This window comes from Malania oleifera, chromosome 13, assembly GCF_029873635.1.
Source record: "Malania oleifera isolate guangnan ecotype guangnan chromosome 13, ASM2987363v1, whole genome shotgun sequence".
NCBI classification, from domain to species: domain Eukaryota; kingdom Viridiplantae; phylum Streptophyta; class Magnoliopsida; order Santalales; family Ximeniaceae; genus Malania; species Malania oleifera.
In genome coordinates this window covers 3,702,915-3,775,003 of record NC_080429.1, presented here as the reverse complement: position 1 = coordinate 3,775,003, position 72,089 = coordinate 3,702,915, and the positions used below count along the sequence as shown (strand labels likewise).

At 33.3% G+C, this 72,089-nt stretch overlaps 3 protein-coding genes across 7 annotated transcripts; 2 read left to right on the top strand and 1 right to left on the bottom strand.

Annotated features, from left to right (window-relative positions):
- Positions 1-34,713: 34,713 nt before the first annotated feature.
- On the top strand, positions 34,714-43,437 carry LOC131146209 (zinc finger protein CONSTANS-LIKE 4). Of its 4 annotated transcripts, none has more exons than XM_058095626.1 (4): positions 34,714-35,063; positions 39,678-40,178; positions 40,924-41,058; positions 43,024-43,437. In XM_058095626.1, the coding sequence occupies exons 1-4, from the start codon at positions 34,959-34,961 to the stop codon at positions 43,114-43,116; spliced, it is 834 nt and encodes a 277-aa protein (XP_057951609.1). In that variant the 5' UTR covers positions 34,714-34,958; the 3' UTR covers positions 43,117-43,437. The 4 variants fall into 4 exon arrangements, with proteins under 4 accessions (XP_057951609.1, XP_057951610.1, XP_057951611.1 ...); XM_058095627.1 differs by having other exon boundaries at positions 34,717-35,063; positions 40,972-41,058; XM_058095628.1 differs by having other exon boundaries at positions 34,718-35,063; positions 43,035-43,437.
- A 2,347-nt stretch (positions 43,438-45,784) lies between these two features.
- On the top strand, positions 45,785-57,961 carry LOC131146208 (histone-lysine N-methyltransferase ATX4). Of its 2 annotated transcripts, none has more exons than XM_058095625.1 (23): positions 45,785-47,301; positions 47,435-47,490; positions 47,590-47,797; positions 48,053-48,175; positions 48,297-48,365; positions 48,485-48,553; positions 48,674-48,765; positions 48,909-49,001; positions 49,119-49,254; positions 50,022-50,127; positions 50,236-50,335; positions 50,808-50,932; positions 51,408-51,553; positions 52,562-52,666; positions 53,233-53,297; positions 53,934-54,141; positions 54,743-54,829; positions 54,980-55,039; positions 55,124-55,213; positions 55,807-55,893; positions 56,974-57,048; positions 57,368-57,468; positions 57,577-57,961. In XM_058095625.1, exons 1-23 carry the CDS (start codon positions 46,378-46,380, stop codon positions 57,665-57,667), a joined length of 3,216 nt encoding a protein of 1,071 aa, XP_057951608.1. In that variant the 5' UTR covers positions 45,785-46,377; the 3' UTR covers positions 57,668-57,961. The 2 variants fall into 2 exon arrangements, with proteins under 2 accessions (XP_057951608.1, XP_057951607.1); XM_058095624.1 differs by having other exon boundaries at positions 45,901-47,301; positions 55,831-55,893.
- An 11,927-nt stretch (positions 57,962-69,888) lies between these two features.
- LOC131146704 (uncharacterized) lies at positions 69,889-71,541 on the bottom strand. The gene is made up of 4 exons (XM_058096458.1): positions 71,083-71,541; positions 70,818-71,007; positions 70,513-70,662; positions 69,889-69,935 (listed from the first exon to the last, which is right to left on the bottom strand). The coding sequence occupies exons 1-4, from the start codon at positions 71,539-71,541 to the stop codon at positions 69,889-69,891; spliced, it is 846 nt and encodes a 281-aa protein (XP_057952441.1).
- Positions 71,542-72,089: the final 548 nt, after the last annotated feature.

The window sequence follows — 72,089 nt, the reverse complement described above, 5'->3', positions numbered from 1 at the left end:
CATTTTAGTATTTGTTAACTAAATTATGACAATAAATATTAATGCATTTGAAAATATGTCTAAAATTTATTAAAAATCATAAAACAATATTTACAAAATATTATTGGAATATGAGCATGTGCAATGTACGTGACGTATTAACTAGTACGTAATAAAAAGAGGAATTGACGAATTGTAACTTTATTTGATGTTTTTATAATTTCATTAAAAGGGAACGTAATGATTCCTCAGATTATGCGGTTGTAGTAGCAATCCACTTAACTTCTAACTTTTCTTGAAATCCTTCTTTTGAATTCTATACATGCAATCTCACTTCTTACTTTTGTGGTTAGTTAAACTTTAACCAATTTTTCTTTACTAATAAAGAATCACTAATGTGCATAACTTACATTCGTAATTATTATCAATAACATTTATGCTTGAAGAAATGAACGTCGTGGTGATACATCAATATAGGGAAGGTACTAATGTGACTGATTTCCTTACTAAAGAAGAAGAAATGAGAAATAATGCAATTTACGAAAAACAACACATTTTACCACGTTATCTTAAAGGTATTTTTCGGATGGATATGTGGGTCTCGTTTCCGTTTGTCGTTAGTTCAATTTTAGAGTTTCATTTGATATATTTTGTTTTGATTTTGATTGTGTAATTCTATTCATTGATAAGAATCGATACGATCTTTATAAAGTTCCTCCCCTGAATGAAATTCAATGGGATCCAGAGAAATCATGTCTTCATTCATAGGATCCCAAGTACCTGGATTAGTCGAAAGTTCGATTTTATCTAAACTACTCATTTTCAAATGATATCCACATTGTTCACAAATATTCATTTTTGACTTAAAAAATTTCTTTTAATTTAATCCTTAATAATTTTCGCATTGAACCCACAAACGCTTGTATTTTTGAGTTGCATCTGTATCTTTAACAAATTTCAAAATATTATATTTTTGAAAAACGAGCCAAGATCTTCTATCATTCATTCTATTTATATTTGTTAATACTAGTAAATATGTTTCGTGTGTTGCACTGCATGTGAATAATATTGTATTATAATATGAACATTTATATAATTCATTATGTCATTTATATTTTTATAAATTTTACTATAGTTTAGATATATATATATACATAACCTACACTATAAGAAGTTTTCTTTACTAAAATAAACTACATATATAATGTACATTTGTAAGTATTCACGATAACATATTGATATGAATGTAAGTAACTATATCATTTGTGTTGCATGCGATTGTATGTAAATATTATTATAATATAATTTAAATATTTTTATAATTCAATATTGCATAAACGTTTTTATAATATTTAGTGAAGTTTAGATATGTTTTGGTACAAATTAATAATATATTATTATAATTTAGTTTTAAAATAATAAAGTACTTATTTATAAAAATTATATTTCATTTTAAAATATAAAATATAAATTATACATAAGATATTGTGATAACAACAAGCAAATCATGGACGAAAGATCTTAAATATAATACGATAGAAAAGATCTAACTAAAACTAACAAAATATTAAAATTTAATATTTATGCAACATAGATTAAAAATAATAATAAATACTTATACATGTTTAATTACTTTTATTTTGTAAACAAATTTCAATATATGAATTCTTCCAAATAAATATTAATAAATTTATTGGAATTTCTAAATTATGATTTTCAACCTAGAATATTAATAAAGAATTTTTATTTACATGATGATCAATTAAGAGTTTTCAAATTTTAAATAAAATTAAAATTATTATTTGGAGATATGTTTAGGTCTATAATTTTATTTATGAGATTTTCAAAAATTAAATTATTATGCATCACAAAGGAATTTAGTTATTTATTTTGGAATGTAATTTTTATTTAGTGTTTTTAATATTATTATGTTTATTTAATTTTTTAATCAAATAGATTTTCAATTTTAAAATCTTGACTTATTTAAAATAAAAATTTTAACAAACATTTTATTCTATTTTTTATTGAATTTAATTATTTTCATAAATGCTTTGTCTTATTTTTACACGATAATAATATGTTTTTTTACAAAATAATTTGTATTATTCATACTTTTATAATATATATATATATATATATATATTATATATATATATATAAACTAACTAGTTTATTTTGTTTTCTTAACCAAATAAAATTTATTTTGATTCAAAATTAATTTTACCTTATTCAAAATAAATTTATAAATATAATTTTATCTAATTTTGATTGAATTTCATTTTATAGGAATATTTTGTCATACTTTTAAAATAAGAATATAGTATTTTTTTTTTTCAAAACTATTTACCCTATTCATACATTTATTAATTTATGGAATATAAGTAGGTATATATATTGTTAGTTTATTTTATTTTTTCTAAAAAATTAAAAATTTTCTTTAATGTTCAAACAATCACTTAAATGTAATTTTTTCTAATTTTGCTTTAATTTACTTTACATAGAGTATAAAAATATATTTATTTTAAAAATATTTAATTTTACTTTTAAAAATAATGATAATATTTGTGTACAAAGAAGGTCTTTATTTTCTTAATTTCAGGAAAGGTCAAATTTTTTGCCCTATAGCCAGTAAACTTATTTATTTTAAAATTTTATTATCTTGTTTGTAAAAAATAAAAATATTTTTAATCGTTGATTGAACTTTTGTATATAATAATATATTAGGGCACCTATACTTTATATGGAAGCGCCGACCAATTTTGTGTCACGCAGGTTTAATGATATCCTTAGGTTGGTGGTACGAAACGACGGCATATTGTACTATTTTCTTTTTCAAACTTTTTAATATAAAATAATATGTCAAAAGTGAACTGGGTTACTCACGTAAATGCAAAAGATGGAAGCAGCTTATTGGACTATATTTGTTCCCAATTAAGATATTGACAACCAAAGAAACGTGGTGTGGTAGTGTGGCATAGAGTGCCCTAAAGTGCATTTTATGCATTGACCTTCTCCAATTATTTAAATTTTTAAACTTGGTTTCTTTTTCGCGGAGCTTCTAGGGTTTGTTGTACGTATTGTCCTATAAATCATTGTATATTCTTCATTTTCTTCACTTTTTCCTTCTCATTCATCTTTATTTTTATTCTCTTTATTCCTTCTAGACTTAAAATCGACACTTTTAATATAAAAACATTAAATTTTAAATTATCACTTTACGTAAAAGTTTAAACTTAAACTTTTAGTTAAAGTGATAATCTAACATGGTATGAGAGTTGATTTTCATGAGGTTTTGAGTTTTAATCTTATTGTCCATGTTTCAGCTGTAATGTTTAAAAAAATTTTGTTCCCTGTCATGGGTGTTATTTATCGCGTGTTTATCTCTCCATGTGTTGTCAGACTGTACGTGCGGGAGAGTGTTATTTTTTCGGAATTTTTCACACACTCCCTTGATATTTGATTTTTGAGACATTTGTACCGAATATAAGAGCAGATTTATGACTTTTTAACTAATTTAAAGAGAGATTCGTAAAAATCTCTCTATATAGATTAGTGTCTTTTTGCTAATCTCTCTCTAGATGTTCGTTTTTTTAATCTATTGAACTAATCTTATAATCTCCAATAGCATGTAAAATGGTTTTCATCTTTTTAGAATTTAAACAAACGTTTAATAATATGATTTTCAAACCCTAACCAAAAAGTGTATGTGCTCGTAAAAATCTACATCTATTCTCTCTCTGTCTCTCCATTTTGGGTGGGGGTGGGGACGGGACCTTTCTTTTATAGGGAGTGGGTTGAAGTTCTTTTTCCATTGTAGCCTTACTTTACAGCCCCAAATATTCATATTCCTCCCATAATATTTTTTTTTTCTTTTGAAAGCTATTTATTGGCTATTAAAATTAAGGCAATCACTTGGTGGGTTTTCACCATTTATATTCTTGTTCACATTACTGTTTGATTTGATGGAGAAATCTTTTTTTAACAATTATATTTATAAAATAAAATTAATTATGATAGTGTTTGGGAATATGAATTTCGAATCTAAAATTTTTAAATTTAGATGAATTTAAATAATTTTTAATATAATTCTATATTATATCCTAATTAAATCCAATACAATTTCAAATTCAAGTTCTTTTTAAATATAGAATAATAACAATTTTACTTAGAAATTATAGTTACAGACTCACTTTTGAGTGATGTAACTTTAAAGAATAATTAATCATATGAAGGTCCAAAAATGAAAGATATAATTTGAATTATTTTATACTGTTCTCAAATTTTTTGAATTTTTTTTAATTTACATAATATTTTATTTTATTTTTTCATTAAAAATCGCACGCACAATGTTTGAATATCTTTAATTTGTTGCAATAATTAAAATTTTAAAAATCTATTTTGTAGTTGTTGTCGTCACAATGATTAAAAAATAAACAATAAATATTTAAAAGTAAAGTTATCATCAAGTGTGTTTTCATTGTATTGGAACAAAGGAGAAATTTTTAAGGATCTAATAAATAATAATAATTTTTTTTGTAGTATATTATCATACATCATGTAAGAATTATAAAGTTATTTAAGGTAAAAGTCTAATCATACAACATACAGCCTTAGTGTTAGATATATGTATTAAAAAATGGAAGAAAATGTTGAAAATTTCACTTGTGAGTTTGTCCTACATTGAAAATTTGAGTAGGTGGTGGGTGCTTATATAAATGATTGGACTCAAGACTTAATAGACTTAAGCTTTTGGGTCAAGTTAGTATTCACTCATGTGTATCAAGCCCAACCATGGGCTCCTTCGGTGCTAACAAGTGGTATCAGAGTCGACAGTACGTTCATAACTCTAGGTGAGTGACATCGTAAAAAGTTGAGATGTGAAGCTAACTTAATGATGAAGAAATAAATAACACTTGTAGATTTCGATATCTTAGATTTATTATGCAAGTTGAAGGAGAAATTGAAGATGATGTAATGCATAGTGTTAAAGCACATAAGGTAAAATGGATAAGTGATTCAAATGTGCTTTGTGATCGTAAAATACCTTTAAAATTAAAAGAGAAGTTTTATAGGATGACAACGAAAAAATGAAAAAACAGAATATTCAAAAAGTAAAAGTTACTGAGATGAGATTGCTTAGATGGATGAGTGATATAACACGGGAAGATAAATTAAGGAATGAACATATTTACAGTAAGTTAGGTGTAACTCTTTTAGAAAATAAGATAAGGGAGGGATGACTCATATGGTTTGGATACTTGCAACGTAGGTCACATAGTGCACCAGTAAAGAATAGTGAGTTAGTTACTATGGGATGCAATAGAAGGGATAAAGATAGACCTAAAATAACTCGGAATGTGATAGTTAGTAAGGATTTAATAACTATGAATTTGTCAAAAGAAATTGTCCATGTTCGCATAATTTGATGAAAAATGATTCATATAAACGACCTCAACTAGTGGGACTTAAGGTTTGATTTTGTTGTACATTATCATATAATCATATGCATAATTTTAATAATATAATGTTATCATGATATTTTTAAGATATATTATCATTATATATAATAATCTTTATTTTTAGCGTTATAATATTATGCTTTTGGATTATAACATTCTAATATCTTAGTATTATGATAATTTGTGTTATCATATTCAACATAATAATTTTATAATATTTTTTATTATAATAATATAACATGATATATTATATTATCATAAAATAATATGATATTACTTTATATATTTAATGTCATATAATGCAATATTGCTTCTAGAATTTAATAGTATAATAATTGATCCCAATAGTATGTTTGATAATGCATATTAAAAAAGTAAAATAAAATAGTATATCAATTTAGAAAGATAATGGTATGAAATATATTTATATTTTTTTGTTATATAATATAATATATTATTACAATCATAATTTGACAGTGTCACAACAGCCTGTCATATTTTGCGTCAAGATTTTTAAGGGATAGTAATAACCAAATTCCAGAACCTTGTAATCAAATTGGTTGTCATTTCATATTTAAAAACAAATTCAATCTAAAAACCCATATTTAATTAGTTTTTTTTTTTCATTTCAGCTTTTAAATAAATGCAATTTTTTATTTTTATTTTTATTTTTTTTTAACTAAAGGAGGGCGGCACCTCCAATTATTTAATGATATATCATCACTTTTGATAGAGGAATATCATAATTACAAGACAAGTATTGAGAGACTACAGATAAAAAAGATATTAAAGGTCTCCCAAAAACAATATCAACAACTAACCAAAAGTCAAAAACAAAATAATGATTTATTCAAGTACAAAAAATAGTTTTAAAATTTTCAAATAATTACAAGAATAATAATTTAACCCCCTTGGGACTGCTCAAGCGGTAAGGTGAGGGTCTTGTTTATCACATGATCGAGGGTTCGAGTCCTCTGCCCCTGCGATCAGACTCAAGAATTTACCAAGATATTGGTGGTAAGGTCTGTTAAACATCCCCCGAGTTTGGTGCCACACCATAAGGTCCAATATGGCTTAGTGGTGGTCTGGAGTTCACGAGTCATCAAAAAAAAAAAATAATAATAATAATAATAATAATAATAATAATAATAGTAATTTGTTTTTTATACATCCAAGAATTGTATAGAAGCACTTCTTTATAATACAATAACAACAAATCAAGCCTTAAATTCCACTAGGCGGAATCAGTTATATGAGACCTTTTTTTCGCTAATTTACTGACCATAGGTATTTTTCTCTATCATATTCAGGGTTTTTAGATCCTCATTTACTATCTCATTTCAAGTTATTTTGAATCAACCTATATTCCTTCTACTGCTCCTTAGAGTAACTAGCTTACTCTCTCCTCACTTGGAGCACTATTTTTGATCTATCTGGGTTACATCTTTCTTATCTTATCTTCTATAGAAATTACTCCTAACCTGCTGTAAATATGTTCATTCTTTTAAAAATAAATTAGAAATTGAAAATGAATAAAAATTTTCTGTATAAGTGTTGAAAATTGGAAAAAAATATATTCTATTTTCTTATTTTTGAGAAATTAAAAAAAAAACTCTTTTCTACAAATGAATAAACCCTAATCTTTTTTTTATCAAAAATAAAAATTTTTTTTCCACAATTAAACATGTCCCAAAATTGCACAAGCCCAAAAAGAAATCTTTTTTAATCATCCCCATAATGGAAACCAATACATATATTTTAGTTTTTTTAGAAAAGTAAATGGAGAAGATGGCTCACCAAACCCCACCTCACCCTTACAACAAAAATGCCATTGCTACCATCACCATGCATGTTCCATGCTGCAATGACTTTTTAAAAATGGGCACTCATAACATTCCCTGAAGTTTACCTAATAAGTCTCCCTTCTATTCTATTCTAGGGGACTCATTCATGTCATGTAAGACTTATTCTTAAGCTTTATGCTTTGAGTTTGAGAAAATGACAAAACTCAGAAAGTTCGGTTGACAATTTTTCTACATAAAATGGTTTCTATTATAATCAATCCCAATTGCAATGTGGAGGAATAGGCCAGACCACATTGATTTGAAAGAGAATTTGGAATAATTTGATACAAAATGGAAGACAGAATCTCCCCTCTCTTAAATTTTTTTTTATGGAAAATTATGTTTTCTTAAGTTCCAATTTGATGAACCAATACATAAAGTTCAAAGTTTGTATAGATTCAACTCATCCAATCTTAAAACCTTCAATGAACCCAAAAATCATCAACTATAGATTCAAAGCACAATCATCACAAACCAGCACAGACTCATCACAACATGAACTTGAACCAGCGCACATCATGAATATGAACACAAACCAATACACAATACACAGAGAAGAGAGGTAGAATGCAGAAAAGAGAGTGAGGAAGAGTGTAGAGAGAGCTGTCTGAGAGTTTGTATTTTTTTTTTCGAATTCATAGTGGATTGTGGTGTGCTCCATGGACATAGGTCAATCTAGACCGAACCACGTAATTTTGGATGTCATCTATTTTTCTAGTGTGCATATTTTTTTTTTTTTGTTCATAGATTCCTAACATTGAACTCGTCTGGAACCAGACGAGCACCAACAACCAAGGTGAGGAAGACGAACAAGAGTGAGAGGATGTGAAGAACCAGAAGACCCAAAGGGTCTTCGCGGAGGTTAGGTTCAAACAGAAACAAATAGAGAAGGGAGTGAGAAGGTGTGAAGAACCAGAAGACCTAGGGGGTCTATGTAGAGTATAGAGAGAGAAAGAGAGAAGAGAGTGAGAAGGGTGAAGAACCAGAAGACCCAGAGGGTCTTCGCAAAGGATAGAGAGAGAAAGAGAGAAGAGAGTGAGAGGGGGAAGAACTAGAAGACCGAGAGGGTCTTCGTAGGGGATAGAGAGAGATAGAGAGAAAGAGAAGGAGAGAGACAAAAATAGAAAAAAATATCACATTTCACCTCCGATGGGTGACACGTGTTTTTGTACATTTATTAATTTTGTACATTTATTCATTTATTTATTTTTGTTAGAAAGAAGATAATTAAAAGGTTATTAAAATTAATTTAAAATAATTCTTAATTAATTAGGTACCGTAAGTAGAATGAGTGTGTATGACGTGCAAATATCTTCCCCTCACATAACCAAACTTTCGAATCTAACCCAGGTATATGCAGACTATAACTACTTTTTGAGTAGTAATTAGGATTTTAACCGCACTACAAAAAAATAGGTTAGTGCAACTCCAAATTTTAAATTTTCCAAAAGTTATATATTTTACACCATCGCCTCCTGGGGCCGCTCCAAGACGTCGCGACAATATAAATATCCAACATAATTATACATAAAAATATAAATATAGAATTAGTGATAAGCTTATGGTTGATTTGAATCAATCAAAATTAATCCATCAACAAGTCATTTGTTGATTTGGTTTATGCAATATTGTCTATACGTACTGTAACATTTCCATGACTTCCTTTATTTAAATTTATTTTAATAAATCGAAGTCAATGTTGTCCAATATTCTAGGTGCGCACAACTATGCGTGCATGTGTCCATGACGTTGTCCCAAATCCCAATTAGGTCAAGAGTTACTTTTCAAGGGTTTTGGTATAATTTTTCATTAAATAAAGTAAAAAAATTACATATTATATCATAATTATTGTAGATACCCTATTTTGTCTAGAGCTAAAACTTAGATGATTCAAACATGTATCTAATGCTAATCTCTTATAAGTACTGTTAACAAAATCAAAATAAAAAATGAATAAACAATAATAAATACATGAAAAATCAAAAAAAAAAAAATGAAAAATAAATAAATAAAACAGTTCTATCTTGGTGAATCAATCTCCTAAAGTAGGTACTTGCACATACATTAAAAGGGAGAATTTTCAGCATTGTTAACCCGACCTTAAGGCGGTTGAGGTATTTGCCCCAAATTTTTTTTTAATGTAATAATGTTAACATTATTTATGATGTTATCTTTTCATACATTGACTTTCCCACTATCAAGTAAATGAAATTGTATTTTAAAATGTAGAAAAAATGCAATTTAATTTGTTCTTTTTAAAGTATCAATGTATTTATAAAAAAGATAGATTGTTTTTCAAATGTATTTATTACTTATGAAATTTTATTAACAATACCTGTGACAGTAGCTTTTGTAAAAAAAAGTTTTTCAAAACTTAAACTTAAAAAAAATTATTTGCGATCAACTATGTCACGAGAAAGATTAAATGGATTGACTATGTTATTAATAGAAAAAAATATATTTGAAAATCTTGAATATAAAACTTTAATTAGTGATTTTGTATCTCAAAAAGTTAGAAAATTTTATTTTAAATAAAATAAAAATTAATCAAAATGTTAAGGACCCCTAATTAAATCATTCGCCTAAGCCCTCATATTGTGAAGAGTCAGCCATGATTTTCTGCTAGCAAGCGATTAGTAAATGTAAATAAATCAAAAATAAAATAAATCAATTTATTTTAAAATTGATTGATTAATCAAAATTGATTGGTGGTTCTCACTCTAGACTAGAAATAATGCTCTTCATAGGAATGGAAGAGAGAAAAAAGAATTGAAGCTAAGAAAAGTGAGATCTAAGAAAAGTGAGATAAAAGTGAGGTAGAGAAATTGGAAGAAGGGCTTAGCCAAGGGGAAGAAGAGGAGAAGTAGTAAGGAAGTCGCATCGGAGAAAGGTAGAATAAGGAGTTTAAGGAAAAAGAGATTTGTGCTGAAACAGTAAAGTAAGTACCCCAAAATTCAAAAAGTCCCAAATCAAGCCAAAATTAGCATTTTTTAAAGAAAAACAAAAATATAAATTAATTTTTTTTTAAAAAAAAAAAACCTAAGTGGGACATGCATTGTTATACAGACGGTAACATGTGACATCACCAGGATCACACATTTGGGAGGTGACGTGATGCAGTCCTGACTATACAAAGTGTATTTTTTTTAGACGATCGAATCACAGGCAACATGATGCGATCCTGACTGTACACAGTGTGTTTTTTTTTAGACGATTGAATCACTGACATGGCAACGATCCACTCCCAATTCCCCGCACCAGTTGCCATTTGCCACCTGGCAAATGACGTCACTCTACCATGTGTTGACTCCTTAATTTTTAAAAAATAAATTATAAAATAAAAATAATGTACATCGCCACATGTCGCCATAGATGAGTGACATGTGGTAGCTTAGCCCATCGTCTCCCGCCTTTGCCTTTTCTCTAAATCAGGTTAACTCGATCTGACCCGGGTCAACTTAGGTTGACTCATTGACTCGGTTCAAACCAATCAAACCGGTCTGACTTTTTTGGGCTACCGTATTTTTTAATTTTTTAATTAATTTATTGATTTATTTTTAATTCAAAAAAAAATGAGGAAATAGTAAAAAAATTAGGAAATGGAAAAAAAATTTAAAATAAAATTTTTTAAGTCATTTTTGACTCAATAAATTTTAAAAAATAAAAACTAAAAGTAAATAAAATTGAGAAAATTCGTTAAAAATTACAAAATAATTGTAGAAAAATCTTAGAAAATTATAAATCTTTTTTTGAAAATTTTTTGGGAATCTTGGAATGTTTTGAAGATCCTTTTTGCTTGAATTTGGTGCATTTGCAAGATCATTTTTACATGTTTTGTATGTGTGTACATGTGTGCATGCCGATGATAAAACAAAAGGTAAAGAAATGTTTCAAGTCTCACTTATATTAGTTTTGAGAAGTTTATTTAATAAAATTCCCTCATTTAGAGATCTTATTAGATATTTCTAAATCACATTTGATTTATTTTCATCTGAAATTTTAATGTTTATTTTATTTTATTTTTTTGTATTACGCATTGGGTATCCACGTGTCCGTTTTACGGTCCACGAGACTAATCCTGCGCCCCTTGAAGTTGACCTCATAACTCCAAAGGGAGGGTAATTCAAGAGTCCAGGGGCGGAAACGAACCCGGGAGGGTTTGAATACCTGACCTCGTGAAAGACACTCCCGTAGCCCGCACTACCACCTGAACCACACCTTGGAGGTAAATTTTAATGTTTATTAGATTATTTAAAAGTTGACTAAGAACCATATATTATTCAAGTTAGGATAATTCATAATTAATTAGGTACCGTTTATAGAACGACTGTCTAAGGGCTGCTAATATCTTTTCCTCACATAACTATAGTTGTGATCCTAGTTTTCATATAAGCGCGCAGTCGGAGACTATTGGTTCCTTAGTCTTAGAATTAGTTTAGAGACCAATCTATGAGTAGCAATTAAGTGAATTAATCATACATAGGTAAATAATATATTAGTAATAACTCTATCGAATCATCAATTTTATTATCACCTCTTGTCATTTTGAATCCCTTCTCTAGGGCGTTGCGACAATTATCACTTTTTGGTGTCTTAAATAGTTACCATAACTTCTACCATTGTCTTTAAATAACTCAAAATGTACTTAAAACACTTGAAGCATTAGAGCGACTCATTTCATTTTAAAAATTATAATTGAGTTGTTGAAAACATATTAAATAGTCAATAAAATGGATCTTGAAATTGATAATAAGAATCAAAGAGAGATAGAATGGAGAGATATACCAAATTTAAGGCATAAAAGGAGTGTACCTTGCATAATGAATAGGAAAACTCTCTTCACTAATTTTCTTTTATTTTTTTCTTCTTCCAAATTTTCTTTTATTTTCTTCTCCTTTTATTCCGTTATGTTCATTTCTTTGAATACTAAAAAATGAGATTAAAAATTGTAGAAGTGTGAGTGTCACAACCCAAAATTTCCACTATATATATTTTTTTCATTATCATATAAAACTTTGATACTGATAATAATATCCACACAGTCAACTTGTACCCAAGATGGGGCACCAAAGATTTACTTGTCCATAAGTACATACTATCACTGAAGCGGAAAACATAATGTATCTAAATCTTATATACAATACCAGGGTGTTATAACCTCTATACATATACATATACATCCCCAAAAATCCATAAAATACTCCAAGGATTGTACAAAACATATTCTCAACTCTCAAACATTTACCCTGAATACTAGGGTACTAAGTTCTTCTCTACCTTGGAGCTCGCTCCGCTCGTCTGTCTTGATTTCTTGAAATGTTTAAATTTTGGGGTGAAACACCTCTTAGTAAGATGGGATAAATTATTATCAGTGTGTGACAACATGAGTTCTAGCATGCTATAAACACATACTGTATATAGTCATCTGTACTGAAATAACTGTAACTGATAAATCCAGTATATATGTACTCATACTGTTATAGATCTGGTAAAATCATATTTTTCAACATAAGCATACCGTATCATAATAACTTTCTATATACATGTAAATCATCTACTACATCTGCATAATACTAAAAGTTTTCCCCTGGATGGAAGGCTAAGTCATGAATTAACCTCGCATGATTCGCGTTGTGCGGCCTGAAGGCTGGATTTAATTCTGACTGGCCTACCAGGTTAAGTCAAACAATGTATGTATCTGTAGCTATAACTGTAATTGTAACTGTATACTCGATTGCCTACCCATCTGGTTCGAACTCTAGGGGTAACTCTACTCTTCTATGGCTAATCGGTGTCCATCCACCTACACCATATCTAATAGTGTGGTTGCACTGGATGTCTATTATGTATAGCAATGGTATCGTGCTCTGTATCTGAACGATCCATCAGGGTTCTGCTATCATATAGTGTTCATATAGTATAACCGTAACCTAAATTTTTCCTCCTAAAATTTATCATTTGCATATTTCTATATAAAATCTATCTTATCATGATTTCTAAATAAACTGTCATATTAATACTGTTCACGACATCTAGGCCGGTTATATTGTCACGACATTTGGGCTGCAATTTTATCACGGCATCTACGCCAGCTATATTATCACGGCACTGAGCCGACTATATTATTACAGCATTTAGGCCGACTATAACTAAATTGTCACGATATACTGAATAATATCATAATTTTTTATACCTCATGAAAAAAAAAAAGCTTAAAAGGATTAGATATTACTACCCATATCAACAAGGTGCACCTTTCTTTTCGGGAGCTTTTCCATAAGAACTTCAGGATTAAACATGTTTGGTTTGGAGTAATTTTGGGATGGGTGACCTTCTGAGAAGTTTTTTTAGGAAGTGTGTGAGTGAGAACAAAACACACTAAAAATGATATTGTGTTGGTTTGTGAGACCAGTCATTAGTCCAATAAGATCCGCCCCTTTATTGTCTAGTCCAGGTGGAGGAGGAGAGACATAGTGCTCCCTGCTAGACCCAGGTTGGGGCATTACAAATGGTATCAGAATCATTACCCAACTAGAAGTGTGATGAGATTCACATCTCCTAAGTTTGGAAATGTGGGTTCACAACAAGGACATTGCGTTTTGTACCAGGTTGGGGCATTACAAATGGTATTAGAGCCATTACCCAGTTAGAAGTGTGATGAAATTCACATCGTCTGGGTTTGGAAATGTGGGTTCACAACGAGAACGCTGCGTTCTGTAAGTGGGGGAGAATGTGATAGCCCGTGGAAGAAAGGCTTAAAAGGATTAGATGTTACTACCCATATCAACAAGGTGCACCTTTCTCTTCGAGAGCCTTCCCATAAGAACTCCACGGTTAAGCGTGCTTGACTTGGAGTAATCTTGGGATTGGTGACTTTTTGGGAAGTTTTCTTAGGAAGTGTGTGAATGAGGACAAAACACACTAAAAATGACATGTATTGGTCCGTGGGGCCGGTCATTAGTCCGATAAGGTCCGACCCCCTGTTGTCTGATACAGGTGGAGGAGGAGAGACGCAATGCTCCCTGACAGACCCAGGTTGGGGCATTACATAATTTATGTACTGTTTATAGGTTTCCTAAAAATCATTATCAAATCATGCTTGTTCTGTATAATCATAAAATAATATAGCATACTAATATCTACAGTAAAATATTTATACTCTTGTCACACAATTTGAGTATTATTTTGTAATATGCTAATTGTTTGGGAAGAATATATTTTGTTGAAAAATAATATTAAATCAACTTCTAAGATTTACTCAATTCAAACACCTAGTTTCCCAAAAATATAATAAGTCATAATCATAATTCTCATGTGCTTGAATATTATGAAAAATTATATATATCATTTCTGTAATTAAATACTACGAATTAATCGATGAATTTTCTGAAAATACCTGACATGATCTATCTCCTTACTTGATTTTTGAAGAAATGCTTGTAGGGATCCTAAAGCAGTGTCCGCGGCGTTCGCACAAAATCATGTATTCATAAACCCTAGTTTAATCAGCTCAACCCCAGAACAATAACCATATTCACATTTCCTAAGCCCACGTACTCCAATTAACCAGTCAGATTTTGAAATAACAACCAACCTGATATTCATATACTCATATTCTCCAATTTAATCGTTAATTTTTAAAAACATAGACATAATTTGTACTCCTCACCTTAGTCTTGGAGTGATGCCTAAGATCCTCAAATCAAAATCTGCTCCAATTAAAAGGACGAGGATCGAAGTTAGGACCCCGTGGTGGTGTTCTTTTTTCGATTTGGCCAGGAAACGAGAGAGAAATCTAGAGAGAGAGAGAGAGAGAGAGAGAGAGATATTTACGTTCTAGGGGGTTCTCTGAAATGTTTTTTTTTTTCTTCCTGAAGGATCTTTTGATCCTTTAGGTTACCTAAACTTATATTTATATATATATATATGTATATATATATATATATATATAATATTATAATATTATATTATATAATTATTTAATTAATAATTAATTAATTATATATATTTTTTGGAATCATTACGGTGAGAATTTCAAAAATAAAGAATTTTTTTGTCACCCACTCAACCTTCCTCACATTTTTTTCTCCCTCCTTTCTTAGCTTTTTTTTTTTTTCACTTTACAATTCCCTTGTTGATCTAAAAAATCCTACACTAACCATTTTGTAATAGGACTGTTTATAATTAAAAAGAGAATGAGTTGAGTAACACAAAAATGATATTTCGAGCTCTAAAAAGTACTTCAATTAATCAAAAGAGTAAACATATTTGAAACTGAGAAAGATTCCAATGAAACATTAAGAGACTCGCAAAAAGTATATATATAAATATTCATAATTTTTTGAAATTATGAAAATCTCCGAGTGCATGGGGTCCAAGCTTCCAGAGTTACAAGTAGGACAGGTATGACCAACCAACCATTTATTTAGCACTCAAAATGAAGAATATTTTCTCTTTAACTTTTTTCCTATTTCTTTTGACTTTAGTTGATGAAAATTTTTAATTTAAAAATGAAATATCTTCTCCAATCCCAACATTTTTCTTTAAAATTATTTCAAACTTTCAACTTTTTCTATTATCTTTTTTTCCTTTTTATTTTTTTTAAAAAAATTGCCTTTTCTTTTGAAATTAAATAAATAAAAGTACATAAATCCCTCATTCTAAACATGAAAATATAGTTTTTCACATTGTCTACGAGAATAGAAACTCAATTAAACCTCCTGGCAAAATATTCAAAATATAATTCAAAATTTTCAAAAACATTTTCTGCATTTTCCAAAAAATAAAATTGCAAAATTTTTTTTTCAAAAAAAAAAAAACAAGAGTTAGAAAAAATGTTAATAAGTATTCGAATTGAAATCTCCCTACCAAATTACCATTCTAGATATCTTAAAACAAGACATAGTCTTCTCTCCTCATTCACAATAAAATTTTCAAGTATCGTAAAAATTTGAAAAATTTAAAATTTGACTATAAAAATTTATAAAATTATAAGTTTTTAAAATTCTTAACACAAAAAAAAAGAGGCTTTTTTTAAAAAATTATTGGTTTAACATACTAACTAATGACACATGACGCTTTGCTAATCATTACTTATGCAATTTCGTCACTTCATTGATTCAATTTAACCAATTTCTCTCCTTTTTTTTCAAAAGTCTCAATAATTTTTTTCTTAATAATTTCTCCTCGACTCTTAAATTATTCTCTATTTTATAAAATTTATTTGGCTACCACGTGGCGGAATAAATTTCTAAACAAAAATAAATAAATATCTTAATTGAAGACAATAGGTGGCCCACTTGCACTCAAATTTATAATTGCCTCATGTCTCGAGCACATTAGAAAATCCTCTCCACTCCCTCATTGACTAAATGCAACCCCCGCCCCCAAAAAAAACTTCTATATTTTCAATTTTGCCACATGTTCACACTAACGTTGACCATTTTTTAGGGACCTGTTTTTGAAGTCATACTACTTGGATTTCTTATTTCAGCATGAAATTTATGTGCTTCACAATTTTTTGGTCTCGTTTGAAATTCAAAAAATATTAAAAATAAAGTAAAAAAAAATTTATATGTTATTAATAATTTTTTTTCTATTTTTTAATCATATCAAAATAATTTTTTTTATTAGTAATGTTTAATATAAATAATATAATAAAAATAAATTTCTTCCTTATTTTTCTTTCCTTTCTATTCCCGAGACAAAATTATTAATCTAAGCATATCCCTAATGATTTTGTAAGTTTAAGAAAAATATAAACTTAAATCGGGTTCATACCATTTCAATTGATTGAAATTTCAGCAAGTGCAAATTATAGCATAAATTCATATTGTTTCTTTAATTTTTTATTTTTTATTTTTAAAAAATGCCCAAACCATTTTTTTCCTATTGAATTTAAAAATATGAAAGTATTATCTCAAATACTAAGGTACTAAACTTGTCAATTTTATGCATGTTACAATTTTGAATTCAAATCTTAGTAGGATGGAAAAGAAATATAAAACAGATATCTTAGGTCCAATATGAGTCTCCTGTTAGATTATCACTTTACCTAAAAACAAAAGCTATTTGGTTGTAGGTAAACAATGTATATCAAGCTTTAACACTCCCCCACGAGCTGCATGTGGAGAGAAACAAATGATAAATAATGTCACATAATAAAAGCGGGCAACAAGAGTAGAACCCAAGATCTCCGAGTAACCATAGCTGATACCATGTTAGATTACCATTTTACTTAAAAACCTAAACTTTTAATTTGTGGACCAACGTTGTATATCAAGCTTTAACACCTCCAATTGATCAAAATATATATATATATATATATATATATATATATATATATATTGTTTGGGAATAATTACTTTGTATTGACGTGTTACTAGAACACTATCATAGTTATTTTACTTAAAATATGAGTTGTAGTTTATCTGTTTTTCTATGTTATTTTATTTTAGGTTGACTTTATATTAAAGGTTGTAAAAATCTTGGAGATTATTTTTCATGATTGCTTTGTCAAACCATAAGATATATTTAAGATTACAACTAATGTGCTTGCTCAATTAATTTTTCGTTGCACTTTTCTCTACTTATATGTTAGTAATTGATTTGTAATTCGATCATTTCAGACTTGTTTGGCATTACAATTGTGGTTGACAATTGCTATAATTACTATGGTTATTATTACTAATTGTTGTTGAAGTTTTTTGGTTGAGAAAAATTATAACTTGAACATTTGCGAGCAATTGATTCTTATGATTTTATTAGCCTATAACAATTGACAATCATAAAAGTTAAGTAGTTGAATAATAAGAAAAACTTATCACTATAGTTCACTAGTAGTTAAAAATTAGAAAATGTTAAAATTGTTATGGTATAAAACCTTCATCATAAAATTCTTAATATTTAAATAATGAGATGTCTCCTTATGTGTATACAACAAAAATAAGGCACCTTTTAAAAGGAGGAGATTGAGATGATGGACCTCATGAGGGGCATGTGAAAAAATGTCTAATAGAAAATTAGGTACATTTTAAATGAAAGAGGTTGAGATGGGAGATGGTAAATTGGGTGAAGTGGTTTCATTATGTTAGCTTCCATAAAAGGTTTTGAGATAATGCCTAGTTCACAATGGGTGCCTCGTGGATAGGGATTGTGCGAAAAGAATCATAAAAATCACAAAAATTTGTAGGAGCAAGAAAAGAGGGATGTGAAAAGATCAATATTAAAAAAGGGGACAAAGATAGATAAGGAAGAGATTTGGGGGGAGGGGGGAGAAGGATAAAAGGCACTAGATATCACGCCCTGAACCTGCGGATGGGTCTCAGGTGTGAATATAGTAACCTAATTTGTCTCTGTATCATTTGAAACATACATGATCCTACACTGAATGAGGGTCCGACCCCATGGGGTACACGTACACCCTATACACATTCACATACATGTCCATACTCATCAAATACGCAGCGAAAATATTCTTTTTATACATACATCATACCATACCAGAGTTTATACATAATTGGAAATATACATCCCAAAATACAATACATACTCCGGGTGTCTACAAACCCAACACAAACAACCCGGTTACAAAACTCATACCTACATAGGTACTAAATGTAGCTAACCAACACCCCCCGCTTCCAAATATTAAGATGCTAGTTTTGGCTACCCGAATGACCTAAAAAATATTTGTATATTCAGGGTGAAACACCTCTCAATAAGGAAGAAAGCAAGTTATATTAGTGTGTGGCATACGAGTGTTATTTCGGCGTAAAGCATAACACAATACAATACAGTACAATACAGTTCAATACAGTTCCAGTATTTTTCAAAAATCCGTTCTAGTAGATATGATACTAAACACATGGTCAATGTCGTCACACTCAAGAACCCGATACCCTGCAATAACCGAAACCTCACAGCTATATCGTTGCCAGTACGGTGTAATTCACACCCATCAATGACCAGCCGAAAAGAACAAGCGATATTTCACACCCTCGGATATAGAGTCGGACACTCTCGCCCATAGTAATTAACTAAGACATGGTGTCAGCGTACGGTAATTAGCTGCCTCTAGTTGATTCAGTATACGGTAATTAGTTGCTCTTAGCTGATTTACAAAACCTAGAACAATTTTGAAACTCAATTCTTATACTCATCAACGTACGGTAATTAGTCGCCCCTAACTGTTTTTACAAAACCTAGAACAATTACATACGACATTTCATTCCACACTTATTTGAGTATACAACAAATCATATCGTTTTTCAGTTCAAGAATACAATTTAATACAAATATGGGTACAATCATCTCAATACTACAAATTTTAATACAACATACGATTTCTCCAATAAAAATAGAGATGATACCCGAAACCCATAAATTTTTTCGAAAACTGTAACCCAAAAATTCTGCATTTTTACCCAATAGATTTTCCTAAATAAGTAACCAAAACATACATACGATTATAAACTACAGGTTTACTGATCCCGATTTCAAAAATAAACTGACATAAATAGAATCCCCTTACCTTTTTCCCGAATACCAAAATACGAACTCTACGGCTCCAAAACTACGAACCGAGACGCCAAAACCTAAACATCCAAGAACTATACTTCACTACAATTTGTACTACTACATATATTACAAAACGAAACTGAAATTGGACCCTTACCTCGATTTTGGATCAAAACCTGAAAATCCTCTAAATGACTTTTCGATTCGCTAAAAGCGTAGAGATTCCTCCCCTGATCCACGCAGTAACGTCGGACCGACAAATCATGAGATGAACAACAAAGAATCGAAGAGAGAGAGAGAGAGAGAGAGAGAGAGAGAGAGAGAGAGAGAGAGAGAGAGAGAGATCCCGCAGGTTCTAGAGAGAGAGAGAGAGTTTTAGCTTACTTAGCCACGAAGCAATGAAATAGGATATTTATAGCCCCTTTGACCTGACCAACCTCGTCGATGAGATGGCGCCTTTGTCAATGAATCATCCATACATTTCGTTGACGAACTGACTCCTTCGGCGATGAATCCTATTCCGATTACAACACATTTGGTATCTCTTTGTCGACGAGACTCTGAATTTCGGCAACAAAGATTATGAAGACCTTTGTCGACGAGAACAATGACTTCATCGACAAAGCCTGCAAAATTTACCTTTTACCCTTTCATTATTTATTCAATCTACATATCTCGGATCGGATTCTTACAGTAGAACTAGTTTAAGACTAGGCTAGTTATATTATGTGTTAAGCAACTTAGTTATTGTAGCTAACTTCTTCCCTCTAATTTTGCTTAGATGATCACGCCTAATGCTTGTATGCTCCATCGTTTAATGATTATGTGATCTCCGAAATGACTGTGTAACCTTGCTACCTAGATGACACTTGTAATTCCTCAACGATTGGGTGATAAGTTATTCATTTAACTTGAGTGACTGTCATGAACTAAGGTGACTCATCATGTGCCTTACCCAACCACTATCATTTTAATTTAGGCAACGTCATGATAAATGGTTTGCCTTGCCCAAGTGTCTGCTATGTTCCCATGTAATGTTTGTTATGTGTCTTGCCTAAATGACTTACCATGTAATTCTTCAACTGACTATTACAGTTAAACTATTATAACTGTATTCCAGAAGATTGCACAAACAACAATTAAAATAAACAAATAATAAATCTGACCTAAAATCCTACTAGGTGGAGCCAGGCACATGGAAAAAAAAAATCCCATAAATTTACACCATCATGAGCAATTTCCTCTGTGAACAATTTAAAGACTATTAAATTTTTTCATTACATCCCATTCTAGTTATTTAAGATTGACTCCTACGATCCTATCTTTTCTACTGTCACTAACAATTTCTCCTCATTAGTAAATTATTTTAAAGCCGATAGTATATTAATAAATAAATGGAGGTACCGTCCTCTTTTAGTAAATATATATATATATATATATATATATATATATATATTTTAAAGTCCCTAATGTGTATACTTTAAGACTTTCATGTAATTTTCAATATATAAAATATAAATTTTATATAAGTAAACATATTATCGAACCACATTAAATTAATGTGTTCTCATTTTTTCTTCTTTATTTTAAAAATTTGCAAGGTGTGTACAGACAACTCTATTCACTCCTTCATTAAGAAACAAAATTTATATATTATAATTAAAAATTTTAAAAAATAAAAAATTATTAACGTGCAAAATAAAAAGTTTATTCACTCCTACATCATACTCACACTAGCCACTAGAATGGCAATATTGAGAAGTAATAGTAGAGCTTGACCCACCACACAATGAATCAAAACTTAACTTATTAGGCGCCATAGTGAATCTAATTCTACTCTCAAGTCAAGAAAAAATGATTTTTAATTGGGCTCTTCATTATCTTATTCTTAAAGTTCTTGTCATCCCTAATCAACCTAGAGTACCAATTTTTTTTCTTTTAATCAGTGTTTGTGTTTCAACAAGTCATAATGTCAATATCCTTCACAATATCCGGAATTGATTTTTGAATTTTAGATCATCTTTGTAATCATATCTTAATATTCAAATGTTAAATGATTGAAAGGTAGCACACAACCCACATATTATGTATTATCATGTTAGATTACCATTTTACCTAAAAGCTTAAACTTAGGTTGTGGGCCAACAATGTATATCAAGTTTTGACACTCCCTGTACGTGCAATCCGACAACATATGAAGAGATAAACACACAATAAATTTTTTAAATATCATAGAATAAATATGGGCGATGATACTAGAATCTAGGATCTCTTGGTAACTAGTTCTGATGTCATGTTAGATTGTCACTTTACCCGAAAGTTTAAGCTTAGGTTGTAGGCCAATAATGTATATCAAGTTTTAACATACCATTATTTAAAAGACATTTGCTATGGAGTATATTATATAATAGGAGGTAGTCTATCTCTTATTTGATATTTCTTCTTATCATTTTCAAATTTTGAACCCTAATCAGGCGACTCTCAACTTTTTAATCAATCAAATGTGTTTAAGAAGAGAGTTTAGGAATTATTCGTTGTGATTGTACAACTCTTTCATAATAAAGATAATATTTGACAGTCAATTGATCGATCGGGATAAACTCTTTCGTGAATATTACTTAAAATTCCACTTCTACAAATAGTTCTATAAACAATTAAGAGAAAAATACAAGTTAAGGTTCTATGTAATATCCATGTCAAAATTTTGAAAACAAAATTAGAAAACAAAAACAAAATTCAAAATCAACAACTTGTTTAGTTAATATTTTTAAAGTTGAGAAAAATTAAAAACTTGCTTATTTTTGTATTTGAATTAAATAAAAATTTAAAAAAATACATTTAAATAAAAGCACAAAACATTACGAATTAAAAATATTATAATTGAAAATATATTATTATATTACTGAGTTGTTATATTTCGAAATTCACTTTATTAGAACAATCTTATCGTACAAGACAACTAAAAATAGTAAGGAAAAAAATTGTAAATGAATTTTTAAAATTTTTTTTGAAAATTTATGAATATTTTTACTTTAATAATTTTTAAATTCACATGGTCATTTTATTTTAATTTTAACTAAAATGTATATATAAAATGAATGATTTAATAAAAAAAAATTTATTTTAGATATTAAAATATTTTGACAACATGTTATCAAAATAACTAAAAATCATAAATCTGATTTTTAGTCAAAGAATTAAGAACTAAAAACAGAAATAGAAAACCGTCAACATAAACAAACATGTTTTCATAATTTGTTTCTTCACTGTAAAGATGAAAACAGAGATAGTACCAAAAAATCCTTACATTTTTCATATGTATTTTTATAATTTTTATTTTTTTTAAAAAAATTATATTGTCTTTTACTTATGAAAAATTGACCCGACCTCACAATAAAATAAAATAAAAAAATAAAAAAGTACCAAGCCTCCTCTTGACTTTCCAAATTGCATCTTGTCATATGTCATGCACCCAAACCTTAATCAATGCAAGAGATGTGGAGTATCCATGAATATTTGTTTCCTCAAATGCACATTCATTGATTATTACATCAAGAATTTTAAGGTGCAATAATATTGAAGGTACAAACATATCTTCTAACACTTGCCTTCATTTGTACCAATATGTCATGTTTCACTAATATATGGATCTCCTTTTTCATTGTCAAATGCCAATGCCCTTTTCCTCCCTATTATTGGTAGGTAGGCATTCAACCAAACAAGATAACTATATAATCAAAGTCAAGGAGCTCTAGGCCGGCCTACATCTACCCCTAACCCTATTCTTGTAGAATCTCAGTTTTGGCTTTGGAGATTCTATAGTTGCATTGCCAAAATGCAAATAGCTTGTCATCTATGGGCAGACCACTAACTATGTGTTCAGTATATGACAATGGAATAAAGTTGGGAGGAATAGAGTAATTTTTCACTTGATTTCATCAATGCCCTTCATTCAAATCATCCTTTACTTTTTATTCCCTACTTCATTCCATTTCGCGAACCAAACATATTATGAGTTGAATAGCTAAATAGATTTTATTTTTTTTTTCATTTCTTCAGTTTGATGAAGTTGTTACAAACCGCTTTTTTTGTGTATGTGTGTGTATGTATGTACGGTTAAGTCATCTAATGATTCTAATTAATTGAAAACTAAGTTTATGCTCATGAAAAATGTAGGAATTGGTTTGTATTGCTAGAGTGAAGTTTGAAATTAAGTATAATTATGCGGGTATGATAATTCTTGATTTTAAAATTAGGGTTGGTGATTATCCTCATGAAATCGTTGGGCTCATTCTAGCAAATCTATGAGTCAACTATTTTTATTTTTATTTTTTCTAAACAAGAGTATTCGAGACTCTTTAGACATTCGGCTAATTCACTGCAATAATAGGTTCATTATTTTACTATTTTTCACTTAAATATCAAGATATTATTTCAAATGGAAAACTCTAGCCCCCTAAGACTTAAACCTTGATACTTTATCTAAGAGAGCCTTGAATTTATCATCTGAGCCACCCTTGAAGTACAACCTATTATTTTTATAGAAATATATATAATGTGTAAAACTATTATAAAATATAAACTCAAAGAGAACAAAATAACTTATCTATAATTTAAATAAAGCATGTATCAAAATTTTAAATAGTAACTATAGTGTTGCAAAGTTTCCCCCGACGGGCGAATGTGCCCTGCGATGGGCGAGGGGTAATAAATGTTAAAACTTGAAATGGAGTCATCACTAAACTATTATTTACCTAGGTGCAGTTAGAACACCTAATTACTACTCATTTGATTGGTCACTAGATTAATCCGAAGCCAAAAAACCAGTAGTCTTGATTTGTTTTTACCAGAGTTGGAATCAAAAGTTCAGTTATGCGAGGGAAAGGTATCAACACTCCTTACACGCCCATTTTTCGAACAGTACCTAATTAATTATGAATTATTCCTGAATTCAATTTGATTGTCTATAATTAACTTCTTAAAAGAATAAAACAAATAAATAAGTAAAAGTTTAAAAGAGAAATGAAAATTAAAGTGTATTTTAGGAATGTCTAATAAGACCTCCAAACGAGAGGATCTTATTAGATTAACCCCCCTCAGGTCTAATACAAGTGAGGTTATAAATACTTCACTATCCTTTTTAAAATCATAGAAACATAACCATGAAAAAATTGGGAAAAATCATTCAATTTTAAGCAAAAGAGTCTTTAGAAAAATCCCCAATTTTTTTCAAAATTTATAAAAATTTTCTGAAATTTTTCAAAATTTTTCTAAAATTTTTCAAGATTTTTGAAGACTTTTTCTCATTTATTTCATCTCAAAATAACTCAAAAATACATTTTCTTTTTTTTTTTTACTTTCAAAATATTTTTCCTAATTTTCTCTATTTTTCCCTCATTTTTAAAAATAAAAATCTAATTAAAATTAAATTTAAAATAAAATAAAATAATAAATAACAAAAAACAGTTGGGGAAAACCAAACTGGTTGAATCGATCTAGATTGGGTCTAGCCCAGTTGAATTTGGTGGGTCACATGTGTCCAGACACGTGGCGACCTCCATTTTTTTTTTTTAATTTACTATAACAAGGTGACGTTAGTATGACGTTACCTACCACGTGTCAGCCACCAGTTGGTCCTAAAGGTTTGATCCGGATTGCTGACGTGACAACAGTCTGTTCGTCTAGAGAAAACACGGATCGGATAGCCAGGATTACTCCTTGTCACCCCAAGAATACTCGGCCAATGTTATGCCACGTGTCACCACAAAAGTGGTGACAAATGTCCCACTCTGCCTTAGTTATAAACCCCGCTCCCCTTTTTTTTTTTTTCTTTCTTTTTCTCCTATTCCTTTTCTCTCTCCTCCTCTACGAACTCTCCCTCTACCCTCTCTAGCTCTTTTCTCTTTTGCTCCTTCTCTCTGCATCTCTCAGCTCTATCTCTCTTTCTGCACTATTAGTATCCCTCTAATCTCTCTATACTCTTTATTTCTCAGTTTCTCTCTTGGGTATTGGGCTTTTTAAATAGTGGGCTTATGGAACTTTAACATAGTGGGCTTGGGCTCCTTTTTTTCTTTTGAAAACAGTGGGCTTTCAGGCTTTTTAAACAATGTACTTTTGGACTTGGGTCTCTTAACATTGTGGGCTGGGGGCTTTTAAAATCATAGACTTGGGGCTTTCTTAAAAAAAAAATGTGGGCTTTGGGCTTCATCAAAACTGGGCTTGGGGCTTGGGTCTTTTAACACAGGGGGCTTGGTCTTTTAACACAAGGGGCTTGGTTTTAGGGATGAATTGCATGGGGAGGGGGCTTTGGTCTGGTTTGCCAAAACTAGTACATGACTAAACAATTGATATGGAAGCAAAGCAATCGGCGAATACAAAGTGAAATACTAACATCGGGTCTTCTACTCCTCATGTTCTTCTTATCAAAGCTTTTTGACTCTTCTCTGCTTCTGCTTTATGCTTCTGAAAAATCTTTTCTAGTCGTAAGGGACTCTCTGTTCTTTAGTCCTCTGGTAGTTTGAGCATTATGTTTGCTTCAGGAAGGACTCCATTGACTTTTTGAGTCCAATCTCTGTTTTGATGCTGACAAAACACTTGTATCTCATGTATGCATTTAACGTTTTTGAATATGTTCATGATTAAACACACACATGAGGTAATGGACATGGAAGCCGGAAGGAATGTAAAGATCACACACTCAGGCACATTCCATGACACTAAAAGAGCAAAAGAAGAAGACACTTAATTTAAGTTATATATGCATTTAATTTTTATTATCTGATCGGTAATGATGCATGCATCTACATGATATGTTTGAAAGCTCACAACGTCCTGAGGCTGACCATAGGATACCCAACAATAGCACCAAAAATCTTTTTGTAAAAGGTTAAAATTAAACAAAGATTTTTTGAAATAACTTTAGAGTCAAAATCGAGGCAAAAGCAAAGCGGTCGACCGACGTTGCATTTTTAGGCTTCATTAAAAGCCTCGGTCGACCGACTAGTTTATGTGTTATAGCCCTTGATCAACCGAACACACTCATAGCCCGAAGTCAAATTTTGACTTGGCTAGGTCGATCGAACCCACCATGCACAAATTTGCTTGGTCGACTGAACTTGTCAGAAGTCAACATTTTGACTTCCTTTGGTCGATCATTCTGAATTGAACACACCTACCTCGATCAACCAAACCATAAAATACTGTCACCCTAACTACTTGATCGACCAAACCTTATAGTTCAAATTGGCCTTGGTCGATCGAACCTCATGAATGGTCAATCGGCCTCTAGCCATGGTCGACCAAACCCATGAAGGGTTCAGAATCGCTTTGAGACGTTCGACCAAATCTATAGTTAAAAGTTGCCTCGGTCGACCGAACTTATAAAAGTGGTCAACCGAATCTTGTCCTTAGTCGACCGAACCTCTTGGGATGAAAATTTTTAAAGGGCTAAAACATCATTCATTTTTTAATTTAACTTTTTCAAAATACCAAACGTGTCCCTCAATGGTCAAATTTCCTAAAAATCTATAAATATCCCCTCCATAACTCAGATTAGTAACTTTGATTAGTTTAAATTTTCTCTCAAATCCTTTATCAATCAAAGTTTCCCCAAATCATTTTTATTGTTAAAATTATTCTTTTGGGGCAAAATCTTTTAAGCAAAACTCTCCAATTCTCTTTCACTCTTTCATTTCAAAATTATTCTTAAATAAAGTATATTTATTTTGGGCATTTATTTTTATATTCACATACACTTACCCTCAGAATCGCTTTGAGACGTTCGACCAAATCTATAGTTAAAAGGTGCCTCGGTCGACCGAGCTTATAAAAGTGGTCAACCGAATCTTGTCCTTAGTCGACCGAACCTCTTGGGATGAAAATTTTTAAAGGGCTAAAACATCATTCATTTTTTAATTAAACTTTTTCAAAATACCAAGTGTGTCCCTCAATGGTCAAATTTCCTAAAAATCTATAAATATCCCCTCCATAACTCAGATTAGTAACTTTGATTAGTTTAAATTTTCTCTCAAATCCTTTATCAATCAAAGTTTCCCCAAATCATTTTTATTGTTAAAATTATTCTTTTGGGACAAAATCTTTTAAGCAAAACTCTCCAACTCTCTTTCACTCTTTCATTTCAAAATTATTCTTAAATAAAATATATTTATTTTGGGCATTTATTTTTATATTCACATAAACTTACCCTCACTTAGGTTTTATCTTGAAAATCATTTTTGAGAGTAGCCTTAAGATTTCTTCCGATTATTTTTCTTGAAAAACATTTTTCGAATAAATCCTTTATTGCGCAAATATTTTTCTTGAGCCTAAACTCCAAATTCTTCAAGCATTTTTATTAGCAAAAATATTTGGTGGCGAACATAATAATCATTTTGATATTTTCATATGTTTTATTTGTGCAATAATTATTTAAATTACACCCTTACTCTAGTACACATAATATATATCATAAGAGAGTGCACGTATTTGAGCTTTTAATGTGTACATTCATGTTTGTATTTAAAAGCGTTGTAATATATACAAAAATATTTTTAATGTATCGGTTGTGTTCATCTCATAAATTGAACTAGGGACTCTTAGCCTCGTAAGTGAGACCGGTTTAGTTCAGTCCGAAAATTGAATCGGGGAGTCTCCCCCTGTAGGGGAGACCAATTGGGCTTAGCCTAATAATTGAGTTGGGGTTTTCCTCGTCCCATAAGGAAAGGATGTAAACGACTTCTGCTCCACCCGTTTAAGTGAGTAGAGATAATATAATCCTTGAGGGGTATGCCCAAGGCGAAAACGTAGGCTGGTTTGGCCGAACCTCGATAACAAATATCGTGTGTCGCTTTCTCTCTATCTTATTTAAATTCCTGCACTCTAATTTCAACATATGTATGAGTATTTATTTAATGTCATAATTATTTGCATACACACATTTGATTTAAATAAGATATACAACACATGTGTATGTTTGCTTTCATTGTTAAAATTATTTTATATACACTCGTATATATTGAATGAGATATGAACTGTGGTGAATCAGCAAATATTTAAATTTAGTGAAACTATTTTAAAACCCAATTCACCCCTCTCTTGGGATTACACCAATTCTAACAGGCCTAGTCTGCCCTTCTCTCAATCCATAATCCCCAATATTCCTCACTATACCCTCTCAGTAGGTGTGTCTCTCTTCGAAGGAATGTCTGGGTATATGGCCTCACAATATTTTTTATTTCTTCTTCGTGTCTCTCAATTGCTTCGTGTCCTTTCTCCTTTTACTAAGGCCCCTATTTATAAAGTTAGGGCCTCGACCAACATTAAAACCGAATCGAACCCTCTTAGGCAATAAATCACCCCTTTCCAATTGTTTATTTCCAAATTTCATACCTTCCCATGTGTGTACTTTCCTTCCTACAGAAAATTCATATCCCAGCTCAAGGCTCATTGGAATCGAATTTCCTTTATCGATTTCATTCCATATTAGTTTCCAGCCGAACAATTGGTTTGAGGAACAAATCAACCTTTCTTCATTGCAAATCATTCAATTTTGAGAGACAAAACGTTTAATTTTTATAGATCAACTGATTTTTAGAAAGAAATCTCCTCTCTTTATTGCTTGATTTTTCTCTAAGCTTTTCTCTTTATGCGTGTGTGCAGGTGCTAGCAAGACCATCGAATATTCTTGCATATTCCCCTATTGTATTTTCCTTGTATTTTTCACTATATTTCCCAACATTTCTCTATATGTTGTATTCTTGGCTATATTCTGGACACCCCCCCCCCCCTTTTTTTGTATTTCTATTGTAGTTGTATGAACAATGAAATAAATAAATATAGACGCCTAATTTTTGTTATATTTGGCTCCGATCAAAATGGAGTGTCTACATATAGGTAATGAGAAAAGGGGAGGGGGGAGGGGGGAAAGTCGTACAAGGACATTCAAGAATTGTGAAGCATATGCATTCATACTTGGAGCACTTCTCTTAGTTATTCTATATCTCTTACTTCATAACTCATAACTTCTACTTAAAGTCTAAACAAGGAAAATGAGAAAAAAAAAATCATTAATATATTTATATTTATATTTTAAATGTTTAAAATTTTTAAAAATATATCTTTCAAAATATTAGAGGTTGTCAAATTACCTAACTAGTTAAAACTTTGAGTTTGATGAATATACTCTGATTTCCATCTTCAAAACTTTTTTGATGTAAAACTATTTCATTTATTAAAATATTATAAGTATTGTTCAAAATTTTATATGAGAGTAGGAAATGGACAAAGTTTTTCGATTCTATCTATCTTGATCATATTGATAATACAAAGATTTGATATCAAAGAAAAACCTACTGCTAAAAATTTTAAAAATAATAAAATATTAGAAAAATTAGAATGAGCAAGTAACCCACAATGGTTGAACTTGGAATGGGAGTAAATAATTTTGGTAAGTTTAAAAAAATTAACTCCTCACAAAATATAAGATGAAAATTTAAATATGTAATTACTAGCTAGCAAAGATGTCTCACCTATGTTTAAGGTTTATTAATTTTTTTTGAGGTATTATAAATTAATGTCATATTTGAATTTAAGATGATAATTTGAGATATGACTTGTGTCGAGTTAGAACCAACTCTCCATAAACCCTATCTTTTACTACCACTAAATATATATTTATATTTATCACATAACTTGAATTTTTTTTTTAATTTTAAATGGAATTTGTATCTATTTTGGGACACAATTACTATTAGGAAGCATATTTTTGATCCTCGTTCACTCTGTCTCTCTACTTTTAGGTTAGGGTAATTGTCAATTCATCTAAAAATAAAAAATAAAAAATAGAAATGGTAAGTGAAAATTAAAGACTAGCAATCGGTTTGCGTATCTTAGAATAGAAACAAAAATCAAGAACTTATTTGGTTGCGTATACATTATTTAGTTTAGAACTAATAATATTTTTTGTCTATGTCACTTCTTATAGGATTTAATGGCTCCACCCACAAACATTTATATGTGAAAATCAAAAGGCAAATAAAGTAAAATCTTGATTAGAATTAATATATAATTGAATGAAAAAAGATTACAAAAAAAGGATTAAAAATATTTTTTAATTACAATGCCTTCTAGTTGTCTTTTTGTACTACTCTATCAATGATTGAAACTTTGTTTTAAAATTATGGAAATATTTTGAGATATTTTTCTTAATTTTTTAACGTCAGGCAAAGTTCAGAAGATTTTAAGAAAATCTAAATTTCAGAAACCAAAACATCATGTCTTGTTAATTGCAAACTGTGTGATTAAAGTCGAATCAATTTGGTATGGTTAAAAAATAAAATTTATTATTTTTGAATTTCATATCAATTATGAGGAAAATTATTAATAAAATAAGTTTAGTTTATAATTTATTGCTATGCATATAGTACAAGACACAAAGCCATCATTTTCATATGACCTCATTTCATAAACTATACATAGTATTAAATACTTAGTTTCGACTTTCAATTATTTTGATTTTATTAATAAATAAACCCGATTTAGTTAATTTTCAAAAACATTTCATTAATTTTTAAAATCAAAATTCAAGAATATTGCTATGCGCATTAAGGGTAATTTACAAGTCCCCTCCATTTTAAATTACTATGACGTTAAGAAAAAAATAAAATAAAAACTTATTTAAATAAATAAAAAAAGAAAAGACTTTTCTCTCTTCCCAAGAATTTTGAAAATTTAATTAATAGTATCCATTTTCTTTATATTTTGCATGCGTTATATTATTGCTTTATGTTTTTAATTATTTAATTATTGTGACAACACAGCAGGTAACAAAAATAAAATTATTTTTGGCATTATTGAAATAATTAAAAACTTATATAAAAAAATTAAAAATTAAAAATCCAAACAAACATCAAGTGGCCAATCTTTTTAATTTTTTTCCTATTTTAATTGTCCAATAAAAAAAATGAAAGGCCAGCAATAGATCTAATCCCTGCAACCCCTTAATTCTTATAATTAATTTCTTTAATAATTTGCAGATTTGTTCGTAAGCAACAATAAAAATAAATAAATAAATAAACACAGCTGCCAGCTTTTGGGATGGCGTGAGCAGTGACCTGCCCAGCAATCTCCAGACCCATACGCTTATGCCTGGGTGCGGTCACCCTCTCCACCAAATATTGCCAAATAAAATATTAATTACATTATTGCTGTAGAATACATCGTAAAATTACGTGTATATGTAATAAATTTAAAAATAAAAATATAGTAATGTGGCTGTGCAGTCAATATGCAGTCTTATAAATTTTTAAATTTTTTAAAAAATATATTTATGTAAAATATAATATAATATAATGTGTCTAGAGGTGAGCATAATTTGGATTTAACCAAATTAAGCGACCGAGTTCGGTCGATTCGGTTCAATTAATATAGAGGTTCAGTTCGGCTCAGTTACAGATTTAGTAATTTCAGGTATTCAGTTTTCAGTTCGGGTATAGAGAATTTTAATTCGATTAACCAAATTACTAATTAATTAAAAATTAAATATAAATTAATAATATTAAATATAACTGATATATTATATATTATATAACTGTTCGATTTTCTTAACTTATTTATTAAATCAATATCATTCTCCTAATTCAGCTCTTACAATTATAAGAAATGACAAACATTAATTTTATAACTAATTTTAAAATTTGTAATCATATTTTGTTTTTATATTTATTTTAAAATTATTTCGATCAAATTCGGTTAACTTCGAATTACTCGAAAAGTTGGTTCGGTCGGGTACAGTTCAGTTACAACACCTAATTCGGTCGGTTAAGTTAGAGATTATTGTTAATAAAAAATTTTGGTTAACTCGGTTAAGTAACCGAATTTGGCTGAACCGACCGTGTGCACACCCCTAAATGTGTTACACCTTGACTTAAAATGATATATATTGTATTGTAGAGGGGTTTCAGCTGGCTTGCCTTTCGTGTATAATCTCTCACTTCTTTATAAGACTATAATTGGTGTTTGATAGAAGGGAATGGGATGAAATTTGGAATAATGGAATCAAATTCTTCCTTGTAAACCTTTAATTGCATGTGTTGATAGATAGATATGTGATGGAATTGGGTGTAATGGAATCAAATTCATCATTTGATTTCTTCATTCTCTCCATCCAAATTTGCATTGCATTATATTTCTGTCTTACTTCATTCCATCAACCAAATCATATGTAAGCACATTATCTTACACACTAATATGACAAAGGCAATCATAATTTTTCTATAAAAAATCGTACTTGATAGGTAATCATTAATTGCTTTTTTTCTTGAAATTTTACTCTAATATGAGACGAAGATATGATTCTCGATCTATCTCTAAGTTGGATTGGTCCGCCTTATAGAGAATCCACTCACACAAAAGCATTGAAAGTGAGTCTAGTATTAAATATAATTATATTTACTTTAATAAGACACTATTTGTTTTTGGCCTATTAAGACCCACAAAAATAACATTTAATTCTCTAAACTTACAATAAAGATTTTCCATGTCAAGAATAGGTGACTGTTAGATAGGAACCATTCTTTTAAACAAAGTCAACAAAAGATTCGAATAGATATTCGAACAAAAAGACTTATTCAACAAATAAAAAGAAATATTATTTTTGTATCAAACATTGGTACATTAGTAAGAGCAAAAAGAGCATTTTACAAAGTATAGTCATGTGTTGATCATATGACTTAGCGGGAGTTGAGGAAAAATGGTATACAAGAGTGCGGAAAAATGATATATATTTTGTTTCTTAATGCAACTTCCCATTTTTTTTCTACAAATTTAAGAAATCAAATGTCGTAATTTAGTGTTGGCTACTGGATATCTCGATCGTTCAAGTTTAGGGTCTTTAGCTCGAACCGGGAGTAGGGGACAGATGATTATGAGACAAGACTTGGGCTACTTTTCAAACTTTTAGTCACCAAAAAAAAAAAAAATTGTGTGATTTATCATTTATTTATTTATTCGTCACCGTCGTATGGTATCTTTTAGGGAATCCACCAACCACATGATACTATTCAAAGTGAGCGTGACATTAAATATGACTATATTCACTTTAATAAGACACTACTTACTCTACCTATTGAGTCCCATAATTTTACATTATAAAGGTATTCTACAAATATTGAATACTTTTTTTTAAAACAAAAATCTTTTTACCACGTGTCTAGTGTGAAATGTGACATTTTGTCTTTCTTGAAAAAAAAATAAAAAGATTTTGCTAGTTTTTACATTAATCCTTGAAATTTAAATCATATAACATAACTCCCTAAGCTTACAAAAAAATTAGAATGTCACAATCAAGCATAAAGCCAAACTTTTGTGCAGCTACATAATTATATTTTATAACATAACGTTTTGCCTTTACTAGTTGTACCCAATAAATTAGTACACAAACCATTATTTAAAACAAAACCAACAAATGATACAAACATCTGTTTTCATAAAGCATTATTCAGTACAAAGTATTATTTTTTGCACCGATTTCTTCTTTGAACATTAGAACAATTAGAGCTAATTTGTAATTTTTTTTTTACAATTCTAAGAATTTAGATGTCATAACTTAGTACTAACGACCGAATACTTTAGTCTTCAAGATTTTTGACTTGAATCTTTAAAATGGACGAAAAACTATACAACGGAAGATGTCATGCTTTCAAGCCGAAAAAAGAAAAAGAAAAAGAAAAAGAAAAAGAAAAGAAACACTAGCAATATTTATTTATCTATTTAATTTAGGTATTTATTTATTTATTTTATTTTATTTAATTATTTGTCATCTTCGTACGGTATCTATTACAAATTCAAGCACAAATACAAAGTATCTTGTCTTGTAGCCAGTTTTATTTTAAAGTATATTTTTGTATGCCCACTTTTCCATTTTGTTGTTATAAATTTACACACTCCCACTGCTGGACAGTGGTCTCTCCTCTGCTCTGAAATGAACGCTCCAGGAACCAGCCAAGACCAGTTTCTCTCTCCACGTTACGGCTGCTCTGTCACTCTGGTTCTCTCTGCTCTGGTTTCCCCTGTTCCGACCCTAGAGTAGAGGAAAGGGGCTCCTCCATTGAAGCTTCTTTGCAAGCTCTACACACAGTGAGAGACAGAAACAGAGAGAGAAATGTATGCAGAGACGGGGCTTCTGTTTCCCTACTTCCAGAACTTCTCTCAAGAAGTGCACCCCTTTGAGGACTTCTGCCGATTCCAGAAGCCCAATGCTCCAATGGTACTATTTCTCTCTCTACCTTCTGTTGATATTGTTTGATCTGCATTTCTTTCAGCAGATTCGAGCAGGGTTTGAGTTTTGAGTGTTTCGTGCTGTGAACTGAGGGTTTGTGGTTTCTGTCTTTGTTGTCTGATGGGATTTGGTGAAAATCTGAAGCTTAGTCGCTGTTTTGATAGTTTTTGTTAATTTTGTGTTGTGGGTTTCGGTTCTGATGTTCAAGAATTAATTATTTTTTTCTGGGTTTTCTAATTGGTTATTGTTGATTCGGTTGTCAATTCTCTATTCTCCTGCTTTACATCTGAGAGCTGAGGAGTAACACATGGGAAAAAAAAAAAAAAGATAAAGAAATTTGGAATCTTGTGTTTTATGATTAAAGTTCTCTTTTCTATGATCAATTTGGAAACATAAAGGAGAAAAGAAAATAAAGTGAATGTGATTACTTAGTCTCTAGTTTTGTATTTCCTATGCTGTTTTATTTTTTTCTTAGGGGGGTTGTGGAAATAAGGAGCTGCAGAGTTGCTTTTCCTCTCATTTCTGTCATTCGTATTTCCAATTCCTGATATTAACACCTTGCTTGGTTTTAGCTTCACGGCACTCATGGAGACTAAAGAGGAAAAAGTAGGAGAAAAGAAAAAGCTAGTGCCAAACACCTCCCCTCCTACTATATTGTTTGGTGAAAACCAAATTTGGTAAATGGATGAGAAAAGAGGAAGCCCTAAAGGTTTCAGTAGGGTTTTTAATCTTTGCTAAAGTGGTGGTTTTTTCCTAGGCGTAAAATCACTCACTTCTACAGTGTTTTTGGCGTTTAGCAGTTCAGAAGGTTTCAATGAGCTATTTTAGCGGATTTGTTTGTTCTAATTCTAGGCAGAAAGTTCTTTTAAAGACGAGCTTTTGCTCAAAGAAGATTTTTAACATGGACAGGCGATACTTTGTGTACAGAACTTTTAATTTGCAGTTTTGGGAGCAAAATTTCTGGCATGAATTTTGAATTATCTGATCCAGTGATGAGCTAGGATAGCCAAAAATTTTAGGGGTTCAATTTTTCTCTGAATTTTAGCTGGGTTAATGGGAAATCTGACCCAACTTATGCTGAATTCTAAAAAACCCCTTGTGCCATGAGCTTATGAAGGATGAGTTCTGTTTCATATAACTTTTATCTTTTCATTCCATATTTTATATGCTAATTTTCAGTTGCAAATATTAAGGAGTATTGAGGGTGAGCCTTGACTTAATGGCAAGGGTTTTGCACCCAAACCTGAATGTCATATGCTCAAGTCCCTGATTTTGGTCGTCTAATTTGTGTGTTATATTTTTCAAAATTATGGAATAATTTGATTTCAATGTTGATAGCTTTTTCCTTGCCACAGCAGTTATATTTCTCACTTGAATATAATCACAGATTGGGTTCCCTATCCAAATCAGATGACCAAAATCAAAATTTCAGACTGGCCCTTTTCTACATGGCATGAGCACTTTTTCTCTCTGGTTAAACGCACTACCTTTTTGCCTTTTTTTAATTTTATTTAATTTTATTTTTTTATGGGTGATTTGTTCAACCAAAATTCTAAATGGCACTGCAAACTGCAAATACATGCTGCATAGCATAATGACAACAATTTCATCTATGATCCTCTAGATCTGCTTGGCTCTGAGGAGTAGCATGAGGAAGCAGTACCATTGCTTGGGACCAACTAATTTTATTTTGTTTGATTGCAGTTTCTTGAAAAAAGCTGGAGAAAGTCTTATAGAAAGATGATATTGGTAACATGGGGCATTGGTTTATGCTTCTTCTTGATAATTCTTGGGAATGGGTTGTGGATTCATTCTAAAACTTATGAAAGTTTTTGAGAAGGGGAAAAAAATGGTGTCTGCATCTTCTGTTCTAGAAAATCCTCTCTATAGAAAGATCCATACATATAAACATTCTTTTTGGTGTCAACAATCTCTTAGGCAGGTCCCATCATGCAGTGGGTTCCCATTAGGCAAACACAACTCATGCCCTATTATAGTGCGTACGTGCTAACCTCAAATTGATAAATATGAGGATTGGCGAATAAATAGAATCTAATTCCCTTTCATTTGCTTGTGTTTCCTTTCTGTTCTATATATTTTTTTCATTCCTTATGACTTTCTAAGCCCATCTAAGTGATGGGCATGACCCAAAGTTCATGACGTAGAGTTCTCTCTCTCTCTCTCTCTCTCTCCCCACCCCCCCCCCCCCCCCCCACCCAACCAACCAAATTGCTTGGCTCATCCAACATGAGTATCTTCAAAATTTGAGAATCACAATGAATCCTTTATTGTCTTTGCCTTTTATCTTTTCTTTTCATTTTTTAAAAATTTTTTTATAGCAAAAGAAATTTCATTAATAGGAAAAAATTTACAAGGAGGGAGAATAACATCACCCAAATAAAATATGGTATAAAACAATTCTTTTTTTAATATTTTATTATATTAATATATTATAATATACTATTATTATGGCTCTTATCCCTTTTTTATGCTATGTTTTTATATATTATACGCTTTTTTTGTTTATGTTATAAATATATTATAATAATATTATAGAAAATAAATTAATGTACAGGGTAAATATTTTTAAAATTTATTATTTACAAATTTGTTAAAATAATTGAGCCTATCATAAGATGGATGAGTGGAACTTCAATTATTTTGTTTGATTTAGCATAGAGTGTGCCAAGAAATTCTTGAGTTTACAACAATGTTTGTGGGGCTCAACATTGTTGAAAAACTTCTCAAAAAACTTGGATGTACTCTTTGTTTTGCACTATTAGAAATATGGAAAGAATGGGAATAATGAAATTTGCTTCAAATGTCAACTTTGTGGATTGACTACTGATTTAAGCCATACCATATGGTTTCATAGATGTATATATGAAGCCTCAAATTCTAACGTGTGGGCTCAACTTTCTCTCCTGTTTCGTTGTTGTGATGCAACAGAAGTTTGTGCATGCTGCTTTAGTAGTGAAAAGCATTGCAGCGTAGTAATAGAAGCTTGTGCAAAGGTGAAGTGTGTTGCTTGTAATGGAAAGAAAGATATTACTATTTTGGCTTGTTAGACCTCTGACACGAACACAGTGTTTGACTAGGACAAGGAGCAATTGGGATGTGGATCTTAACATATCATCTATTTTTAACTGTAGGTATTTTGCCTCTATACATAAAAAGCACCCAAACTTTGTTGGTACTACTCAATTACATTAGGGTAAAAGATGCTGACCTGTCTCTGAGATTTGGCGAAAAGATGGGGACGTTCCTTGAGATTTTTTAAAATTTCATAGACCTCTCCTAAGGCTCGTCTAAAAGATGTAGACCTTCCTTGAGGTTTCAAAAATTCAATAGGTCTCTACTAAGCTTTGCGAAAAAATGTGGACCTCCTTTGATATTTGCAAAAATACAAGCCTAGGAAGGGGTATAAATGTTCTAAAAATCAAATGTCAAGGGACACTGAGATTTTTCAAATTGGGAGGTCTGTGTCTTTTTGCTAAACATCAAGGAATGGCTCTAGAATTTGCGAAACCTCAATGAGGTCTGCATGTTTTTGCCAAACCTTAAGGGAGGTCAGCGTCTTTTGCACATTATATTATTCAACTTGATTCATTGACCCCCTAAAAAAATACTGTTTGGTGCAAGAGTTGCATTTGTATTGTATCTGTTTTGCTCTACCATAATGCATGGTGAAATTTTTGTGATGAAAATTGAAAATTTGACATTGCAAGTCAAGTAAAATATATAACTGATGGTGTTTTCTCGGCTCAAGCTATGCCGACACCTATCCCATAAAAATGTTTATACTTTGTATGATTTGGCACTGGACAGATGTACGGAAGTGGGCCTGCTTAAATGGTTTGGATTAGGCTTCATTGATTTGTATTGGTAATTCTTTCGTAGAAACATTTTAAAGCCCTCGATATAATCAGAATTGGTCCTAGTTCTTGAAGTTTATTCTATCAATATTTATTGGAGTGAGATATTTTTTTCTCAACTGTTTTATTTTCTTTGTTTTCATACTGTAAGCCTTTTGAATGCAGCACATTGAAAGAAGAAAACCCAGAATTTGGACTAACTTTTGGTTGGATGCAATTCGATTTATTATGCCAAAAATTTGTATGGTTGCAAAATTACTTTATATTCTACTATTGTATGATGTGAAGAAAGGGACAGCAAACAACCAGTGACATGTGGGAATCTGATGCATATCTGGTGTGGTTTTGTTGATAATGATTGCCTCCTTACGTAATGACTACTCCAATGCAATCATGAGATAAAGTGCTTACTGCTTAGGATTTTCCAACTGAGGCAGATGTGCAATTCAATATGGTATTATTATAAGTTTCATGCCTATAAACACGTGTTGTTAAGGCTCAGATGCATGACTCTTTTAATAGTTGTTGATTACCAAGTCCAAAGCATGCTGATCTGTCTCTTGCTATTTGAGGATCCTAGATGCATTTTAAGGTTTAATATTAATTTTTTTTCTGCATCTCCTGGCTTGTGGGGACTATAATGGCAAAGCATTCCAGTTGCTTGCTTGTTACATGCTGTTTTGTTACAAATTGGACTTTGTTGAGTTTCCCCTTTTTTTTGTTTTAGGGCAACCTCATTCAGACATCCACTGTATCAGAATATGACCTGGGAGGAGAAGGGGATTTATTCAAAGCTCCTGAGCCCATCATTGAAGATCCATTGGCAGGGCTTGATCCCATGACAGCTGCCATATCAATGATATCTTGTGGGGATGAGGTCATCCCCTCTCAGGCACTTGAAGTTGCAGAATCGATTCAAAATGAGCAACTTTTGAGTGAGGTTTTATATGAATGTGAGAAGGATCTCTTAGCAGAAGCTGCAGCAGGGACACCACTCCCTGAGATTCTGGATAATAAGATTCCTGTTGCAAGTTCAGACAGAAGACAACTGGTTGAGGAAAAATTGCTCTCTGAAGGGCCAGTCCAGAAGAGTGTTAGCTCAGGGTGTTTAAGCTCAATGGAGTGGATAAGTGGGGCTCCAGTTAGGCCAAATTTTCTGGATTTTCCAGGGATGGACTTCGGGGCTGTTTATGGGATGCGAAGGGCATTCAGTGAAGGAGATATAAAGGTCAGATTTAAATTCTCTCTTCATTTCTTTCACAACATATGCTTTTGTTTGGGGAAGGGGGGGGGGGGGGGTGAGAATTAATAGTTATACTTGGCTTATTATTTTTCTTGCCTCTCTGTTATTATTACCCTATCTTGTGTTTAGCTGGTCATATATAAGGGACATAGTAAGGATATAGGTGGAATATTTCGCAAGACTGGATTGGATTGAATAGAATTGGACTATACTGTCTATGATAATTTATCATATCCTGTGTTTGGTTGGCTATCTCTGAGGGAAATAATGAGGATATGACTCATGAGTGGAATTTCTTTTTTATTTTTGGTTTTTATACTCGTTAAATTCCTTAGCAGGCTTATTTTTTAAAAAGTTTACCAAGCCTAGCCTCTGAAACGAACACACCCTAATGAATAATGGTTCAGTAATGCATCAGGAGTCTGCAGAAACTAGTTTTTTCTTCCCTGAGTATAAGGGACAGCTTGCATCCCATGTCTTAAAATCAAGGAATTGTTTCTGAAATACTTAAAAATCAGAAGCAATTGCTTCTCTCTTTTATTTTGCCTTTTTCTATTCAACATATCTGGTGTAATCCACCCAAAAAAAAGTAAGTGAGTTTACATTTGCCTATAAGCACTGAGCATTTATTGGCTTTGTAATGAAAGTTTAGAGACTGAGAAATGTTTAGATGTTGCTGGCCATTTCCACAGGATGGGGCTGAGTCATTGATTCTGAGTTTTTATGACAGACTCTTGGTAATGGTAATATGAGCCTCATCCCTTCCCCCCTTGAGCAGCGGAGTTGCAACAGTGAAGAACGCAGGCAAAAGCTTTCGAGATATAGGAACAAGAAGACGAAGAGGAACTTTGGAAGGAAGATTAAGGTAAAACAGTCAATTTTTTTTGCGTGAAATAGTTACTCTTCTTGAATGTTAAAGACTTAATTTTGTTGTGAAATCTACCTGCTAGGGATTAGGCACATGCATAGAGCAAAAAATAAAATAACTGAAGAGAAAACCAAGAAGAAACACGGATTTATGTGGCTTCGCAGTCTGGGGAGGCCCCTGTGAGAAGTCCCACTATATTCTCAAAGAATAGTCTGTTCCAGCTTTTAACTGCACCTACAAAATAAATGGCTCCCATTTGAAAAATCCCATAAATATCTTCATAATAAACTTACAGGCATAGTGACCTGGGATAAAAAATAGTATACAGTACTACTGGCCCACTTGCCTCCAAATGGAGCCTCACCTTCTTAAGACTTCAAGTATGTGTACCCTGTGAATATGAGCTGCATCACATATATTTGAACTGCCAGGAATGGTAACGGACTGATCTGGATAGATATATGGAGTATTTCAAACCATGCAACCTTCCTCATTCTTGATGTAAAAGGGCAAGTGGAGGGCACATCTGCCACCCAATTGCGACCCTCAAGCACATGCAAGAAACAATTTTTTCTTGTATTCGCTGAGATGAACAGTTGACTTTTTTTTGTTCTGCACTTTGTCTGCCTCTTCCATAACAATCTCAAGGAAGTTGTTCTTCACTTCTAGGTGAAATAATTTGTTCCTCTCGCCCCTTATGGAACTGCTATTGCTTTAACACCTTTGCAGTTGACACATAGTCCTCTAATGCAAGGGCTCTTGAGTCTTTTATATTTACTGAAGAGGGGGATAAAGCATGAATCCATGACCTTAATTATGGTAAGGTCCGTTCTTACCATTGGGCTAGCCCCTGGCTTCCTGATAATTCGACTTTGTTTTACCTCTTACAATCTTCAGGGATTGTTTAACTTGTTGGTCTATGTATTAAAATTTTCAAATGACATCAGAAGCTTCAATTTGAAATGCATTTTTTGAACTTTATTTCATTAACTTAATCAGTAGCACTGTTGATGTATTCCCGAGGCTGCTCCAGACATTTCTGATCAATCCCATGTCATTTGTTGTGTTCCACATTCCCCCATCTAGACAAGGCAAAATCTATTGTTTCTCTGCTGTTTCCTTGGTCTCCACTCCCCCTGCTTGCTCCTCATACACCATGTATGTCTGCAACAAAGTGAGATTGTTTCTGCCTCTATCAAGGACAGAATTAGAATGATTTCCTTGCACGACTAGTTATCCATCTATACGCAGCACAACATTTAGAAACGTGTCCCTTCAGTGCAAGGAAATGCTACAGGAGGTGTGATAAGAATTAAAAGCCTGGATCACCCCAAATTTTCAATTTTCTACCATGCCTGTCACCCAGCAAATCCTTTCAAGCAGAACATTATTTGAAGCATATTTCCCTGAGAAACTGGGTACTCTCATAAGACCAAGTGATCATATGTTCTTTCTCTCTCTCCAACTTAGATTAATTTACCTTTATTCCAAGTGGTTTGGAAAGCTTGTTGAGCTGAATTTCATGGTTGCACGTTTTTGAACTTGAAATCTGCCAAAACACATGCTTTCTTTGGGATTAAATTAAATAATTTGTTCATGTATTTATATGCAGCAGCCTTTTTATTTATTTATTTTTTTTACATCTTTAATGAAAAATTGTTAACTTCAGCCTCAATCAATGTAAATCTTTTTACAGATTCAATGGTTGTGGTGGCCAAATGGAATATGAACTCTTGTTTTTTACCAAATAATAATAATAATAATAATAATAATAAATCTGGGTAATTGAAGCCCCTGAATGCAATTGTTCTTTGCCAGTTGTGCCTCCACCATATTTTGATTTGTTGTGCTGTGTTTCTTGGCTGAGGGAAAGAAATGAACAATTGAAGAGAGATTGAGGAAGAAATTCAATCCTTTTGGCTGAATCTTCACCTGTAAACTCAGTGTTTGTTTTCTTAATAGTATGCTTGCAGGAAGGCTCTTGCTGACAGTCAACCAAGGATCCGTGGACGGTTTGCAAAGACTGAAGAATCTGACATTTCCAAGAAGCAATAACTGTTACCATTTCACCAAGAAGAACGCTAGGAGTGATGTAGCTAGCAGACCCAATGAAGTGAAGTTAACTGCTAGTAGTGTAAGCCAGGCGACCAGACCCGTGGAAGCTTGATCAGAAATTGCTCAATAAGTCAGTTCCTCAACACAAGCAGACTAGTTGATCTTATATTTGTTGTAATAATCTCCTCCATAGTAGAGGTTGAAACGGTTGGCTAGGTTTGTACATAGGCTGGTTGAATAAAATTGGATGTAGGAATGGTACTTTGTTTATATGTGATATGAATTGATCATATTGCTGTCTAGGGGTACTTCCCCGACAAATGCTATTTTTCTTATTATGTTTGCTGGTTTAGTCCTTAACATGATGCGAAGGGGTGTGCTAGGGTTTATATTACTAATGGGGGCTGTTCCATTTTAAGTCTCTGACTCCATCCTCAATATGCATCCTAAGAAAAATAGCAGCACAGTATGTTGAATGACTCTTATGCATTCTCCATCCTCAATCTCACATATTAAAGCTGATAATATGCTTCTCTGACTGTCCAACAATCATCTTAAAACCAGTAAATCTTTACCTAAAGGTATCATAAATTTAAGAGGGAAGAAGTGTGGTGGGGGAGGCCAAATGCTCTAGCAAGCTATCACCTGACAGTACATTATATGCATTTATTAGCATTCCATTGCCCAGGTTACTTGCCAAAGACAGCCTCTTATCTTGATTACTGATCGATATTAATATTAATGGAGATTCAGTTTGTACCACAAGCTCTTTTAGACTTTATTTTGGATATATATATATATATATATATGTATGCATATATATAGACATGGAATTGCCCTTTTCACCAACGGTTGCGTCATCCTCATCCTCTTACCTTCAGAACCCGGCCGAATGCTGTTTGGGCTTAAAATGCACATGGAATCTGATTAGTCTGCTGCTAGGAACACTTAATCAGAAACCTTGAAGAGGGTTTCAAGTTCATCAATCAAAGGGCATACCTCATGCTCCAACAGAGCCGTAGAATGCCTCATCCCACTGGCATGCCGCAGCCAACCCGACTGCACTTCTACCTAGTTCTCCTGCATTGATTCGCCCGTAATTTTTCTGCTCACCAAGAAACTAGGATTCTCCCCCACATGATCCATAATTTTTATTTTACTCTAGTTAGGGTTGCTGATTTCATTTTACCAAACATTCAAAGGCCGAGTCTTTTCCATTCTTTCCTACAAGACTCCACTTCTTACATTTTTCATTCCATGGTGGGGTTAATGCTCTTTGTCAGCATCTCCTTGTGAGTATTAACAAAGTAGTACTCCTGTCCAGTCCAGTTGAATAAACTCCTAAACCAGCAAATTTGCAGTTTACAGAGTTCATCTTTCTGACTCATCCTGCTCCACAGCACTGTTCTGGCGGATGCTGAGAGCTTGGGAAGCTGTCTGAGGGCATATGAACATGACTGCCTCTAACTTTCAGCCCAAAAAAAGAAAAATACAGAGGATATTTTATGCTGAGGGATACTCTTGCAAACACATGCAATCCTTAGATGGTGATGAACAGTAATAGCTGCTCTTGTGCTCCTAACCCCCAACACCCCGCCCCCCCCCAACCAGAGAGAGAGAGAGAGAGGGCTCAATTCATACCCCATGAGTCCTTGGCCATGCCAAAAAAGGAAAATGTATAAACCCTCCATTAAGTGCATCGACAAAACTCAAAATTCACCAAAACCCTCGAACGAGTAGACCCACAGATACAGCTATTACAGCTAAACAACAACTATAAACTCATCGGCGCAAGGTTCCCACCATAAAACCATAAACCATGCGTAACAGAGCATCTCTGTGTTGTACCTTTAGGACACTTTTGTCCTCCCACACCCCCCCCCCCCCTAATAGAAACCCTTTTCCCTTCTTTCTTCTTCCTCTCTCCCCCTGCAATCAATACCCAACATTTGAAACCCGACCCGATTCACAAACCCAATCAACCGAAAATAACCACCAAATATTTATTCTTCTACAAAAACAAGGGGGAAGTTTTTCACACAATTGAATCTTCCCGCTTCTCAATCCAACCCATTCGAACGAGACCCATCAACCAAAATCAACTTTCCCAAAATGCCCTGCCAAAAAATTGGTCGAAATTCCCATATATTTCCCTCCTGCAACTCAAATTTTGCAGAATTTTCTTGTCATCGTCATCTTAAAACCCTTTCCTTCACAATCCCATCTAGAGAAAACGTTACCCAAAATTTCCCACCAGAGTATAAGATGGAAAATAAAATTTTTCTCGGGAAATTGACTTCGTGGGTGCACTTTCAGGCCTGGTCATCCTCTTCGGATTTCGACCCCCTCGCGTGCTGACCAGAACTCACTACAAATCCAACCCACCAACGAATTCATTTAATTTCACATTACAAGGCCACAAGCACGGAAAAAAAATGAAATCTTCAGCACATCAAAGTTCATAGCAATCCAAAATCTCATGAACTATGAATACAACAAAAGATTCACGAACCAAATTGAAATTTGGCAAGAAAAAGGTGCCACTTGTGATTTAAAACTCACCAACCCGAAACCCACCTAAATTGAATTTTTAAAATGGAAAAAACGCAGAAAATTTAATTACCCATTTTGAATTTAAAATGGGTTTCCAATTTCCTTGGAGCCTCTGTCACCATGTTCACCACCATCGTCTTATGTGCGCAGCATTGCGCCCGAAGCACGTAGGGCGCAAGTTAGCTTTAGCTCCCTCAAATCGCAAATTAGCCCCGACCCACACCCACCTTCTGCTACTCGAAAACAATCCCTTATTCCGCAGACTCCCTCTCTCTCTCTCTCTCTCTCTCTCTCGAAAAAGAAAAAAAATACAAAAGCAAAAAGAAACGAAAACAGAACTGTTTTCTTTGTTTTCGTTTTCAGTGTTTTCTCTGGTTTGCGAAATACTTTATGATTGCGAAATATTAAAAACATATGCTTCTTTTTTTCATGTTATTTCGTCGACTCTCGGAGAGAGTTTAGGAGCTTCCCGGAGGAGATCAACAATCAGTGCTCTGCGATTCGATTCATAATTTTCTTCATATGGGGAGATTGGGATTCGGGTTTTGATGTTGTCCATTTGCTTCACGGGAAGATTGAAAATTTCTCAGTTGGGTCAACAAAATTGCTCTGCTTCGGGTTGAAATTTATTTAGGGTTTTGGGGAGCTTTGGGGGTTTCTGGGAAATTGGGGATTTGAAGGCGAATGCTCCGATTGTGATTGGGGAAGATGATCATAAAACGGAGCTTGAAATCACAAATGCCGAGCATCAAGCGGTGCCGGGTTGGGGAGTCTGCGGGCGAGGATGACGAGGGTTCGGCAAAGAGGAAGAAGCGGAAGGTTAATAATAATAGTAATGGGTATTACTACCCTCTGAATCTTCTCGGGGAGGTCGCCGCTGGCGTAATCCCGGCCACGGGACTGTTCGGAGACGGGAAAGGGTTCAGTGCGTCTTGGTGCGCCCAAGTTTCGTGCTGCCCCGGCGAGGCGGAGTCAAAATCGAAGAGCGGGATTGGTGGGGTGAGGGAGAGGAGTCGGCCGCCGCTGGTGAGGACCTCGAGAGGGAGAGTTCAGGTTCTCCCCTCGAGATTTAATGATTCCGTTATTGATAATTGGAGGAAAGAGACCAAATCTGGTGAAATTGATAATAGGGATGAAGATTATAGATTTAAAACCCCGAGAATTTACGGTGAATTGGGGAGAAAACGGAGTAAGGAGTATAAATTAGCTTCTGGGTGTCGGAGATTATCGGCATTGTGTGAAGATGAAGGGGAGGAAATGGGGTGCGTTGGGTATAATAAGAGTTTTGATTTTAGGAAGTACTGCAGTTCCCGAAGCTCGCTAACATCACTACACGAGCAGCAGCAAGTGGGTCAAGATGAGAAGAGCCTACTTGTGGAAATTGTGGGTAATGAGGAACCCATTGAATTGAAGAAGGAAGAACAGCACGGTGAGAGGAACAACAGGTTTTATGGGGCAGAGGACTTCGTTTCGGGAGATATAGTATGGGCAAAATGTGGGAAGAAGGAGCCTGCATGGCCAGCCATTGTCATTGATCCAATGTCGCAAGCGCCAAAGCAAGTTTTGAGCGCCCACGTAGCTGGAAGGGTTTGTGTGATGTTTTTTGGCTACTCTGGAAATGGAAAGCAGAGAGTGAGGAGTACTCCCTGAATGTTTCTATTTTTAGCTTCTTTGTTGCTCTATCTAGTTGTCTTGTTTTTGTGTTAATCAAAACAATGTGCTCATTTACTGTTATTAATATAATTATCTGGGGTCTGATTAGCAGGATTATGCATGGATCAAACGTGGAATGATATTTCCATTCATTGAATACGTGGACAGGTGCATATATAATTGTTTGCTTGCGGACACTTATTGTCTGATTTGCCACCAGAGAATGGCTTTTATTTGTGCTTTGGCTAAATTTTGTTTGGTTTTCAGGTTCCAGGGAGAGGCCTACTTGAATGGTAACAAGCCTTGTGATTTTCAGATGGCAATTGAAGAGGCATTTTTGGCAGACCATGGCTTTACAGAGAAGTTGACAGAGGACATAAATGTGGCAGCCGGGAATTCATCTTATCATGAATTCATCTGCAGAGGGATCCAAGAAGCTACTGATTCGAATCCAGATCAAGAATATCAATCTCAGGCATGTGGCCAGAATCTAAACATCTCCCCTTTAGTTTTTCTTTTTAACTGCAGGGGGATACAAAGCACCCTCAGAATTGTCTGTTGAAAGCTTTTAATGACAATGATAATGACATAGCTGATTCTTGTATGGACCATAGGCATGAGTGATTCATCAGTTCCATTGTAATTTTTGGGTTTATCCTGTTTATAAAACACAGGATGTATTTGGTAAATTCAGCTTTAAGAGTTAATTGAGTATAGTTTCTCTATGCAGGAAATATTTAGGAAGAAGAAAGGCCTACGATCCTGTGAATCCTGTGGCTTGAACCTTCCTTTTAAAACGACAAAGAAGGTTTCTGCTCCTGAAGACCAATTTTTGTGCAAACCTTGTGCTAGGGTTCGTATAAGATGCCTTTGTCTGGTGTTATTATATTTGTCTATGAATTTCATGTCCTGACTATTTCATCTGAATTCTGGATATTTTGTGGTGTTCATGAATGTGTGCATTCTTATTGCAGTTAATAAAATTAAAACATTTTTGTGGTATATGCAAGAAGATTTGGAATCATTCAGACAATGAGAGTTGGGTAAGGCAACCAATGATCTAAACTAGGGTATCATTATTATTATTATTATTTCTGTTTGGAGGTAGCTTTTATTATATTTGTATAATTAATTTATTGTTTAGATTTCCCCACTGAATTAGGTGCGCTGTGATGGTTGCAAAGTTTGGGTGCATGCAGAGTGTGACAAAATTTCTAGCAACCTTTTCAAGGTTTGTTCCATCCACTTGATCTCTGGCAATTTTGTTCTTATTTATACAAAGGTCTATTTTATTTAAGGGCATAAAAGAAATAATTTTCAATCCCTTGACTTAGTTATTTATATTTGCAAGGATCTGGGTGGCACTGATTATTATTGCCCTGACTGCAAAGCGAAGTTTAATTTTGAATTATCAGATTCGGAGAAATGGGAACCTAAACTGAAGTGAGTCAGCCCTACCTGTTGTTTTCCTTTTCACTTCTCGAGTATTTTATTGAGTTGTCATCATCATTATTGGTGTTTATTTCCAAGATATCTCTTATCATGAGAGATTATATCAATTTTTCTTTTTTACTTCTGTGATGCAGATATAACAAAAATGATGGTCAAGTGGTGCTTCCTGATAAGATTACTGTTGTCTGCTCAGGCGTGGAAGGCATATATTTTCCAAGCCTTCATTTGTAAGGATTAATAAACTCAAATTTTTGTAGGTTGCATTTTTCTGTATGGGAAAGCTTCTAAATGTTTCATTTTTTCTGTATGCTTGAATTCAGTTATTTATTTTCCTTCTTTTTCAGAGTTGTGTGCAAGTGTGGGTTGTGCGGAACAGAAAAGCTGGCACTTAGTGAATGGGAGCGGCACACGGGTTCCAAAGCGAGAAATTGGAAGATTAGTGTTAGGGTGAAAGGTTCCATGTTACCACTAGAACAATGGGTTAGTAGTTAATGCTAATCATTTTCCACCTCTGTTGACATTGCTAAATTCGTCTTTGCCAAGTTTATATATCTCTGTTGATCTTTGTAAATTATTTTCTTTTGAGCAATTGATGATCATTATATCACATATTGTGTTCTCTTTCTGTTTCCTATATTTTAAAATCCATTCTGTGTATTCCTACATTAAGACTTTGGTGTTGAAGTCTTAAGTATATGGTGATACATAAGACTTACTGACATTGTTCTAGAATGGTTTGATACTTAGGAAAGTACTTTGTGGATTCTTGAGAACCTTGTGGGTTATATGTTGTTATCTTTCTTGTATTGGTATCACCAGCCTTTGAAACCATGGCATACGCTTATAGCAGCATCTTGTTGGCATATCTAGCATTCCATATCAAGCTAATACCTTTTTATAGTCATAGGTAGTAGCCTGTGAGGCATATATAGATGGATATTTGAAAGGGTTTGCTGTCATGCAGTCTAGTTCTTCATCGGGCAATCCTTTGATGGTTGCCGGTTCTATGTTCTGTGTCTGCTAGATGTTTTATTTCAGGAGGAGATATATGCTATGGTGTTAAGGTGAATATTCAGCTTGCAGTCTCTAGTTTCAGGAACTTGTGGTAGAATATAATATATTATAGTGTTGAGAAATGTCCAGTTTCAGGAACTTTGTGGTAGAATATAATACCTGGGCCATTGCTATAGGTTTTATTTTTCTCCCCTTTATCTGGGTTGTAGTTGAGTTTTTATTTCACTTTCCAGATGCTGCAAATAGCAGATTATCATGCACGCGGCCTTGTATCTGTTAATTCCTTGAAACGACCTTCTATGAAAGTACGTAAGCAGAAGTTGCTTAGCTTTCTACAAGGTATGTTGATTTTATACGCATATATTGTGCTTTTTGATGCGATATTTCTTTTTTCTAGATCTATGGTAGTCATGCATCTAAAATGAACTGTCTGCATCCTTATGACAGAGAAATATGAGCCTGTTTTGGCTAAGTGGACCACAGAACGGTGTGCTGTATGTAGATGGGTTGAAGATTGGGACTACAACAAGATAATTATCTGCAACAGGTAACGATATAAGATTCATCTTTTGTCTGAGGGGTGAGGAGTGAGGACACACATCATTCTCAAAACAGGGTCCTTTTCCTGAGGCATAATATCCAAAAATATTACATGCACATGATAATTTGGGTGCCCATCATTGTGGAGTATGAAGATTGTGAACATTTTTTTAATGCATCTATTTCTAATTAACTAAGTGAATTGTATGGTTTGAAGCTTTTTTTTTCCCCTTCTATTTTGTTGTCACATGTGTATCCTTTTTGCAAAGCCTATTAGATATTGCTCTTGTCTGCTTTCATTCAATGTGCCTAGTACTAGTAGATAGGTAGGCTGAGTTTTTAGCATTCGACCTTCTCCTTTATCTATTTCTAATATGTTTTGACTTCACATCTGCACTCTGTAGCTAAATTATTAAAAACATTTTCTGAATGCACTACATTTCTACGTAGTATGTTGCTGACTCGTTTAGATATCTCAGTTGTCAGATTGCTGTCCATCAAGAATGCTATGGAGCAAGAAATGTTCGAGATTTCACTTCATGGGTCTGCAGAGCATGCGAAACACCTTATATCAAGCGGGAGTGTTGTCTTTGTCCAGTAAAAGGCATGTTTCTTGGGTGGACTGGACTGCATTTGTCATTCCTTCTTTGGTTTTTGTGTGATATTCAGACAGTTTCCCTGTGTTTTGGACTCTGTGAAGGATTAGCACCACGTGAAACTGTTGCTTAGTTCTTTTGAATATGTGCAAAATATTTGTTTTTCTTCTTTTCTTCTTTTTAATATGGGCAGCGTATCTTACTTTTTTACGATGATCTCTCTCTCTCTCTCTCTCTCTCTCTCTCACACACACACACACACACACACAAGCATGCACAAGCTCTGGGTTGTATAATTTTTCCACACTAAGTGTGGTCTTAAATTTTGAATCAGAAGCTTCATTTGCCTTTTAGTTGGCATATGAATTTCATAATTAGCCTTCGAGAATTTAAATTGTGATGCAAATTTTCATTATTATTACTGTGGCCTTATTTATTTATTGATTTTTGTGATCTTATATGTTTTAACATTATCCTCCTCAGGAGGTGCTCTAAAACCGACTGATGTTGAGACATTATGGGTTCACGTCACATGTGCCTGGTTTCAACCTGAGGTTGCTTTCTCAAGTGATGAGAAGATGGAACCTGCTGTTGGGATCTTGAGTATTCCATCAAGTTCTTTTGTAAAGGTACACCGACACATTTCCTTTCATATGGGATGTTATTGTAGTCCATTTTTTCTACTCTTTTAATGGGAAGTTGTGTACGTGTATATTCTAAGCCAACACTTGCTGTAACTGTTTCTTCTTCCCAAATTAATCTAGTTTCACCTTCTCCGTGAAGAAAACTATGATAGTATTAAACATAAGGGTCTGTTAATTGCATTGTCCCTATCATTTACGTTTCTGCAGCAATGTTATAATTGATCAATTTGTTTTCAACTATCCACCAGAATGCTACAGATGCTTTTCTTTTTCCTTGTGCTTCCCTGCCCTCAACTTCCCTCCCCTAGATGCCCCTAGGACAACTTTTATTTTTTCCCCATTCATTTATAAGAACTTCATCCGCCTGGTGTATGCAAACCTCACTTTTAAGAAATGATTCCTTTTTAAAATTTGTTGGGGGTATATGCATGCATGCCCTAGCACCGAACACAACCAACCTCCACTAAGGGGTCTCAGACTGGGCTGATCCTCTGAGGGGCCATGAGAAGAGCTATTGAGCCATGAGCCCATGCTTAGTTTTGAGAAATCATTCCTTGGAAATTTAAAATTTAGGATATTCTAATCCTATCCTGATCTCTGCACAAAAATTTTATCATGATACTTACATGAGAATGGATTCATAAATAAATTATATATTTTCCTAGAGTATAAATTGTCTTTTTTGGTTTAGAATCATTCTCTTTTGTGGTTCACATAGAAAAAAAATTAGAAATAGGGACCTATGCATAGTATCTTGAATCAGAGGGCTCCACTTCTTGGTGATTTATGAATATGGGACTATGGGCGTGTTGCTGATTGTGATTTTTGGGGAAAAAAAGACCATATGCTGCCTACAATCATTCATTTCAGATTATTCTCAGGGAATGGTTTTTTTTTTTTTAGAAAATATTAGCAGTATCGATGACTTGGTTTCATTTTAAATAATTCTTTTCTAATGAATCTAAACTATGGCTTTTTTTTCATGACATTTAGATTTGCGTAATTTGCAAGCAAATTCACGGTTCCTGCACACAGTGTTGCAAGTGTTCCACTTATTACCACGCAATGTGTGCATCAAGAGCAGGTTATCGCATGGAGGTGAGTTATTCATTTTTGTTTAATTGTGATGAAATTATTGCTTTAAACTGATTTTATTGAGAAAACATCCTATGCAATGAAGAAATATGCTGTAAGTTTAAATATCTGCTTATGTATATGTATTGCATAATCTAGTTGTGCATTACGGTTTCTACCATGATTGATTCCAAAGTTATTGTAAAACAGAATTTTCCATTTTATGAACTCTGCATTTTGGAGTTTGCTTCATCCTATGTTTCAAATTTGATCCATGTAACTGTGTTCATATTGATGTAGGCATGATTTCTGTGTCAAAAACTGCCTGCCATGGCAGGAGTGGTTATTCAAAGCTTTGTGTATGGGACAAGTTAAAAGATGAAAATATTCCAGTATACAAACTAAGTTGTTTCTGATTTTATCCAATTAATCAGTGATCTTTTCATGTTTCTATTGTCATTTACCTCATATTTAGGCCTAACCATTTAGATGATGCTGAATCAGTTGCTTGCATTTTTTTAATGTTTTGGTTTAGCTTGTTGATTTGTCTGCTAATTTGTGAGTGATGTTTAAAATGATTTTTATTGTAGTTGCACTGCTTGGAGAAAAACGGGAGACAAATTACGAAAATGGTGTCATATTGCGCTTATCATAGGTATGAGTTTGTTCCTCTTGCTCCAAAAAAAGAGAGGGGAAGAAAGAATATAGATAAGCTCTGTCTCTGTCTGTCTCTCTCTCTCGCGTGCATGTGTGCTTGCACTCACTTGCAAACACACAAGCACACTTCCATTAGGGTAAGTTTGGTTTGTGAATGTCTATTCCTAGGAATAGAATGAACATAATATAAGAATTTGATAGTTAACAAAAGAAAATTCATGACATTGGAATAGACAAGGAATAGGAATAACTGTTCCTAAGCTATTCCATGTTGGGTGGAATAATAAAAAGTACAAACTTTTACATGCGTGCCTTTTTTTCTAAATTACTACGTCTCAATATACTTTTTATATATATATATTTCCTCCTTCCATTCTGCTCCTAAAAATAGACATTCCATGAATCAATTGTAACTTCGATGTCTCGACAGTTCTGAAGTGGTACAATTCGATCTTTTTTTTTTCTTAATTATTTTCGTTTTAAATTTAAAGCCATGGAGTTCTTGTGCACTCCAATCTTCGAAGTGGAGTTTGTATACATGACCTTACCCTGTATCATCCCCAGGCAGTTGTGCATATGCACAATGTAGTCTATCACTTCTCTTATTAACTTTGTGTCTTTTCCATTCGTGCAGGGCTCCAAATCCAGATACCGTGTTAATCATACAGAGTCCTCTGGGGGTTTTCTCAACCAAAAGCCTGCTTCAGAATAAGAAGCGGGCTGGTTCAAGATTAATTTCATCTAACAGAACAAAACTTCAAGAGGCTCCAAGTATAGAGGTGAATGAGTTTGACCCATTTTCTGCTGCAAGATGCCGTGTCTATAAAAGACCGAACAACAAGGTACTTCATATTTTATATTTATCAATTTCTAATCATAACTGAAGTAATAATTTAAGCAAGAAGGTAGGCAAGCATATCTAAAGAAACTCCAATGTCCTAATCCTTTTGACATTAAGGTCCCATTTGGAACTTCGAAAACATTAGGGAAAGGAAAATATGAAGGAATTTACTTTTTCATGTTGAGGAAAATAAGAAATAAAAAAATATATCTAGCAACTCAATAAATAAAAATTTGATTTTACACATTATGAATGTTTGATTTTTCTTAATTCTTAATCATACTAGGAAAAGTTTTAATTTTTAATAATATTTGATTGAGAAAAAATACAAAGAAGGAAGATTTTCCTTCTTATTTTCCTTTCTTTTCCTTTTATCAAACAAAATCCTTCACCCAATTTATTCCTAAGTGAAATTTTGACAAGCTATTATTAGAACCTGTAAAATCTTGAATTGACTTCAGATGTACAATACAAAAGCAAGAATGGTGACAGCTGTGCATGTTATCCTCAGTGCCCCTGAAAATCATATTCTAATAGATAAAGTTGTTGTCTAGTTACGAGGTGCTTTTTTCCCCCTCATTTCTTCCTTTTCTGTTTGTTAGAGGACAGGAGAAGAAGCCATTGCCCACCGGATTGGGGGACCTTGCCACCATTCTGTTGGCACCATCGAAAGCCTGAACAAATTCAGAGTAAATTATTTTTCATTTTCAGTGAAAATGTTGTAAAACATTTTCAATCTGGTTGCCAAGGATTTCATTTTCAGTGAAATTGTTGTAAGACCTTTTCAATCTGGTTGCGAAGGAATCCAGCTGAAGTTGACATGCTTCTTTTCTTGACAGGAAACAGAGGAGGAGCCCAAAACCTTTTCTTCTTTTAGGGAACGGCTTTGCCATTTGCAGGCAAATTTCAACCCTGTTTGTTCATTACCTGTCACTTTGTGGATTAACTCTCTCACATTTTTTTTGGTTCATTTATAAATTCAGAGGACCGAAAATGATCGGGTCTGCTTTGGTAGATCTGGAATACATGGATGGGGGCTTTTCGCACGTCGAAACATTCAAGAAGGAGAGATGGTGTGTACTTCAAACTAGTTAATAGTTTCTGAGGAGCATGCTCTCTGTTGTTGACTTATTAGTTTTTTGGTTTCTGATAAATAAATCATCATTGAGGTTTGGTTTTCACAGATTTCATGACCATCATATGATTTAGACTGATTTCAAGATTCACTTAGGGATGGAATCATTCTAATTTCTAATATGTTCTCCATGTATTATTTGCTTTTGAATGAAGTTTTTACAGAAAGCAAAGCCATCACTTCAAATGATAATAAAATACCAAATCAAGATATCTCATGAAATCTTGAAATAATCCTGTTCATGTAATGGGGAGTCATCTCAAAAGGCTATGTAAAGCAAAATGGAGTGATTAACATCCAGATGTGCTTTTTAAAGATCTGGTTGATTTATGTGACATATGCTTAGTATTTAAACTTGTGTTGTCTATCTGCATTAGCATTTTTTAGTTTCTTATTTTGTTGAGGATTCTACAAGGCTGGATTTTTGGCAAGGAACATCATTTTTTGTGGATTTTTTTTCCTTGTTTAGCTTTTCGTGGGACAATATCCAGTACTTTAAAAGGGGAAAGTACATGTATTTGTTTGCTTTAGGTTCTTGAATATCGCGGTGAACAGGTTAGGCGCAGTGTTGCAGATCTAAGGGAGATACGCTATCGATTAGAAGGCAAAGACTGCTATGTAAGTTAATTTTTTGCTCATTGCCTTCTTTTACAATTATGCAATTCAGTGATTCCTCAGTGTATCAACAGATAAATAATGTTGTGAGAAAGTCTACATTTTTATTTTTGATCATTTGTCATTTATTTCAAAACACTTGAAACTTGGAATTAACATGTAGGATGGCAACTGCTAAAGACTTTTTTCCCTTGCAAATCGGACCATTGCCATGTTGGTTCAACATGCATAACTAATGATTTTTTGTGTCCGGACTTGGACCAAATCTGGTTAAGGACTAGTTTGGTTTTGGAAAACAGTATTCATCTTCTATTTCCAATTTTCCAAAGAATTACAAGAACACTTTGTTTCCAATTTTCCAACCTTTATTCGGAGAACTTGGAAAATAATAAAAAATTTTCCATTTTCTTATTCAAATGTTGGAAAACTAGAAAATAAGATGGCATTTCTGTAATTATTTGGAAAATTGAAAACTGGAAATGGTAAGTGTTTCCCACAACTCAAAAGGCCCCAAGTGTCTAGTGTTTCAACTGAAAGGCAAAGTTAATGTCGTCTGTAAAAAGTTGTGAGGACTTCTAATTTCAACAGTTACACCTGGAAGGTATGTGCAGAATATCTTCTAAACTCAATATGTCTTCAATGTGAAACCAAATGATTATTTATACACTGCAATTTGATGAAACAACAGCCCTTGTGTCCACACAATCTAAACACCCTGATAATGTAACCTAATATTGGATTCCCAATTAAAAAACAGATCCAGCATTTGCATCATGGTACTTTGTGATTCTTCTTGGTTTCAGGTACTCTGCAATGGTGTGGCAATATTTTCTTAACTGTTCTTTTTTTTATTTCTACATTCAGTAGGGTGCATCCCTGTCTTTTTTTATGGTTCTATCTAAACCTTGACCTGTTCCTGAACCTTGCACTTTTCAATATATGCAGTTGACAAGTTCTGGTGTTAATATTATTCCAGTTGTTGCATTACTCAAAAGACTTACTCAACAGCAGAGAACCATTTATTTATTTATTTTTAATTTCTTTTTGAGTATTTGAAGTGTGACGACATTTTTTTTCTTTCAGCTGTTTAAGATCAGTGAAGAAGTAGTTGTAGATGCCACGGATAAAGGAAACATTGCACGTCTAATCAACCACTCTGTAAGTCTGAAGTTGAAATAGTGCCAAAATTTGTTTCTCATACTACAAATTGCCCACCTCTTACCTATCACACTGCATTACATGCTTGTTTGTATGGTCGGTGCGGCCATCATTTCATTGTTTTCAACAAAAGGATGGCTGTTGATTTGGCGCAGATCATCAGCAGCAAATTTTAGCTAGAAGCCTAGAATGTAGGATAACGAGCTACAATGTTTTTCGTCTTTGATTTGATATTGGGAGCTATGTGCACGGGCTGCCCTTTTGTAGTTTTTGTGTGGTTGGTTAGAATTTATTTATTTTACTTATTTATGTTTTACAGTGTGCTCCGAACTGCTATGCAAGGATTATGAGTGTTGGTGATGATGAAAGCCGGATTGTGCTGATTGCCAAAATTAATGTTTCAGCTGGTGACGAGCTAACGTATCTCTCTCTCTCTCTCTCTCTCTCTGTTTGTGTGTGTGGTACGGACCATTATCCTTTCTTTATGTTCAACTCCTTAAGCATAATTTGTGTGTGCTTGAATGGCAGGTATGATTACTTGTTCGATCCAGACGAATGTGATGAATTCAAAGTTCCCTGTTTATGTAAAGCCCCAAACTGCCGGAAATTCATGAATTAGGATTACACACATAGTATTAGACCCAATTGTTTCTCCGCAAGGAGCACTAACCAACCCCATCATCATCCCCTTCTCCGGTGGGATCTCACAGTTGTTAACAGAGTTCTTTTTATTTTTTTTTTTGCAAACGAATTTGTATTGTAATTTTTTTCACCCTTGGATGAGCTTCAAGCTTATCAATAAAAGATATAATAGATGTGCCTGCAGTTTGGAGTCGGGCATTTGTGTAAATTGATTCTCACGATAATGCTTTTTCTCTTCAATAGAAAGAACCTCAATCCATTTCCATTTCCATTTCCATTTCCATTACACCCATGGATTGCAAATCTGCAACTTGCAATTGTATACTGAATAAGTGAAATAGGTGCACACTGCAGTGTCTGGTTTTAATTTCCATTTTTCTATTTTTTTGGATGAAACAAAGTGAGAATTGAAGGATCCCCAAAACCCATAAAATATTTAATCATCATGGCTGCTAAACTGCACATGTTTATTTTATGAAGTTCAGACATATGAAACAGTCGGGAGTTGCTTCAAATTAATAAAGTGGTACTTCAGGTTGTCATTGTCAGATTGACTCTGAAGACTTTGCAACATTAAGAGCAGAGAGCAAAATAAACAGAGGAGGTAAAGTAAAATAGTAATAAAAAGACAGAAACAGAGACAGTTCAAAATTAGTCATTCATGCTTTCTCTCGGATTCCTAAAACTTTTTTAAAAGAACTACCTTAGAAAGAGCCGATTCAGGTTTCTCCAACACACCTTGTAGTTCTGTAGAACCCACCAGGGAAAAAAAAAGAAAAAAAGTAAAAAAAAGAAGGAAGAATGGACATTAAATATAGCACCCTAGTCCCATAGATAATGCGAATGGGTATGGGATGAAGAAGAAGAAGAAGAAGAAGAAGCAAGTGCTGGTTTTTTGAGGGACTTCTCTCTCATGAGTCTTTCTGCTTTGGAGGGGTCCATTGTTTCTGCACTAGCAGTGGTCGTACAACTACTACTAGCGGCGGCGGTGGCTGCGGCGGCGATGGTGGTGGGTATGCAAGTAAATGTCTTGAGTTTCTTCTTTTGCTCTGCCTGATCATCACCGTCAACATCATCATCATCGTGAAGAAATCGGCAGCGTTTCACGAAAGGCTGGGGAGTAGTGATGAGACGCAGCAGCCCCTCCTGATCCATCATCGATGATTTCTTCTTTGAATTCCTATTTTCCTTATATTACTCACTTGCTAGGCTTCTTATTCCCCTTGCCTTTATAATCCTTGTTTAGGGTTTTTTATATTTTATTTATTTGTTTGTTTGTTTCTCTACTAAATTGGCAATTGAATAATTTCACTCCCTTTTATTTTATTTTATTTATTTATTGAGAGCTTAGCGGCGAACATAATTAGTTTTAATAATAATATCAAAATTTAACATATTATTATATATTATTTATTTTAAAAAATTATCAAATATTGGTAAATTTATATGAAAATCATAATATTTATAATATATAGTACATAAAATTTTAAATATATTACGAATATGTGCATTTATATAAATTTACTTGTTGCAGGCTAGTTTAAATCTAAAATTGATTTAAAAAATAAAATCAAATATAAACCACACTATTATTGAATGAAAATTAAAAAATATAAAATTTAAGTAAAATTTAGATACTTTACTTTATAAGATATGAGCAGTTGAACCTTATTAAATTTATATGTGTTTATGTATTTATATATATAAATATATATTCATATATGATTGTAATATTTCGTCATTAGAAATTTTAGGTGGAAAGCAATTGAAAAGTTATATTGTATTGTATATATTGTACGAAATTTCTAAAATTAATTTCAATCTCTTTTTTTTTTTAAAAAAAATCAATGTTTCTAATGTATGTAAATAGAAATATAACAGTGTATATATTTATATATTTTTGAACAATATATATTTGAATTAGTTATATGATTTTAGTTTATATAAATATAAAAAAAATGAAAAAGAAATTAGAAACTAATAATTTAGGTTAATTTTACAATATATAAGTATTGAGTAAGAAAGTGGTGGAAAGTGATTGAGTTAGGACCTCAAAATTATTTTAAGAAATTCATTCATTTTGGGGTCTTTAAATTTTCTTTTTTCATAGAAAAAGAAAGAATTTTAAAAAATGATAAAAAATCAAATGGGGCTAGAGAGAGAGAGAGAGAGATGGGTGGGAGGGAAGGAGAGAGAGAGAGAGAGGTTCTTCAAAATGATTTTAAAAGAGTGGGGCCCGCGTGGCCCTTCCTCTGCCTATTGACACAGAGAGAAAGAGAGGACAAAAAAAAAGTTGCATGTAAAAAAAAAAAAAAAAAAATTTGCTATCGCCACATGTCAACTACATGAGAGGGGTGGGAGAGAGAAAGAGAAAGAAGTGCGTCAAAATGATTAGAAAAATAATGGGACCCACAATCCCACATGGGGCCCTTCCTCTATAGATCGACACAAATAAAGAGATAGAGTAAAAGCTAAATGTAAAAAAAGTAAAATAAAAATTCTAATGCAACTTGTTAATTTTATGAAAGGCGAAAAAAGAGAGAAAGGAGTTTCAAAATGATTAAAAAATTAGTGAGACCTCTATGGGGTCCTTTCCTCTCTTAACTCTAAGAGAGAGAGAGAGGGCCACAAAATAAAGAGTTTTTTTTTTTTTTCCAGATTTGGTTTTAATTTATTTAAAAATATTTAAGAAAAGTTTGGAAGAACTTTATTTCCTCATTTGATGCGTCGTAAAAAACGTTGGATGATCCAACATCTTTTATTAAAAGACGCTACTTGGGGCAGTGTCTTTTATGTAAAAAATGCTAGATGGTTCAGCATTTTTTGCATCTCCCATGCAACAATCAATAATTGATTATTTTTTTTTTTTTTTGTATTAGGGATTATTTGGAGATTTGAACAATTTTCAATGTTTTTTTTAAGATAGAAATATTGGGAGTATTTAAACAGTTTTCATTTGTAACTTCTAAGTATTTTTATTACTTTCAAACACAATGAGTGTATTCTAAAACTTAAAAAAAGAGTCATGACTTGTTAATTCCATTATATTTTTACGTACTGAAGGTGCAGTTTTAGTTTATAGTGGATAATATTCAATAAATATTATCATGAACTAATGTAAGATATAATCTAGTGAACAAATTTTGCACAAATAATTTTGCCATTTCAAATTACCAAAACATGAAAGAAAATAATGATTGAGAAAAGTCCACCAACATTTATTGTATATATATATATATTTCAAAGAATCAAAAGCCACCTACATAGCGGTTCCGTCCCAAGTTTATTAATATCCTCACTTATGGCGGAGGAATATCGTGGAAACAAAAGTACACTTGGGGGTTACATAATAACCAATAAAACACCCCACGCATCAAACCAAATAAAAGAAGAAAACAAATATATACCAATACCAAAAGAAAATCAATTAAATATACCTTATATAAGCCGTACATATCTTATCCAATCTATACAAACCTTTGATAACTCTAGGAAGCTGACTACTATTTGTAAACAAATTATTCCTCCCTATGACATTTTGTCGAACTAAAACATTTGCCACTTTATTCCCTTCTCTATACAAATGATTTATAGAAAAGTCTACTCCCTCTAATAAACCAATAAGTTGCTCCCAAAAATTCCACAAATACCATAAAGAGCATTTACTGAATCTTATCCAATTTACCACAATATTTGAATCACATTCAATGTTAATACTGGTATGACCCAATTGTTTGCAAATCTTTATTCCTTCCATTACTGCTCTCAATTCAGTTTCATTATTAGAATAAGAACCAAAATATTTTGAAAAACCAAAAATAAAAGAACCTTTACAGTCTCTAAGGATGCCACCACCACCCGCTGGTCCTGGGTTCCCTAAGCTGCTCCCATCCAAATTTAGTTTCAACCTCCTTTGCCTCGATTTTAGCCATCTCACACCTTACATAGCTTTATTCTTCTTATTCACAATCTGCACTTTCAGATTCTGCAATATCCGAACATCAGCATCCTTTAAATGAGCCATAACTGTCATGTTCTTACTCAAAACCTCCACTCAATTCTTAATAGACAACCACACATCTGTACTACTATCCAATTTCCCCTCCATTCTAGTCACACATCTCCTTCTCAAAAACCTCCAAACTACTAAACAAGGAATCAAACCCATCAATGATCCCAATTGAGAGTATCGAGAAGCCCTATTAAACCATATTTGAATTCTTTCTTTCTAGCTTTGGTGCCTAAGGAAAGGTACACCAACTTCCATCGAAACCTTCCTCCATACATCAGCAGCAAGATCTCCCTTACTCAAAACATGCTCCGCATCTTCTGATTGCCTCATTTAACAACAATCACATGCCGAAGCAAGTGATACCCCCACCCTTCTCACCTTTTCATCAACGTTTAAGCACTCAAAAGTAGCCTTCCACATATAGATAACAATTTTCTTCAGTAACCATTAGTTCTAAACCCACTTTGCCTAATCAAACTTCGGATATCTAACTCTAATAGCTTCCTATGCTGACTTTGTATTAAAGCAACCATTCTTTTTCGGAAGCCATAACAGGATGTCTGAAGAGTTTCTAAGATTGTATATCTTAGCATATAATTTGTTTAATTTTTCCCTCTTGCCAAATCGAATTGCTCGAACAAGCTTAGTACTATAACCAACATCATCTACTCCTGTGATAATTTCCTCACTCCCCCCCCCCCCCGGGTACAACAATACAGTCACCGAAACACTGCTTGAACTTCCTACCATTTAAACCAACCCTCAGGAAATAGTAAAGACCTACGAGAAACATAAAATCGTATAAGCCTATTATGAGCATGAACCTAATGTAAGCATGAGCCCAATATAGGGTGGCCTAAAAATTAGAGAAAAATTAAGAAAAACATTATTGAGATCTAAAGACCACTTAGGTCCAAGGATTTTTTGGGGGGGGGGGGTTATAAGGAGAAAAATAGCTACTTGGTAATTGGTCAAGGACCTCAGCTCACCGTAAGCATTAAACACCCTTTGAAATAAGCCTATAAAATGGAGGCTAAGGGGTGAGGGAAGGTAAGCATTCTCCTGTTCAAATTCAGTTAAAATTCTAAAAGATAAAAGGTTGGGAAGACGTCTCTTATATAAACGAATGGGGTAAGAGTAGCAGGTTAGCTGGGTTTGATACTAACTCTGTCAAGTTGGTGTGAGAGATTTTTCTGGAGGAGGCTAAGGGTGGAAGAACCCAAGTAGAGTAACAGCTTCTTGTTGGAGAGAATTGCATATGGAGGTGGTTTATTCATTTGAGGGTAGCAAGGATGTTGAGGAATGAAATAAGATTGAGGATGTGGAGGTCTAAAAGTGTCAACTAGAGGGGCAGGAGGGGTCAAGTATTGTCGAGGACATAAATTTTGATGGTCTCAATTTTTGGAAATTTTTATGAATACGTTGATTTTGACTTTAAGGAATGGTGGAAATTTATAGTAAATGATGGAATTTTACAATGGAACTTTAGGAAACATTAAAATTCATGCTTATGAAAAATTTGGAAACAAAATAAATTTAGAAAATACATACGTGATAAACTTTTAGTGTTCTAACATAAATAAAAAATAAAAAAACAAATCATATAATATAATTCCATGTTATCAAACACACAATATTATATGCATTCATCATTTATTCAAATAAAATTAATATGAACAATTTCATCTTTGAATATATTTGATCCAAGTTTGAACATGGTTGCAAATTTTTAAATGAAGACCTAGAAGATGCTACACTGCCATGGGTTGTCATAGTATGATACAAAATGCTACAAACACACAATTTCATATGCATTCATCATTTATTCAAATAAAATTAATATGAACAATTTCATCTTTGAATATATTTGATCCAAGTTTGAACATGGTTGCAATGTTTTAAATGAAGACCTAGAAGATACTACATTGCCATGGGTTGTCATAGTATGATACAAAATGCTATCAAACACACAATATCATATGCATTCATCATTTATGTGAGGAATGGTGTATTCCCAAGAGGGGTGGTGAATTGGAAATTTTAAACTTCCTAGGTTAATTTATCTCTATTTTAAGATCCACAATTAGTATAATTCAACCTAGGATCTTACTAAGCATTCACCAAATCCACGGATAATGAGATATGCACATATATAAATCATACACAATAGCTCAAATATAAATATACAAGTGTTGGAATGTAAAGAGTATAAGGAATAGAAAAACAAAGTATTTGTTATCGAGGTTCAGTCAATACTGCCTACGTCCCCACCTTAAGCTAGCAGCTCAAAGATACACAATATGCTCACTTAATTGGGCGGAGCGACGCCATTTACACTCTCCTTACGAGGCGAAGACTCTCCAGTTCAATTATAGGGCTGAGCCACAACTAGTACTCCTTACAAGGCGGAGTCTCTCTAGCTCAATTATAAGACTGAGCCACAACTGGTTCTCCTTACGAGAGGGAGACACCTCGGTTCACTTTCCGAGTGGAACCAAGTCGTACACTCTTTATAGGATGGCGCACCTCTTAGCTCACCTAATCGGGTTTGAACCAAACCGGGACTCCTTATAGGGCAAGTCTCCCTCTTTAGGGACTTCTCTCTCATGAGTCTTTCTGCTTTGGAGGGGTCCATTGTTTCTGCACTAGCAATAGTCATACTACTACTACTAGCGGCGGCGGCGGCTGCGACGGCGATGGTGGTGGGTATGCAAGTAAATGTCTTGAGTTTCTTCTTTTACTCTTCTTGATCATCACCGTCAACATCATCATCATCGTGAAGAAATCGGCAGCGTTTCACGAAAGGCTGGGGAGTAGTGTTGAGACGCAGCAGCCCTTCCTGATCCATCATCGATGATTTCTTCTTCGAATTCCAATTTTCCTTATATTACTCACTTGCTAGGCTTCTTATTCCCCTTGCCTTTATGATACTTGTTTTGGGTTTTTTATATTTTATTCATTTGTTTGTTTCTCTTCTAAATTGGCAATTGAATAATTCCACTCCCTTTTTTATTATTTTATTTATTTATTTATTGAGAGCTTAGCCACTTCCTGCATTTTGTGTTTTGGACGGACATAATTAGTTTTAATAATAATATCAAAATTTGATACATTATTTTATATTATTTATTTTAAAAATTATCAAATATTGATAAATTTATATGAAAATCATAATATTTATAATATATAGTACATAAAATTTTAAATATATTATGAATATGTGCATATATATAAATTTACTTGTTGCATATTAGTTTAAATCTAAAATAGATTTAAAAAATAAAATCAAATATAGACCATACTATTATTGAATGAAAAATTAAAAATATTAAATTTAAGTAAAATTTAGATACTTTACTTTATAACATATGAGAAGTTGAACCCTTATTAAATTTATATGTGTTTATGTATTTATATATATAAATATATATATTTATATATGATTGTAATATTTCGTCATTAGAAATTTTAGGTGGAAAGCAACTGAAAAAGTTATATTGTATTGTATATATTGTACGAAATTTCTAAAATTAATTTCAATCACTTTTTTTTTTAAAAAAAAAATTAATGTTTCTAATGTATGTAAATAGAAATATAATAGTGTATATATTTATATATTTTTTAGCAATATATATTTGAATTAGTTATATGATTTTAGTTTATATAAATATAAAAAAACGATAAAGAAAGTAAAAACTAATAATTTAGGTTAATTTTACAATACAAAAGTATTGAGAAAGAAAGGGGTAGAAAGTGATTGATTTAGGACCGATTTAAAATTATTTTTACGAAATTCATTCATTATGGGGTCTTTAAAAATTTTTTTTCATAGAAAAAAATGAGAAAGGATTTTAAAAAATAATAAAAAATCAAATGGGGAGAGAGAGAGGGAAGAAGAGAGAGGTTCTTCAAAATGAATTTAAAAGAGTGGGGTCCACGTGGCCCTTTCTCTACCTATTGACACAGAGAGAAAGAGAGGACAAAAAAAAAGTTGGATGTAAAAAAAAAAAATTTCTATTGCCACATGTCAACTACATGAGAGGGGTGGGAGGGAAGGAGAGAAAGAAGTGCTTCAAAATGATTAGAAAAATAATGGAACCCACAATCCCACATGGGACCCTTCCTTTAGAGACCAACACAAATAATAAGATAGAGCAAAAGCTGAATGTAAAAAAAAATTAAAAAAAAAATTCTAATGCAACTTGTTAACTTTATGAAAGGCGAAAAGGAAGGAGAGAAAGGAGCTTCAAAATGATTAAAAAATTAGTGAGGCCTCTATGGGGTCTTTTCCTCTCTTAACTCTAAGAGAGAGAGGACCAAAAAATAAAGAGTTTTTTCTGGATTTGGTTTTAATTTATTTAAAAATATTTAAGAAAAGTTTGAAAGAACTTTATTTCCTCATTTGATGTGTCGTAAAAAATGCTGGTCCAACGTGTTAGACCTAGCAGCTAAGGGTTTTCATTCCAGCCTTATTTTGATGACAACAACCTATTAGCAATTCTTTAAGGTTACTAACAATTTTCCTCTAGTCCAATTCAGATGCACAGAATAGTTCCAAAGCAAGCATAAGAGTTAAACAAGTCTCAAACTAGCAAAGAGCAGATGACCATCAATAAAGTTCAACATATGACATACCCGGAACTTTGCCACTTAACCAAAGCGTTTATGGATCCTGCAAAGCAAGCACAAGCTCTGGGTTGTGTGTGTGAGTAAGAGAGATTGATATTGTAATACTTTGTGTATGGTGCGACTCAAAAGTACAAGCAAGAGATGGGCAAATCACATATGCATTCAGATCACTAGAACACAGGCACAATCTCACACATACATAACAAGTCAAGTAAACTACAAAAGATGTCTAAAACCCTCAAACATATTTTACTAAACTTAAATCTTAAAATAGATTAAAGATCATTTCTAAAACAAATATGAGAACCTTTTTACTTCAACTCAAACTTGGAATGATTTTAGAAAGAAAAGTAAAGGGCTCGTCAACGAACACAGGGGTTTCGTCGTCGAGAACAACACAACACCTCGTTGACGTACACAGGGTACTCGTCGACGAGAATTTACCTAGAACACCTAAAAAGTTTAGAGCACCTTCGTCGATAAATACAGGGGACTCGGCGATGAAGTCTGTTCAAATTTCATCGACGTACGTAGGGTACTTGTCGACGGAAAGAAACCGAGACCTATCTAAATTCAGAACCAATGACTTGTCGATGAACACAGGGCCTCGTCGATGAAGGGACGAATGGGGCTCGTCGACAAAGTCGTGACCTCATCGACGAACGTTGGGTTGTAGACGACATTTAATGCGCTAGAACGACTAGTTTTCAACTTGTATTATATCAATAAATGCCCAACGGCTCTCCAGCGCCCAGCTCACCCCTTTGGCCTTTAAAATAGGTCTTATGCATTACAGTTAAGCTTATTGGTTGTTGAGAAAACTTATTGTGCATTCATTCTAGGGTTTCACTTTGTGCCATCTTGCCCTCTTGCTCTTGCTTTTGTTTACACTCCATTGACAAAGAGGAAATAGTGTGAGGTTTTGTAGTGACCCGAAGAATAATAGTGTTTTAATAATTAAGAGGGATTTAAAATAGAAACATAAATAGAAGGAGGTCGTAGACTTTGTTGATGAACGCGGACATTGCATTTTGGAGAATAAAATAATTTAATTTAATTTTAAGGAAATTGCCAGGCTTCGTCGACGAAACCCCGTGTTCGTTGACGAAGGTTTAAGAATTTTGTCGATGAACACAGGGCGTCGTCGACGAGAAAGTATCGAGAGGGGTTCCAAGGTAGCCTGAATTTCGTCGACGAATATAGGGTTAACGAAGGACTCATAGACGAGATGACGTGTCTCGTCGACGAATCTGGAAATATATAAGGAGGAAAATCGGGATTTTTATCAATTCTCTCACTGCTCTCTCTCTCCTCTCTCTCTCTCCTACGACTCTTTCTCCCTTCTCTCTTCATTTTCGGCCCCACCAATGGCCAAATTGACGATCCGAAGCTACCATGACGCTCCTGACGAAGTTCTCTACGCATCTACTGGAGCAAATTGTCGGGAAATCGGAGTTGGAAATCATCCCAAATTCAGGGTAAGGCCTTTTAGTCTCCTTTTGGCCTTGTGGTAGTTATAGGAAATGATACAAGCAGAAAAATACTGATATTTAGTTCTGAAAAATATTGGTTTCAGGGTGTTTTGTAGGAGGCCCTGCGAGTATCGGGCTAGAGTATAGTAGGGGTTTTTCAAAGATAAGGTAAGGGATATATGCTATGCTAGGAAATTTCTAAATATTATATAGTGTATTTATTTATGAAAATTATGTACTCAAGTATGCTGTGGCTTGAGAATATGTATGTAGTATGGGAGTATGTTTTACGAATTGTAGTTTCATGATTTTATGTATTTCAGTGCTATGATTATATAAATTACAGTACCATGATTTTACGGATTTTAACACCATGATTATACGAATTACGGATACAGTATTATGATTACGTAGTTCCAGTATTATGATTTACAGAATTTAAAGCGTGTCATGTTTTCTATTACCATAACAATCAAAGTATACAGACAGAGCATTTACAGAATATATAGACAGTTATACAGAGATAACATCGAGATGCTAAAGTTATAGTATGTACAGAACAAAAAGATAGCGTTATGGTAATTTTGAAAATATGATGAAAACAGTGAAAGAGTATATATATGAATATGTATATAGTATCAGACCCTGTTGGACCATATAGTTTACAGAGCACGGTACTGTAGCTACATACAGTATACAGTTTACAGAGTACAACCACCTATTCAGATAATAGGCTGTAGGTCGATCGTATAGTGCCCTTGAAGTGGACAGGCTCCCCATCAGATATGGGTAGAGGTGGGCAGATCAGACCGAGGGAGTATAGTGATTTACCTGGTCGGCCAGCCAGTGTAGATCCCGCCTATGGGCCGCACAACCCTATCATAAGGGGTTAAATCATGACATACAAATATCCATAGGAGAAAGTTTACAGTTATTATTATGTATATATTGATTTACAGAGATAGGGAAATTACTTATGTATGTTAGAAGTATTTTGAATAGTAACTTAAATACATATGTGTTAAATGACATGGAAATGGGGATGGATATTATGATTTGTACTGTATTTATAAATCCCGATATACATGATTATATGGAAACATATTTTTTTATGAAATGATAACTCAATTGCCACATACTAGTAATAGCATATATCGTCTTATTGAGTGTTGGCTCATCCCAGTGTTGAAACATTTTTCAGGTGATCCAGGTAGGTGAGCAGATCAGGCTCGCAAGTAGAGGGGCGACTGTAGTGCCCTGACAGCAAAGTGAGTACAGTGAAAGATTTTATTTACCCTAGCTAGTTGAGGGTATTTTGGGAAAACAGTGTTATGTGTATATTTTGGGGAAAAACATGTAGCACTTTGGTATTGGTTTTTGTATTGTATATAATGGTTTATGGTTATGTTTGTATGACTTCTGCTTCCTGCTGCTTAGGTTAATACTATGGTATTAGAGTATGTTAATTACTACAGTGGAAAATATATATATATATATATATATATATATATATCATGTTAATTAAGCAGGTCATTACAGGTTTGCATTGGAATATTCAGCTCAAGAGAAGCATTTCACATTATGTTTATTTCTTTTCAAATTCCTTGTATTGTAAGGCTCTTTGTGAGCCATTGTAAGGTGACTCTAGGTGGGCACCGCTGTAAGAGCTCTTTGTGAGCAGCAGCTTGTATAGGCTTCTCCGCCAGAAGGAGGATCACGTAGTGGATTTGGGGAATCCTTGAGTTGGTCTCAAGACATCGACGTAGGCTCGGTGTTGAACCACATTAATATCGCTGCGTTAAGCTTCTCTTCTCTTTTCTCTCTTGTGTTGCTTTGCCATTGCTATTTGCTTTATTTATATATTGTGATATAATACTCTTGTTCTTGCCAAGAAATTTGTGTGATTGTAGAAAAAGTTGCATATCCGTGAAAGATGTCTATTCACGCACCCTCTAGACGCATATCCAGGCCAACACAATGTCTTTTATTTCGTTACGCAGTCTCGAACTTTTGGGGCGTCCTTTCTACCTAAACAACTTTTGGTTACTGTATAATATTGGCGCCACTGGATCCGTCCAATATTGTTCATGGAGGACTGGGATGAAGTCCATCGTATATGTCACATAATGCTCCTGCACCATGAAACAAGAGTCAATATAGCCACTATACCCCAATCTCCTTGTACCTCAGATAGCTAACAAGTGAGAACAAGGGTAGTGTAGATTCTGCCACTTCCCACATGTACACTGGCGTCCTTTTATGTCAATTGTTTGAATATTTCGACCCTTATTTGGTGGTCGCAGTGCAGTTTGAATACTGAACAACCCTATTTCAATGTTGAAGTTGATAACCTCATGTCCAGCATATGCCATTTCCCTCCTTTACATTTGCAACAACATATGTGGCATGCAACAATTCCCTGACTCCATTGCTTTTCAAGATGCCTCTCGACGGGCACTAAAGTATTGCGCAGCTCAATAAAATGTCATCTAGACAATGGCTGTTATCGGTAGACTGCGAGTTCCTTTCAGGACAGTATTAAAACATTCAATAAGATTCATGGTCATGTTTTGTACCTGATGCCACCATTGTGACATTGCGTCCACATGTGAGGAGGGATCTCTTCAAAAAAGGACTTTGCAATTGGCCCACCCTATATTAGGATTATTTCCATCCTACTATTGAATTTCCTAACTTGGTGCTCCCTACCAGCTATCTCAACCATCTGCTTGAGCATTGTATTGTGCACCCTTTGATTGAAGTTGCTAACAAAATGATGCAAGCAAAACCGATGGTGCGCACGCGGCTGTTGCCAGTCATCGTTCTGACAAATGGCAGCAAGAATACCAACATGTCTATCTGATATAAGACACAAATTATCACGATCAGTCACTTCATCCCGAATGCACTTAAGGAACCAGGACCATGTGTGCGTGCTCTCCTCCTCAACGATGGCAAACGCTACAAGAAAAATTTGTTGATTTGCATCGGGGCCATTGCAATTAACAATTTACCTTTATATTTGCCATACAAGTGCATTTCGTCCACATAGAGAACTGGAGGATAATGACAAAATCCCTCTATTGATGCTGCGAATGACCAGAACACACATGTCAAAATAGTAGTGTTGTTAGCATCAAGGATTTCTGTCCATGCCCACTTCACCTTTGTACTAGGATTTGTTTCACACATAGCATGCATCCACTTTGGAAGCATTTGATATGAAATATCCTAATCTCCAAACACCCTTGCAACTGCCATTTGCTTCCCAAATCATACCTTTCTATATGATACATGGTACTGGTACTTTGACCTTATGTGTGCTTGCAAAGCTGCAATGGAAGCACCGCCATCACTTTTGATAATTTCTACGATTTCATTTGCTACTAAGCTGGACTTCAGTTGCAGGTGGTCTTGCGAGAGAGTCTCATTTATGCATGTATGTGGCCTTCTATATTGTGTAATTTCAAACATCCCATGCTTTCTGCGTTGAGTTGCACACAACTGCCAAACACAGCTCTCGTATGCATTGCACTTAACCATCCACGTTGTTGGAGTGGATTGCACCACCTTAAAATTGTGGTGAGTTTGCGCATGGTGGACGCGCACGGAGTGCATGAGGTCATCCTTCGTGTCAAAAATAATACCTTTCCTAAATTTCGAGACACCATCCCATCGTCTGCCCTCGAGTGAACTTTCAACTTCAGTTATGATATGACCGGCTTCGACATCGGCCATGTATGCTAACGATGGCACGTCGCGTACCCTCCTGTGACCGACATGTGTGCTCTAAGGAGACATGACAACTTCGTCATGGTGAACCTCATATGCAGTTTGTGCACCGACTTCATCTACCCCTCAGTCTGCCTCTTCAAAATCCTCTTCTTCCTCTAATTCACAATCACAGTTGATAGTTATGGTGCAACCCCAAGAGGGGGGGGGGGTGAATTGGGTATTTAAAAAAAATTTGTTGCCTAGGTCACCAGATTTAAACAACAATGTAATTTAGCCTAGGGTCAGTCTATGCAACCATCACGCAAACATACATATGCAGTAAATGTAAAATGCGGAAATGTAAATAATACGCACGATATGTTATTGAGATTCGACCAACAGTGCCTACGTCCCCACCTTGGCCACACCAGCACAAGGATTACCACTATAATGCTCACTTAAATGGGTGGAGCGACACCTATACAAACCAGGTCAATTCAAGGAGTTGATCTCAACCGACACGCCTTAACAGGATGGCGCACCTAACTTTTCTAACCGGGTCTAAGCCAATC

Bases quoted from the DNA above. Each gene is read 5' to 3' on its own strand.
- LOC131146209 (XM_058095626.1), top strand. From the start codon at position 34,959: ATGTATGCAGAGACGGGGCTTCTGTTTCCCTACTTCCAGAACTTCTCT. The intron at 35,064-39,677 runs GTACTATTTCTC...TTTTTGTTTTAG, and splicing joins AGAAGCCCAATGCTCCAATG to GGCAACCTCATTCAGACATC. The intron at 41,059-43,023 runs GTAAAACAGTCA...TTTTCTTAATAG, and splicing joins ACTTTGGAAGGAAGATTAAG to TATGCTTGCAGGAAGGCTCT.
- LOC131146208 (XM_058095625.1), top strand. From the start codon at position 46,378: ATGATCATAAAACGGAGCTTGAAATCACAAATGCCGAGCATCAAGCGG. The intron at 47,302-47,434 runs GTGAGGAGTACT...TCTGATTAGCAG, and splicing joins CTGGAAATGGAAAGCAGAGA to GATTATGCATGGATCAAACG. The intron at 49,002-49,118 runs GTAAGGATTAAT...CTTCTTTTTCAG, and splicing joins TATTTTCCAAGCCTTCATTT to AGTTGTGTGCAAGTGTGGGT.
- LOC131146704 (XM_058096458.1), bottom strand. From the start codon at position 71,541: ATGGCCGATGTCGAAGCCGGTCATATCATAACTGAAGTTGAAAGTTCA. The intron at 71,008-71,082 runs GTATGATTTGGG...ATGCTTCCAAAG, and splicing joins ACCATGTATCATATAGAAAG to TGGATGCATGCTATGTGTGA. The intron at 69,936-70,512 runs GTAGGGAGCACC...TTCATGGTGCAG, and splicing joins GCAGATGGTTGAGATAGCTG to GAGCATTATGTGACATATAC.